We start from the raw sequence: 72,089 nt of genomic DNA on the forward strand, positions 1-72,089 counted from the left end.
ATAGGATAGAGGATAGGATACGGGATTTGATAGGATAGAGGATAGGATAGGATAGAAGATAGGATAGGATAGATTATAGGATAGGATAGAGGATAGGATAGGGCAGAGGATTGGATAGAGGATAGGATAGGATAGAGGATATGATAGGGTAGAGGATTGGATAGGATACAGGATAGCATATGATAGAGGATAGGATAGGGGATTTGATAGGATAGAGGATAGGATAGGATAGAGGATAGGATAGGATAGAGGATAGGATAGGATAGAGGATAGGATAGGACAGAGGATAGGATACGGGATTTGATAGGATAGAGGATATGATAGGATAGAAGATAGGATAGGATAGATTATAGGATAGGATAGAGGATAGGATAGGACAGAGGATTGGATAGAGGATAGGATAGGATAGAGGATATGATAGGGTAGAGGATAGGATAGGATAGAGGATAGGATAGGATAGAGGATATTATAGGATAGAGGATATGATAGGGTAGAGGATAGGATAGGATAGAGGATTGGATAGGATAGAGGATAGAGGATAGGATAGGATAGAGGATAGGATAGGATAGAGGATAGGATAGGATAGAGGATAGGATAGGATAGGGGATTTGATAGGATAGAGGATAGGATAGGATAGAGGATAGGATAGGATAGAGGATAGGATAGGGGATTTGATAGGATAGAGGATAGGATAGGATAGAGGATAGGATAGGATAGAGGATAGGATAGGATAGAGGATAGGATAGGACAGAGGATAGGATAGGATAGAGGAGAGGATACAGGATAGGATAGGATAGAGGATTGGATAGGATACAGGAAAGGATAGGATTGAGGATAGATGATAGGATAGGATAGAGGATTGGATAGGATACAGGATAGGATATGATAGAGGATAGGATAGGGGATTTGATAGGACAGAGGATAGGATACGGGATTTGATAGGATAGAGGATATGATAGGATAGAAGATAGGATAGGATAGATTATAGGATAGGATAGAGGATAGGATAGGACAGAGGATTGGATAGAGGATAGGATAGGATAGAGGATATGATAGGGTAGAGGATAGGATAGGATAGAGGATAGGATAGGATAGAGGATTAGATATTACAGAGGATAAGATAGGATAGAGGATAGGATAGGGGATTTGATAGGATAGAGTATAGGATAGGATAGAAGATAGGATAGGATAGAGAATAGGATAGGATAGAGGATAGGATAGGATAGAGGATAGGATAGGATAGAGGATAGGATAGGATAGAGGATAGGATAGGATAGATGATAGGATAGGATAGAAGATATCGTAGGATAGAGGATAGAATAGGATAGATGATAGGATAGGATAGAGGATTGGATAGGATACAGGATTGGATAGGATAGGGGAATTGATAGGATAGAGGATAGGATAGGATAGAAGATAGGATAGGATAGAGGATAGGATAGGATAGAGGATAGGATAGGATAGAGGATAGGATAGGGGATTCGATAGGATAGAGGATAGGATAGGACAGAGGATTTGATAGGATAGAGGATAGGATAGGATACAGGAATGGATAGGATTGAGGATAGGATTGGATACAGGATAGGATAGAATAGAGGATAGGATACGGCATTGGATAGGATAGGATAGAGGATAGGATAGGATAGAGGACAGGATAGGATAGAGGATTGGATATGATACAGGAAAGGATAGGATAGGATAGAGGATAGGATAGGATAGAGGATAGGATAGGATAGAGGATAGGATAGGATAGAGGATTAGATAGGACAGAGGATAGGATAGGATAGAGGATAGGATAGGATAGAAGATAGGATAGGATAGAAGATAGGATAGGATAGAGAATAGGATAGGATAGAGGATAGGATAGGATAGAGGATAGGATAGGACAGAGGATAGGATAGGGGATTCGATAGGATAGAGGATAGGATAGGATAGAGGATAGGATAGGATGGAGGATTGGATAGAGGATAGGATAGAGGATAGGAAAGGATAGAAGATAGGATAGGATAGAGGATAGGATAGGATAGAGGATAGGATAGGATAGAGGATAGGATAGAGGATAGGATAGAGGATAGGATAGGATAGAGGCTAGGATAGGATAGAAGATAGGATAGGATAGAGGATAGGATAGGATAGAGGATAGGATAGGATAGAGGATAGGATAGGATAGAGGATAGGATGGGATGGAGGATAGGATAGGATAGAGGGTAGGATAGGATAGATGATAGGATAGGATAGAGGATAGGATAGGATAGAGGATAGGATAGGATAGAGGATAGGATAGGATAGAGGATAGGATAGGATAGAGGATAGGATAGGATACAGGAAAGGATAGGATTGAGGATAGATGATAGGATACGATAGAGAATAGGATAGGATAGAGGAGAGGATCGGATAGAGGATAGGATAGGATAGAGGATAGGATAGGATAGAGGGTAGGATAGGATAGAGGACAGGATAGGATAGAGGATTGGATATGATACAGGAAAGGATAGGATAGAGGATAGGATAGGGGATTTGATAGGATAGAGGATAGGATAGGATAGAAGATATGATAGGATAGAGGATAGGATATAATAGAGGATAGGATAGAGAATAGGTTAGGATAGAGAATTGGAACGGGTAGATGATATTATAGGATAGGGGATAGGATATCATAGAGTATACGATATTATAGAGGGTACGATAGGATAGAGCATAGGATAGGGGATTGGATAGGATAGGATAGAGGATAGGCTAGGATAGAGGATAGGATAGAGGATAGGATAGGATAGAGGACAGGATAGGATAGAGGATAGGATAGGATAGAGGATTGGATAGGATACAGGAAAGGATAGGATTGAGGATAGATGATAGGATAGGATAGAGGATTGGATGGGATACAGGATAGGATATGATAGATGATAGGATAGGGGATTTGATAGGATAGAGGATAGGATAGGATAGAGGATAGGATAGGATAGAGGATAGGATAGGATAGAGGATAGGATACGGGATTTGATAGGATAGAGGATAGGATAGGATAGAAGATAGGATAGGATAGATTATAGGATAGGATAGAGGATAGGATAGGGCAGAGGATTGGATAGAGGATAGGATAGGATAGAGGATATGATAGGGTAGAGGATTGGATAGGATACAGGATAGCATATGATAGAGGATAGGATAGGGGATTTGATAGGATAGAGGATAGGATAGGATAGAGGATAGGATAGGATAGAGGATAGGATAGGATAGAGGATAGGATAGGATAGAGGATATTATAGGATAGAGGATATGATAGGGTAGAGGATAGGATAGGATAGAGGATTGGATAGGATAGAGGATAGAGGATAGGATAGGATAGAGGATAGGATAGGATAGAGGATAGGATAGGATAGAGGATAGGATAGGATAGGGGATTTGATAGGGTAGAGGATAGGATAGGATAGAGGATAGGATAGCATAGAGGATAGGATAGGAGATTTGATAGGATAGAGGATAGGATAGGATAGAGGATAGGATAGGATAGAGGATAGGATAGGATAGAGGATAGGATAGGACAGAGGATAGGATAGGATAGAGGATAGGATACAGGATAGGATAGGATAGAGGATTGGATAGGATACAGGAAAGGATAGGATTGAGGATAGATGATAGGATAGGATAGAGGATTGGATAGGATACAGGATAGGATATGATAGAGGATAGGATACGGGATTTGATAGGATAGAGGATAGGATAGGATAGAGGATAGGATATGATAGAGGATATGATAGGATAGAGGATAGGATAGGATAGAAGATAGGATAGGATAGAATATAGGCTAGGATAGAGGATAGGATAGAGGAAAGGATAGGATAGAGGACAGGATAGGATAGAGGATTTGATAGGATACAGGATAGGATAGGATAGAGGATAGGATAGGGGATTTGATAGGATAGAGGATAGGATAGGATAGAAGATATGATAGGATAGAGGATAGGATATAATAGAGGATAGGATAGAGAATAGGTTAGGATAGAGAATTGGAACGGATAGATGATATTATAGGATAGGGGATAGGATATCATAGAGTATACGATATTATAGAGGGTATGACAGGATAGAGCATAGGATAGGGGATTGGATAGGATAGGATAGAGGATAGGCTAGGATAGAGGAGAGGATAGAGGATAGGATAGGATAGAGGATAGGATATGATAGAGGATATGATAGGATAGAGGATAGGATAGGATAGAAGATAGGATAGGATAGAGGATAGGATAGGATAGAGGATAGGATAGGATAGAGGATAGGATAGGATAGAGGATAGGATAGGATAGAGGATAGGATAGGATAGAGGATAGGATAGGATAGAGGATAGAATTGAGGATAGGATAGGATAGAGGATTGGATAGGATAGAGGATTGGATAGGATACAGGATAGGATAGGATAGAGGACAGGATAGGGGATTTGATAGGATAGAGGATAGGATAGGATAGAAGATAGGATAGGATAGAGGATAGGATAGGATAGAGGATAGGATAGAGAATAGGTTAGGATAGAGAATTGGAACGGATAGATGATATTATAGGATTGGGGATAGGATATCATAGAGTATACGATATTATAGAGGGTATGATAGGATAGAGCATAGGATAGGGGATTGGATAGGATAGGATAGTGGATAGGCTAGGATAGAGGATAGGATAGAGGATAGGATAGGATAGAGGACAGGATAGGATAGAGGATAGGATAGGATAGAGGATTGGATAGGATACAGGATAGGATAGGATAGAGGATAGGATAGGGGATTTGATAGGATAGAGGATAGGATAGGATAGAAGATAGGATAGGATAGAGGATAGGATAGGATAGAGGATTGGATAGAGAATAGGTTAGGATAGAGAATTGGAACGGATAGATGATATTATAGGATTGGGGATAGGATATCATAGAGTATACGATATTATAGAGGGTATGATAGGATAGAGCATAGGATAGGGGATTGGATAGGATAGGATAGTGGATAGGCTAGGATAGAGGATAGGATAGGGGATTTGATAGGATAGAGGATAGGACAGGATAGAAGATAGGATAGGATAGAGGATAGGATAGAGAATAGGTTAGGATAGAGAATTGGAACGGGTAGATGATACTATAGGATAGGGGATAGGATATCATAGAGTATACGATAATATAGAGGGTATGATAGGATAGAGCATAGGATAGGGGATTGGATAGGATAGGATAGAGGATAGGCTAGGATAGAGGATAGGATAGAGGATAGGATAGGATAGAGGACAGGATAGGATAGAGGATAGGATAGGATAGAGGATTGGATAGGATACAGGAAAGGATAGGATTGAGGATAGATGATAGGATAGGATAGAGGATTGGATAGGATACAGGATAGGATAGGGGATTTGATAGGATAGGGGATTTGATAGGATAGAGGATAGGATAGGATAGAGGATAGGATAGGATAGAGGATAGGATAGGATAGAGGATAGGATAGGATAGAGGATAGGATAGGATAGAGGATAGGATAGGATAGAGGATAGGATACGGGATTTGATAGGATAGAGGATAGGATAGGATAGAAGATAGGATAGGATAGATTATAGGATAGGATAGAGGATAGGATAGGGCAGAGGATTGGATAGAGGATAGGATAGGATAGAGGATATGATAGGGTAGAGGATTGGATAGGATACAGGATAGCATATGATAGAGGATAGGATAGGGGATTTGATAGGATAGAGGATAGGATAGGATAGAGGATAGGATAGGATAGAGGATAGGATAGGATAGAGGATAGGATAGGATAGAGGATAGGATAGGATAGAGGATAGGATAGGATAGAGGATAGGATAGGATAGAGGATAGGATAGGACAGAGGATAGGATACGGGATTTGATAGGATAGAGGATAGGATAGGATAGAGGATAGGATATGATAGAGGATATGATAGGATAGAGGATAGGATAGGATAGAAGATAGGATAGGATAGAATATAGGCTAGGATAGAGGATAGGATAGAGGAAAGGATAGGATAGAGGACAGGATAGGATAGAGGATTTGATAGGATACAGGATAGGATAGGATAGAGGATAGGATAGGGGATTTGATAGGATAGAGGATAGGATAGGATAGAAGATATGATAGGATAGAGGATAGGATAGGATAGAGGATAGGATAGAGAATAGGTTAGGATAGAGAATTGGAACGGATAGATGATATTATAGGATAGGGGATAGGATATCATAGAGTATACGATATTATAGAGGGTATGACAGGATAGAGCATAGGATAGGGGATTGGATAGGATAGGATAGAGGATAGGCTAGGATAGAGGATAGGATAGAGGATAGGATAGGATAGAGGACAGGATAGGATAGAGGATAGGATAGGATAGAGGATAGGATAGGATAGAGGAGAGGATAGAGGATAGGATAGGATAGAGGATAGGATATGATAGAGGATATGATAGGATAGAGGATAGGATAGGATAGAAGATAGGATAGGATAGAGGATAGGATAGGATAGAGGATAGGATAGGATAGAGGATAGGATAGGGGATTTGATAGGATAGAGGATAGGATAGGATAGAAGATATGATAGGATAGAGGATAGGATATAATAGAGGATAGGATAGAGAATAGGTTAGGATAGAGAATTGGAACGGATAGATGATATTATAGGATAGGGGATAGGATATCATAGAGTATACGATATTATAGAGGGTATGACAGGATAGAGCATAGGATAGGGGATTGGATAGGATAGGATAGAGGATAGGCTAGGATAGAGGAGAGGATAGAGGATAGGATAGGATAGAGGATAGGATATGATAGAGGATATGATAGGATAGAGGATAGGATAGGATAGAAGATAGGATAGGATAGAGGATAGGATAGGATAGAGGATAGGATAGGATAGAGGATAGGATAGGATAGAGGATAGGATAGGATAGAGGATAGGATAGGATAGAGGATAGGATAGGATAGAGGATAGAATTGAGGATAGGATAGGATAGAGGATTGGATAGGATAGAGGATTGGATAGGATACAGGATAGGATAGGATAGAGGACAGGATAGGGGATTTGATAGGATAGAGGATAGGATAGGATAGAAGATAGGATAGGATAGAGGATAGGATAGGATAGAGGATAGGATAGAGAATAGGTTAGGATAGAGAATTGGAACGGATAGATGATATTATAGGATTGGGGATAGGATATCATAGAGTATACGATATTATAGAGGGTATGATAGGATAGAGCATAGGATAGGGGATTGGATAGGATAGGATAGTGGATAGGCTAGGATAGAGGATAGGATAGAGGATAGGATAGGATAGAGGACAGGATAGGATAGAGGATAGGATAGGATAGAGGATTGGATAGGATACAGGATAGGATAGGATAGAGGATAGGATAGGGGATTTGATAGGATAGAGGATAGGATAGGATAGAAGATAGGATAGGATAGAGGATAGGATAGGATAGAGGATTGGATAGAGAATAGGTTAGGATAGAGAATTGGAACGGATAGATGATATTATAGGATTGGGGATAGGATATCATAGAGTATACGATATTATAGAGGGTATGATAGGATAGAGCATAGGATAGGGGATTGGATAGGATAGGATAGTGGATAGGCTAGGATAGAGGATAGGATAGGGGATTTGATAGGATAGAGGATAGGACAGGATAGAAGATAGGATAGGATAGAGGATAGGATAGAGAATAGGTTAGGATAGAGAATTGGAACGGGTAGATGATACTATAGGATAGGGGATAGGATATCATAGAGTATACGATATTATAGAGGGTATGATAGGATAGAGCATAGGATAGGGGATTGGATAGGATAGGATAGAGGATAGGCTAGGATAGAGGATAGGATAGAGGATAGGATAGGATAGAGGACAGGATAGGATAGAGGATAGGATAGGATAGAGGATTGGATAGGATACAGGAAAGGATAGGATTGAGGATAGATGATAGGATAGGATAGAGGATTGGATAGGATACAGGATAGGATAGGGGATTTGATAGGATAGGGGATTTGATAGGATAGAGGATAGGATAGGATAGAGGATAGGATAGGATAGAGGATAGGATAGGATAGAGGATAGGATAGGATAGAGGATAGGATAGGATAGAGGATAGGATAGGATAGAGGATAGGATACGGGATTTGATAGGATAGAGGATAGGATAGGATAGAAGATAGGATAGGATAGATTATAGGATAGGATAGAGGATAGGATAGGGCAGAGGATTGGATAGAGGATAGGATAGGATAGAGGATATGATAGGGTAGAGGATTGGATAGGATACAGGATAGCATATGATAGAGGATAGGATAGGGGATTTGATAGGATAGAGGATAGGATAGGATAGAGGATAGGATAGGATAGAGGATAGGATAGGATAGAGGATAGGATAGGATAGAGGATAGGATAGGATAGAGGATAGGATAGGATAGAGGATAGGATAGGATAGAGGATAGGATAGGATAGAGGATAGGATAGGACAGAGGATAGGATACGGGATTTGATAGGATAGAGGATAGGATAGGATAGAGGATAGGATATGATAGAGGATATGATAGGATAGAGGATAGGATAGGATAGAAGATAGGATAGGATAGAATATAGGCTAGGATAGAGGATAGGATAGAGGAAAGGATAGGATAGAGGACAGGATAGGATAGAGGATTTGATAGGATACAGGATAGGATAGGATAGAGGATAGGATAGGGGATTTGATAGGATAGAGGATAGGATAGGATAGAAGATATGATAGGATAGAGGATAGGATAGGATAGAGGATAGGATAGAGAATAGGTTAGGATAGAGAATTGGAACGGATAGATGATATTATAGGATAGGGGATAGGATATCATAGAGTATACGATATTATAGAGGGTATGACAGGATAGAGCATAGGATAGGGGATTGGATAGGATAGGATAGAGGATAGGCTAGGATAGAGGATAGGATAGAGGATAGGATAGGATAGAGGACAGGATAGGATAGAGGATAGGATAGGATAGAGGATAGGATAGGATAGAGGAGAGGATAGAGGATAGGATAGGATAGAGGATAGGATATGATAGAGGATATGATAGGATAGAGGATAGGATAGGATAGAAGATAGGATAGGATAGAGGATAGGATAGGATAGAGGATAGGATAGGATAGAGGATAGGATAGGATAGAGGATAGGATAGGATAGAGGATAGGATAGGATAGAGGATAGAATTGAGGATAGGATAGGATAGAGGATTGGATAGGATAGAGGATTGGATAGGATACAGGATAGGATAGGATAGAGGATAGGATGGGGGATTTGATAGGATAGAGGATAGGATAGGATAGAAGATAGGATAGGATAGAGGATAGGATAGGATAGAGGATAGGATAGAGAATAGGTTAGGATAGAGAATTGGAACGGATAGATGATATTATAGGATTGGGGATAGGATATCATAGAGTATACGATATTATAGAGGGTATGATAGGATAGAGCATAGGATAGGGGATTGGATAGGATAGGATAGTGGATAGGCTAGGATAGAGGATAGGATAGAGGATAGGATAGGATAGAGGACAGGATAGGATAGAGGATAGGATAGGATAGAGGTTTGGATAGGATAGAGGATAGGATAGGATAGAGGATAGGATAGGATAGAGGATAGGATAGGATAGAGGATAGGATAGGATAGAGGATAGAATTGAGGATAGGATAGGATAGAGGATTGGATAGGATAGAGGATTGGATAGGATACAGGATAGGATAGGATAGAGGATAGGATAGGGGATTTGATAGGATAGAGGATAGGACAGGATAGAAGATAGGATAGGATAGAGGATAGGATAGGATAGAGGATAGGATAGAGAATAGGTTAGTATAGAGAATTGGAACGGGTAGATGATATTATAGGATAGGGGATAGGATATCATAGAGTATACGATATTATAGAGGGTACGATAGGATAGAGCATAGGATAGGGGATTGGATAGGATAGGATAGAGGATAGGCTAGGATAGAGGATGGGATAGAGGATAGGATAGGATAGAGGACAGGATAGGATAGAGGATAGGATAGGATAGAGGATTGGATAGGATACAGGAAAGGATAGGATTGAGGATATATGATAGGATAGGATAGAGGATTGGATAGGATACAGGATAGGATATGATAGATGATAGGATAGGGGATTTGATAGGATAGAGGATAGGATAGGATAGAGGATAGGATACGGGATTTGATAGGATAGAGGATAGGATAGGATAGAAGATAGGATAGGATAGATTATAGGATAGGATAGAGGATAGGATAGGGCAGAGGATTGGATAGAGGATAGGATAGGATAGAGGATATGATAGGGTAGAGGATTGGATAGGATACAGGATAGCATATGATAGAGGATAGGATAGGGGATTTGATAGGATAGAGGATAGGATAGGATAGAGGATAGGATAGGATAGAGGATAGGATAGGATAGAGGATAGGATAGGACAGAGGATAGGATACGGGATTTGATAGGATAGAGGATATGATAGGATAGAAGATAGGATAGGATAGATTATAGGATAGGATAGAGGATAGGATAGGACAGAGGATTGGATAGAGGATAGGATAGGATAGAGGATATGATAGGGTAGAGGATAGGATAGGATAGAGGATAGGATAGGATAGAGGATATTATAGGATAGAGGATATGATAGGGTAGAGGATAGGATAGGATAGAGGATTGGATAGGATAGAGGATAGAGGATAGGATAGGATAGAGGATAGGATAGGATAGAGGATAGGATAGGATAGAGGATAGGATAGGATAGAGGATAGGATAGGATAGGGGATTTGATAGGATAGAGGATAGGATAGGATAGAGGATAGGATAGGATAGAGGATAGGATAGGGGATTTGATAGGATAGAGGATAGGATAGGATAGAGGATAGGATAGGATAGAGGATAGGATAGGATAGAGGATAGGATAGGACAGAGGATAGGATAGGATAGAGGAGAGGATACAGGATAGGATAGGATAGAGGATTGGATAGGATACAGGAAAGGATAGGATTGAGGATAGATGATAGGATAGGATAGAGGATTGGATAGGATACAGGATAGGATATGATAGAGGATAGGATAGGGGATTTGATAGGACAGAGGATAGGATACGGGATTTGATAGGATAGAGGATATGATAGGATAGAAGATAGGATAGGATAGATTATAGGATAGGATAGAGGATAGGATAGGACAGAGGATTGGATAGAGGATAGGATAGGATAGAGGATATGATAGGGTAGAGGATAGGATAGGATAGAGGATAGGATAGGATAGAGGATATTATAGGATAGAGGATATGATAGGGTAGAGGATAGGATAGGATAGAGGATTGGATAGGATAGAGGATAGAGGATAGGATAGGATAGAGGATAGGATAGGATAGAGGATAGGATAGGATAGAGGATAGGATAGGATAGGGGATTTGATAGGATAGAGGATAGGATAGGATAGAGGATAGGATAGGATAGAGGATAGGATAGGGGATTTGATAGGATAGAGGATAGGATAGGATAGAGGATAGGATAGGATAGAGGATAGGATAGGATAGAGGATAGGATAGGATAGAGGATAGGATAGGACAGAGGATAGGATACGGGATTTGATAGGATAGAGGATTGGATAGGATACAGGAAAGGATAGGATTGAGGATAGATGATAGGATAGGATAGAGGATTGGATAGGATACAGGATAGGATATGATAGAGGATAGGATAGGGGATTTGATAGGACAGAGGATAGGATACGGGATTTGATAGGATAGAGGATATGATAGGATAGAAGATAGGATAGGATAGATTATAGGATAGGATAGAGGATAGGATAGGACAGAGGATTGGATAGAGGATAGGATAGGATAGAGGATATGATAGGGTAGAGGATAGGATAGGATAGAGGATAGGATAGGATAGAGGATATTATAGGATAGAGGATATGATAGGGTAGAGGATAGGATAGGATAGAGGATTGGATAGGATAGAGGATAGAGGATAGGATAGGATAGAGGATAGGATAGGATAGAGGATAGGATAGGATAGAGGATAGGATAGGATAGGGGATTTGATAGGATAGAGGATAGGATAGGATAGAGGATAGGATAGGATAGAGGATAGGATAGGGGATTTGATAGGATAGAGGATAGGATAGGATAGAGGATAGGATAGGATAGAGGATAGGATAGGATAGAGGATAGGATAGGATAGAGGATAGGATAGGACAGAGGATAGGATACGGGATTTGATAGGATAGAGGATAGGATAGGATAGAGGATAGGATATGATAGAGGATATGATAGGATAGAGGATAGGATAGGATAGAAGATAGGATAGGATAGAATATAGGCTAGGATAGAGGATAGGATAGAGGAAAGGATAGGATAGAGGACAGGATAGGATAGAGGATTTGATAGGATACAGGATAGGATAGGATAGAGGATAGGATAGGGGATTTGATAGGATAGAGGATAGGATAGGATAGAAGATATGATAGGATAGAGGATAGGATATAATAGAGGATAGGATAGAGAATAATTTAGGATAGAGAATTGGAACGGATAGATGATATTATAGGATAGGGGATAGGATATCATAGAGTATACGATATTATAGAGGGTATGACAGGATAGAGCATAGGATAGGGGATTGGATAGGATAGGATAGAAGATAGGCTAGGATAGAGGAGAGGATAGAGGATAGGATAGGATAGAGGATAGGATATGATAGAGGATATGATAGGATAGAGGATAGGATAGGATAGAAGATAGAATTGAGGATAGGATAGGATAGAGGATTGGATAGGATAAAGGATTGGATAGGATACAGGATAGGATAGGATAGAGGATAGGATAGGGGATTTGATAGGATAGAGGATAGGATAGGATAGAAGATAGGATAGGATAGAGGATAGGATAGGATAGAGGATAGGATAGAGAATAGGTTAGGATAGAGAATTGGAACGGGTAGATGATACTATAGGATAGGGGATAGGATATCATAGAGTATACGATATTATAGAGGGTATGATAGGATAGAGCATAGGATAGGGGATTGGATAGGATAGGATAGAGGATAGGCTAGGATAGAGGATAGGATAGGATAGAGGACAGGATAGGATAGAGGATAGGATAGGATAGAGGATTGGATAGGATACAGGAAAGGATAGGATTGAGGATAGATGATAGGATAGGATAGAGGATTGGATAGGATACAGGATAGGATATGATAGATGATAGGATAGGGGATTTGATAGGATAGAGGATAGGATAGGATAGAGGATAGGATAGGATAGAGGATAGGATACGGGATTTGATAGGATAGAGGATAGGATAGGATAGAAGATAGGATAGGATAGATTATAGGATAGGATAGAGGATAGGATAGGGCAGAGGATTGGATAGAGGATAGGATAGGATAGAGGATATGATAGGGTAGAGGATTGGATAGGATACAGGATAGCATATGATAGAGGATAGGATAGGGGATTTGATAGGATAGAGGATAGGATAGGATAGAGGATAGGATAGGATAGAGGATAGGATAGGATAGAGGATAGGATAGGATAGAGGATAGGATAGGATAGAGGATAGGATAGGACAGAGGATAGGATAGGATAGAGGATAGGATACGGGATTTGATAGGATAGAGGATAGGATAGGATAGAAGATAGGATAGGATAGATTATAGGATAGGATAGAGGATAGGATAGGGCAGAGGATTGGATAGAGGATAGGATAGGATAGAGGATATGATAGGGTAGAGGATTGGATAGGATACAGGATAGCATATGATAGAGGATAGGATAGGGGATTTGATAGGATGGAGGATAGGATAGGATAGAGGATAGGATAGGATAGAGGATAGGATAGGATAGAGGATAGGATAGGATAGAGGATAGGATAGGACAGAGGATAGGATACGGGATTTGATAGGATAGAGGATAGGATAGGATAGAGGATAGGATATGATAGAGGATATGATAGGATAGAGGATAGGATAGGATACAAGATAGGATAGGATAGAATATAGGCTAGGATAGAGGATAGGATAGAGGAAAGGATAGGATAGAGGACAGGATAGGATAGAGGATTTGATAGGATACAGGATAGGATAGGATAGAGGATAGGATAGGGGATTTGATAGGATAGAGGATAGGATAGGATAGAAGATATGATAGGATAGAGGATAGGATAGGATAGAGGATAGGATAGAGAATAGGTTAGGATAGAGAATTGGAACGGATAGATGATATTATAGGATAGGGGATAGGATATCATAGAGTATACGATATTATAGAGGGTATGACAGGATAGAGCATAGGATAGGGGATTGGATAGGATAGGATAGAGGATAGGCTAGGATAGAGGAGAGGATAGAGGATAGGATAGGATAGAGGATAGGATATGATAGAGGATATGATAGGATAGAGGATAGGATAGGATAGAAGATAGAATTGAGGATAGGATAGGATAGAGGATTGGATAGGATAAAGGATTGGATAGGATACAGGATAGGATAGGATAGAGGATAGGATAGGGGATTTGATAGGATAGAGGATAGGATAGGATAGAAGATAGGATAGGATGGAGGATAGAATAGGATAGAGGATAGGATAGAGAATAGGTTAGGATAGAGAATTGGAACGGGTAGATGATACTATAGGATAGGGGATAGGATATCATAGAGTATACGATATTATAGAGGGTATGATAGGATAGAGCATAGGATAGGGGATTGGATAGGATAGGATAGAGGATAGGCTAGGATAGAGGATAGGATAGGATAGAGGACAGGATAGGATAGAGGATAGGATAGGATAGAGGATTGGATAGGATACAGGAAAGGATAGGATTGAGGATAGATGATAGGATAGGATAGAGGATTGGATAGGATACAGGATAGGATATGATAGATGATAGGATAGGGGATTTGATAGGATAGAGGATAGGATAGGATAGAGGATAGGATAGGATAGAGGATAGGATAGGATAGAGGATAGGATACGGGATTTGATAGGATAGAGGATAGGATACAATAGAAGATAGGATAGGATAGATTATAGGATAGGATAGAGGATAGGATAGGGCAGAGGATTGGATAGAGGATAGGATAGGATAGAGGATATGATAGGGTAGAGGATTGGATAGGATACAGGATAGCATATGATAGAGGATAGGATAGGGGATTTGATAGGATAGAGGATAGGATAGGATAGAGGATAGGATAGGATAGAGGATAGGATAGGATAGAGGATAGGATAGGATAGAGGATAGGATAGGATAGAGGATAGGATAGGACAGAGGATAGGATAGGATAGAGGATAGGATACGGGATTTGATAGGATAGAGGATAGGATAGGATAGAAGATAGGATAGGATAGATTATAGGATAGGATAGAGGATAGGATAGGGCAGAGGATTGGATAGAGGATAGGATAGGATAGAGGATATGATAGGGTAGAGGATTGGATAGGATACAGGATAGCATATGATAGAGGATAGGATAGGGGATTTGATAGGATGGAGGATAGGATAGGATAGAGGATAGGATAGGATAGAGGATAGGATAGGATAGAGGATAGGATAGGATAGAGGATAGGATAGGACAGAGGATAGGATACGGGATTTGATAGGATAGAGGATAGGATAGGATAGAGGATAGGATATGATAGAGGATATGATAGGATAGAGGATAGGATAGGATAGAAGATAGGATAGGATAGAATATAGGCTAGGATAGAGGATAGGATAGAGGAAAGGATAGGATAGAGGACAGGATAGGATAGAGGATTTGATAGGATACAGGATAGGATAGGATAGAGGATAGGATAGGGGATTTGATAGGATAGAGGATAGGATAGGATAGAAGATATGATAGGATAGAGGATAGGATAGGATAGAGGACAGGATAGAGAATAGGTTAGGATAGAGAATTGGAACGGATAGATGATATTATAGGATAGGGGATAGGATATCATAGAGTATACGATATTATAGAGGGTATGACAGGATAGAGCATAGGATAGGGGATTGGATAGGATAGGATAGAGGATAGGCTAGGATAGAGGAGAGGATAGAGGATAGGATAGGATAGAGGATAGGATATGATAGAGGATATGATAGGATAGAGGATAGGATAGGATAGAAGATAGAATTGAGGATAGGATAGGATAGAGGATTGGATAGGATAAAGGATTGGATAGGATACAGGATAGGATAGGATAGAGGATAGGATAGGGGATTTGATAGGATAGAGGATAGGATAGGATAGAAGATAGGATAGGATAGAGGATAGGATAGGATAGAGGATAGGATAGAGAATAGGTTAGGATAGAGAATTGGAACGGGTAGATGATACTATAGGATAGGGGATAGGATATCATAGAGTATACGATATTATAGAGGGTATGATAGGATAGAGCATAGGATAGGGGATTGGATAGGATAGGATAGAGGATAGGCTAGGATAGAGGATAGGATAGGATAGAGGACAGGATAGGATAGAGGATAGGATAGGATAGAGGATTGGATAGGATACAGGAAAGGATAGGATTGAGGATAGATGATAGGATAGGATAGAGGATTGGATAGGATACAGGATAGGATATGATAGATGATAGGATAGGGGATTTGATAGGATAGAGGATAGGATAGGATAGAGGATAGGATAGGATAGAGGATAGGATAGGATAGAGGATAGGATACGGGATTTGATAGGATAGAGGATAGGATAGGATAGAAGATAGGATAGGATAGATTATAGGATAGGATAGAGGATAGGATAGAGCAGAGGATTGGATAGAGGATAGGATAGGATAGAGGATATGATAGGGTAGAGGATTGGATAGGATACAGGATAGCATATGATAGAGGATAGGATAGGGGATTTGATAGGATAGAGGATAGGATAGGATAGAGGATAGGATAGGATAGAGGATAGGATAGGATAGAGGATAGGATAGGATAGAGGATAGGATAGGATAGAGGATAGGATAGGACAGAGGATAGGATAGGATAGAGGATAGGATACGGGATTTGATAGGATAGAGGATAGGATAGGATAGAAGATAGGATAGGATAGATTATAGGATAGGATAGAGGATAGGATAGGGCAGAGGATTGGATAGAGGATAGGATAGGATAGAGGATATGATAGGGTAGAGGATTGGATAGGATACAGGATAGCATATGATAGAGGATAGGATAGGGGATTTGATAGGATGGAGGATAGGATAGGATAGAGGATAGGATAGGATAGAGGATAGGATAGGATAGAGGATAGGATAGGATAGAGGATAGGATAGGACAGAGGATAGGATACGGGATTTGATAGGATAGAGGATAGGATAGGATAGAGGATAGGATATGATAGAGGATATGATAGGATAGAGGATAGGATAGGATAGAAGATAGGATAGGATAGAATATAGGCTAGGATAGAGGATAGGATAGAGGAAAGGATAGGATAGAGGACAGGATAGGATAGAGGATTTGATAGGATACAGGATAGGATAGGATAGAGGATAGGATAGGGGATTTGATAGGATAGAGGATAGGATAGGATAGAAGATATGATAGGATAGAGGATAGGATAGGATAGAGGATAGGATAGAGAATAGGTTAGGATAGAGAATTGGAACGGATAGATGATATTATAGGATAGGGGATAGGATATCATAGAGTATACGATATTATAGAGGGTATGACAGGATAGAGCATAGGATAGGGGATTGGATAGGATAGGATAGAGGATAGGCTAGGATAGAGGAGAGGATAGAGGATAGGATAGGATAGAGGATAGGATATGATAGAGGATATGATAGGATAGAGGATAGGATAGGATAGAAGATAGAATTGAGGATAGGATAGGATAGAGGATTGGATAGGATAAAGGATTGGATAGGATACAGGATAGGATAGGATAGAGGATAGGATAGGGGATTTGATAGGATAGAGGATAGGATAGGATAGAAGATAGGATAGGATAGAGGATAGGATAGGATAGAGGATAGGATAGAGAATAGGTTAGGATAGAGAATTGGAACGGGTAGATGATACTATAGGATAGGGGATAGGATATCATAGAGTATACGATATTATAGAGGGTATGATAGGATAGAGCATAGGATAGGGGATTGGATAGGATAGGATAGAGGATAGGCTAGGATAGAGGATAGGATAGGATAGAGGACAGGATAGGATAGAGGATAGGATAGGATAGAGGATTGGATAGGATACAGGAAAGGATAGGATTGAGGATAGATGATAGGATAGGATAGAGGATTGGATAGGATACAGGATAGGATATGATAGATGATAGGATAGGGGATTTGATAGGATAGAGGATAGGATAGGATAGAGGATAGGATAGGATAGAGGATAGGATAGGATAGAGGATAGGATACGGGATTTGATAGGATAGAGGATAGGATAGGATAGAAGATAGGATAGGATAGATTATAGGATAGGATAGAGGATAGGATAGGGCAGAGGATTGGATAGAGGATAGGATAGGATAGACGATATGATAGGGTAGAGGATTGGATAGGATACAGGATAGCATATGATAGAGGATAGGATAGGGGATTTGATAGGATAGAGGATAGGATAGGATAGAGGATAGGATAGGATAGAGGATAGGATAGGATAGAGGATAGGATAGGACAGAGGATAGGATACGGGATTTGATAGGATAGAGGATATGATAGGATAGAAGATAGGATAGGATAGATTATAGGATAGGATAGAGGATAGGATAGGACAGAGGATTGGATAGAGGATAGGATAGGATAGAGGATATGATAGGGTAGAGGATAGGATAGGATAGAGGATAGGATAGGATAGAGGGTATTATAGGATAGAGGATATGATAGGGTAGAGGATAGGATAGGATAGAGGATTGGATAGGATAGAGGATAGAGGATAGGATAGGATAGAGGATAGGATAGGATAGAGGATAGGATAGGATAGGGGATTTGATAGGATAGAGGATAGGATAGGATAGAGGATAGGATAGGATAGAGGATAGGATAGGGGATTTGATAGGATAGAGGATAGGATAGGATAGAGGATAGGATAGGATAGAGGATAGGATAGGATAGAGGATAGGATAGGACAGAGGATAGGATAGGATAGAGGATAGGATACAGGATAGGATAGGATAGAGGATTGGATAGGATACAGGAAAGGATAGGATTGAGGATAGATGATAGGATAGGATACAGGAAAGGATAGGATTGAGGATAGATGATAGGATAGGATAGAGGATTGGATAGGATACAGGATAGGATATGATAGATGATAGGATAGGGGATTTGATAGGATAGAGGATAGGATAGGATAGAGGATAGGATAGGATAGAGGATAGGATAGGATAGAGGATAGGATACGGGATTTGATAGGATAGAGGATAGGATAGGATAGAAGATAGGATAGGATAGATTATAGGATAGGATAGAGGATAGGATAGGGCAGAGGATTGGATAGAGGATAGGATAGGATAGAGGATATGATAGGGTAGAGGATTGGATAGGATACAGGATAGCATATGATAGATGATAGGATAGGGGATTTGATAGGATAGAGGATAGGATAGGATAGAGGATAGGATAGGATAGAGGATAGGATAGGATAGAGGATAGGATAGGATAGAGGATAGGATAGGACAGAGGATAGGATACGGGATTTGATAGGATAGAGGATAGGATAGGATAGAGGATAGGATATGATAGAGGATATGATAGGATAGAGGATAGGATAGGATAGAAGATAGGATAGGATAGAATATAGGCTAGGATAGAGGATAGGATAGAGGAAAGGATAGGATAGAGGACAGGATAGGATAGAGGATTTGATAGGATACAGGATAGGATAGGATAGAGGATAGGATAGGGGATTTGATAGGATAGAGGATAGGATAGGATAGAAGATATGATAGGATAGAGGATAGGATAGGATAGAGGATAGGATAGAGAATAGGTTAGGATAGAGAATTGGAACGGATAGATGATATTATAGGATAGGGGATAGGATATCATAGAGTATACGATATTATAGAGGGTATGACAGGATAGAGCATAGGATAGGGGATTGGATAGGATAGGATAGAGGATAGGCTAGGATAGAGGATAGGATAGAGGATAGGATAGGATAGAGGACAGGATAGGATAGAGGATAGGATAGGATAGAGGATAGGATAGAATAGAGGAGAGGATAGAGGATAGGATAGGATAGAGGATAGGATATGATAGAGGATATGATAGGATAGAGGATAGGATAGGATAGAAGATAGGATAGGATAGAGGATAGGATAGGATAGAGGATAGGATAGGATAGAGGATAGGATAGGATAGAGGATAGGATAGGATAGAGGATAGGATAGGATAGAGGATAGGATAGGATAGAGGATAGAATTGAGGATAGGATAGGATAGAGGATTGGATAGGATAGAGGATTGGATAGGATACAGGATAGGATAGGATAGAGGATAGGATGGGGGATTTGATAGGATAGAGGATAGGATAGGATAGAAGATAGGATAGAGAATAGGTTAGGATAGAGAATTGGAACGGATAGATGATATTATAGGATTGGGGATAGGATATCATAGAGTATACGATATTATAGAGGGTATGATAGGATAGAGCATAGGATAGGGGATTGGATAGGATAGGATAGTGGATAGGCTAGGATAGAGGATAGGATAGAGGATAGGATAGGATAGAGGACAGGATAGGATAGAGCATAGGATAGGGGATTGGATAGGATAGGATAGTGGATAGGCTAGGATAGAGGATAGGATAGAGGATAGGATAGGATAGAGGACAGGATAGGATAGAGGATAGGATAGGATAGAGGTTTGGATAGGATAGAGGATAGGATAGGATAGAGGATAGGATAGGATAGAGGATAGAATTGAGGATAGGATAGGATAGAAGATTGGATAGGATAGAGGATTGGATAGGATACAGGATAGGATAGGATAGAGGATAGGATAGGGGATTTGATAGGATAGAGGATAGGACAGGATAGAAGATAGGATAGGATAGAGGATAGGATAGGATAGAGGATAGGATAGAGAATAGGTTAGGATAGAGAATTGGAACGGGTAGATGATATTATAGGATAGGGGATAGGATATCATAGAGTATACGATATTATAGAGGGTACGATAGGATAGAGCATAGGATAGGGGATTGGATAGGATAGGATAGAGGATAGGCTAGGATAGAGGATAGGATAGAGGATAGGATAGGATAGAGGACAGGATAGGATAGAGGATTGGATAGGATACAGGAAAGGATAGGATTGAGGATAGATGATAGGATAGGATAGAGGATTGGATAGGATACAGGATAGGATATGATAGATGATAGGATAGGGGATTTGATAGGATAGAGGATAGGATAGGATAGAGGATAGGATAGGATAGAGGATAGGATAGGATAGAGGATAGGATAGGATAGAGGATAGGATAGGATAGAGTATAGGATACGGGATTTGATAGGATAGAGGATAGGATAGGATAGAAGATAGGGTAGGATAGATTATAGGATAGGGTAGAGGATAGGATAGGGCAGAGGATTGGATAGAGGATAGGATAGGATAGAGGATATGATAGGGTAGAGGATTGGATAGGATACAGGATAGCATATGATAGAGGATAGGATAGGGGATTTGATAGGATAGAGGATAGGATAGGATAGAGGATAGGATAGGATAGAGGATAGGATAGGATAGAGGATAGGATAGGACAGAGGATAGGATACGGGATTTGATAGGATAGAGGATATGATAGGATAGAAGATAGGATAGGATAGATTATAGGATAGGATAGAGGATAGGATAGGACAGAGGATTGGATAGAGGATAGGATAGGATAGAGGATATGATAGGGTAGAGGATAGGATAGGATAGAGGATAGGATAGGATAGAGGATATTATAGGATAGAGGATATGATAGGGTAGAGGATAGGATATTATAGAGGATTGGATAGGATAGAGGATAGAGGATAGGATAGGATAGAGGATAGGATAGGATAGAGGATAGGATAGGATAGAGGATAGGATAGGATAGGGGATTTGATAGGATAGAGGATAGGATAGGATAGAGGATAGGATAGGATAGAGGATAGGATAGGATAGAGGATAGGATAGGACAGAGGATAGGATAGGATAGAGGATAGGATACAGGATAGGATAGGATAGAGGATTGGATAGGATACAGGAAAGGATAGGATTGAGGATAGATGATAGGATAGGATACAGGAAAGGATAGGATTGAGGATAGATGATAGGATAGGATAGAGGATTGGATAGGATACAGGATAGGATATGATAGATGATAGGATAGGGGATTTGATAGGATAGAGGATAGGATAGGATAGAGGATAGGATAGGATAGAGGATAGGTTAGGATAGAGGATAGGATACGGGATTTGATAGGATAGAGGATAGGATAGGATAGAAGATAGGATAGGATAGATTATATAATAGGATAGAGGATAGGATAGGGCAGAGGATTGGATAGAGGATAGGATAGGATAGAGGATATGATAGGGTAGAGGATTGGATAGGATACAGGATAGCATATGATAGATGATAGGATAGGGGATTTGATAGGATAGAGGATAGGATAGGATAGAGGATAGGATAGGATAGAGGATAGGATAGGATAGAGGATAGGATAGGGGATTTGATAGGATAGAGGATAGGATAGGATAGAGGATAGGATAGGATAGAGGATAGGATAGGATAGAGGATAGGATAGGATAGAGGATAGGATAGGACAGAGGATAGGATACGGGATTTGATAGGATAGAGGATAGGATAGGATAGAGGATAGGATATGATAGAGGATATGATAGGATAGAGGATAGGATAGGATAGAAGATAGGATAGGATAGAATATAGGCTAGGATAGAGGATAGGATAGGATAGAGGATAGGATAGGGGATTGGATAGGATAGGATAGAGGATAGGCTAGGATAGAGGATAGGATAGAGGATAGGATAGGATAGAGGACAGGATAGGATAGAGGATAGGATAGGATAGAGGATTGGATAGGATACAGGAAAGGATAGGATTGCGGATAGATGATAGGATAGGATAGAGGATTGGATAGGATACAGGATAGGATATGATAGATGATAGGATAGGGGATTTGATAGGATAGAGGATAGGATAGGATAGAGGATAGGATAGGATAGAGGATAGGATAGGATAGAGGATAGGATACGGGATTTGATAGGATAGAGGATAGGATAGGATAGAAGATAGGATAGGATAGATTATAGGATAGGATAGAGGATAGGATAGGGCAGAGGATTGGATAGAGGATAGGATAGGATAGAGGATATGATAGGGTAGAGGATTGGATAGGATACAGGATAGCATATGATAGAGGATAGGATAGGGGGTTTGATAGGATAGAGGATAGGATAGGATAGAGGATAGGATAGGATAGAGGATAGGATAGGATAGAGGATAGGATAGGATAGAGGATAGGATAGGACAGAGGATAGGATACGGGATTTGATAGGATAGAGGATAGGATAGGATAGAGGATAGGATATGATAGAGGATATGATAGGATAGAGGATAGGATAGGATAGAAGATAGGATAGGATAGAATATAGGCTAGGATAGAGGATAGGATAGAGGAAAGGATAGGATAGAGGACAGGATAGGATAGAGGATTTGATAGGATACAGGATAGGATAGGATAGTTGATAGGATAGGGGATTTGATAGGATAGAGGATTGGATAGGATAGAAGATATGATAGGAGAGAGGATAGGATAGGATACAGGATAGGATAGAGAATAGGTTAGGATAGAGAATTGGAACGGATAGATGATATTATAGGATAGGGGATATGATATCATAGAGTATACGATATTATAGACGGTATGACAGGATAGAGCATAGGATAGGGGATTGGATAGGATAGGATAGAGGATAGGCTAGGATAGAGGATAGGATAGAGGATAGGATAGGATAGAGGACAGGATAGGATAGAGGATAGGATAGGATGGAGGATAGGATAGGATAGAGGAGAGGATAGAGGATAGGATAGGATAGAGGATAGGATATGATAGAGGATATGATAGGATAGAGGATAGGATAGGATAGAAGATAGGATAGGATAGAGGATAGGATAGGATAGAGGATAGGAAAGGATAGAGGATAGGATAGGATAGAGGATAGGATAGGATAGAGGATAGGATAGGATACAGGATAGGATAGGATAGAGGATAGAATTGAGGATAGGATAGGATAGAGGATTGGATAGGATAGAGGATTGGATAGGATACAGGATAGGATAGGATAGAGGATTGGATAGGATACAGGATAGGATAGGATAGAGGATAGGATGGGGGATTTGATAGGATAGAGGATAGGATAGGATAGAAGATAGGATAGGATAGAGGATAGGATAGGATAGAGGATAGGATAGAGAATAGGTTAGGATAGAGAATTGGAACGGATAGATGATATTATAGGATTGGGGATAGGATATCATAGAGTATACGATATTATAGAGGGTATGATAGGATAGAGCATAGGATAGGGGATTGGATAGGATAGGATAGTGGATAGGCTAGGATAGAGGATAGGATAGAGGATAGGTTAGGATAGAGGACAGGATAGGATAGAGCATAGGATAGGGGATTGGATAGGATAGGATAGTGGATAGGCTAGGATAGAGGATAGGATAGAGGATAGGATAGGATAGAGGACAGGATAGGATAGAGGATAGGATAGGATAGAAGATAGGATAGGATAGATTATAGGATAGGATAGAGGATAGGATAGGACAGAGGATTGGATAGAGGATAGGATAGGATAGAGGATATGATAGGGTAGAGGATAGGATAGGATAGAGGATAGGATAGGATAGAGGGTATTATAGGATAGAGGATATGATAGGGTAGAGGATAGGATAGGATAGAGGATTGGATAGGATAGAGGATAGAGGATAGGATAGGATAGAGGATAGGATAGGATAGAGGATAGGATAGGATAGGGGATTTGATAGGATAGAGGATAGGATAGGATAGAGGATAGGATAGGATAGAGGATAGGATAGGGGATTTGATAGGATAGAGGATAGGATAGGATAGAGGATAGGATAGGATAGAGGATAGGATAGGATAGAGGATAGGATAGGACAGAGGATAGGATAGGATAGAGGATAGGATACAGGATAGGATAGGATAGAGGATTGGATAGGATACAGGAAAGGATAGGATTGAGGATAGATGATGGGATAGGATACAGGAAAGGATAGGATTGAGGATAGATGATAGGATAGGATAGAGGATTGGATAGGATACAGGATAGGATATGATAGATGATAGGATAGGGGATTTGATAGGATAGAGGATAGGATAGGATAGAGGATAGGATAGGATAGAGGATAGGATAGGATAGAGGATAGGATACGGGATTTGATAGGATAGAGGATAGGATAGGATAGAAGATAGGATAGGATAGATTATAGGATAGGATAGAGGATAGGATAGGGCAGAGGATTGGATAGAGGATAGGATAGGATAGAGGATATGATAGGGTAGAGGATTGGATAGGATACAGGATAGCATATGATAGATGATAGGATAGGGGATTTGATAGGATAGAGGATAGGATAGGATAGAGGATAGGATAGGATAGAGGATAGGATAGGGGATTTGATAGGATAGAGGATAGGATAGGATAGAGGATAGGATAGGATAGAGGATAGGATAGGATAGAGGATAGGATAGGATAGAGGATAGGATAGGACAGAGGATAGGATACGGGATTTGATAGGATAGAGGATAGGATAGGATAGAGGATAGGATATGATAGAGGATATGATAGGATAGAGGATAGGATAGGATAGAATATAGGCTAGGATAGAGGATAGGATAGAGGAAAGGATAGGATAGAGGACAGGATAGGATAGAGGATTTGATAGGATACAGGATAGGATAGGATAGAGGATAGGATAGGGGATTTGATAGGATAGAGGATAGGATAGGATAGAAGATATGATAGGATAAAGGATAGGATAGGATAGAGGATAGGATAGAGAATAGGTTAGGATAGAGAATTGGAACGGATAGATGATATTATAGGATAGGGGATAGGATATCATAGAGTATACGATATTATAGAGGGTATGACAGGATAGAGCATAGGATAGGGGATTGGATAGGATAGGATAGAGGATTGGCTAGGATAGAGGATAGGATAGAGGATAGGATAGGATAGAGGACAGGATAGGATAGAGGATAGGATAGGATAGAGGATAGGATAGGATAGAGGAGAGGATAGAGGATAGGATAGGATAGAGGATAGGATATGATAGAGGATATGATAGGATAGAGGATAGGATAGGATAGAAGATAGGATAGGATAGAGGATAGGATAGGATAGAGGATAGGATAGGATAGAGGATAGGATAGGATAGAGGATAGGATAGGATAGAGGATAGGATAGGATAGAGGATAGGATAGGATAGAGGATAGAATTGAGGATAGGATAGGATAGAGGATTGGATAGGATAGAGGATTGGATAGGATACAGGATTGGATAGGATAGAGGATAGGATGGGGGATTTGATAGGATAGAGGATAGGATAGGATAGAAGATAGGATAGGATAGAGGATAGGATAGGATAGAGGATAGGATAGAGAATAGGTTAGGATAGAGAATTGGAACGGATAGATGATATTATAGGATTGGGGATAGGATATCATAGAGTATACGATATTGTAGAGGGTATGATAGGATAGAGCATAGGATAGGGGATTGGATAGGATAGGATAGTGGATAGGCTAGGATAGAGGATAGGATAGAGGATAGGATAGGATTGAGGACAGGATAGGATAGAGGATAGGATAGGATAGAGGTTTGGATAGGATAGAGGATAGGATAGGATAGAGGATAGAATTGAGGATAGGATAGGATAGAGGATTGGATAGGATAGAGGATTGGATAGGATACAGGATAGGATAGGATAGAGGATAGGATAGGGGATTTGATAGGATAGAGGATAGGACAGGATAGAAGATAGGATAGGATAGAGGATAGGATAGGATAGAGGATAGGATAGAGAATAGGTTAGGATAGAGAATTGGAACGGGTAGATGATATTATAGGATAGGGGATAGGATATCATAGAGTATACGATATTATAGAGGGTACGATAGGATAGAGCATAGGATAGGGGATTGGATAGGATAGGATAGAGGATAGGCTAGGATAGAGGATAGGATAGAGGATAGGATAGGATAGAGGACAGGATAGGATAGAGGATAGGATAGGATAGAGGATTGGATAGGATACAGGAAAGGATAGGATTGAGGATAGATGATAGGATAGGATAGAGGATTGGATGGGATACAGGATAGGATATGATAGATGATAGGATAGGGGATTTGATAGGATAGAGGATAGGATAGGATAGAGGATAGGATAGGATAGAGGATAGGATAGGATAGAGGATAGGATACGGGATTTGATAGGATAGAGGATAGGATAGGATAGAAGATAGGATAGGATAGATTATAGGATAGGATAGATTATAGGATAGGATAGAGGATAGGATAGGGCAGAGGATTGGATAGAGGATAGGATAGGATAGAGGATATGATAGGGTAGAGGATTGGATAGGATACAGGATAGCATATGATAGAGGATAGGATAGGGGATTTGATAGGATAGAGGATAGGATAGGATAGAGGATAGGATAGGATAGAGGATAGGATAGGATAGAGGATAGGATAGGATAGAGGATAGGATAGGATAGAGGATAGGATAGGATAGAGGATATTATAGGATAGAGGATATGATAGGGTAGAGGATAGGATAGGATAGAGGATTGGATAGGATAGAGGATAGAGGATAGGATAGGATAGAGGATAGGATAGGATAGAGGATAGGATAGGATAGAGGATAGGATAGGATAGGGGATTTGATAGGGTAGAGGATAGGATAGGATAGAGGATAGGATAGGATAGAGGATAGGATAGGGGATTTGATAGGATAGAGGATAGGATAGGATAGAGGATAGGATAGGATAGAGGATAGGATAGGATAGAGGATAGGATAGGACAGAGGATAGGATAGGATAGAGGATAGGATACAGGATAGGATAGGATAGAGGATTGGATAGGATACAGGATAGGATATGATAGAGGATAGGATAGGGGATTTGATAGGATAGAGGACAGGATAGGATAGGATAGAGGATAGGATAGGACAGAGGATAGGATACGGGATTTGATAGGATAGAGGATAGGATAGGATAGAAGATAGGATAGGATAGATTATAGGATAGGATAGAGGATAGGATAGGACAGAGGATTGGATAGAGGATATGATAGGGTAGAGGATAGGATAGGATAGAGGATAGGTTAGGATAGAGGATATTATAGGATAGAGGATATGATAGGGTAGAGGATAGGATAGGATAGAGGATTGGATAGGATAGAGGATAGAGGATAGGATAGGATAGAGGATAGGATAGGATAGAGGATAGGATAGGATAGAGGATAGGATAGGATAGAGGATAGGATAGGATAGAGGATAGGATAGGATAGAGGATAGGATAGGATAGAGGATAGGATAGGATAGAGGATAGGATAGGATAGGGGATTTGATAGGATAGAGGATAGGATAGGATAGAGGATAGGATAGGATAGAGGATAGGATAGGACAGAGGATAGGATAGGATAGAGGATAGGATAGAGGATAGGATAGGATAAAGGATAGGATATGATAGAAGATATGATAGGATAGAGGATAGGATAGGATAGAAGATAGGATAGGATAGAATATAGGCTAGGATAGAGGATAGGATAGAGGATAGGATAGGATAGAGGACAGGATAGGATAGAGGATTGGATAGGATACAGGATAGGATAGGATAGAGGATAGGATAGGGGATTTGATAGGATAGAGGATAGGATAGGATAGAGGATAGGATAGGATAGAGGATAGGATAGAGAATAGGTTAGGATAGAGAATTGGAACGGATAGATGATATTATAGGATAGGGGATAGGATATCATAGAGTATACGATATTATAGAGGGTATGATAGGATATAGCATAGGATAGGGGATTGGATAGGATAGGATAGAGGATAGGCTAGGATAGAGCATAAGATAGAGGATAGGATAGGATAGAGGACAGGATAGGATAGAGGATAGGATAGGATAGAGGATTGGATAGGATACAGGAAAGGATAGGATTGAGGATAGATGATAGGATAGGATAGAGGATTGGATAGGATACAGGATAGGATATGATAGAGGATAGGATAGGGGATTTGATAGGATAGAGGATAGGATAGGATAGAGGATAGGATAGGATAGAGGATAGGATAGGATAGAGGATAGCGTAGGATAGAGGATAGGATAGGATAGAGGATACGATAGGATAGAGGATAGGATAGGATAGAGGATAGGATAGGACAGAGCATTTGATAGGATAGAGGATAGGATAGGATAGAGGATAAGATAGGACAGAGGATAGGATAGAGGATAAGATAGGACAGAGGATAGGATAGAGGATTGGATAGGATACAGGATAGGATAGGATAGAGGATAGGATAGGGGATTAGATAGGATAGAGGATAGGATAGGATAGAAGATAGGATAGGATAGGGGATAGGATAGGATAGAGGATAGGATAGGATAGAGGATAGGATAGGATAGAGGATTAGATAGGACAGAGGATAAGATAGGATAGAGGATAGGATAGGGGATTTGATAGGATAGAGTATAGGATAGGATAGAAGATAGGATAGGATAGAGAATAGGATAGGATAGAGGATAGGATAGGATAGAGGATAGGATAGGATAGAGGATAGGATAGGATAGAGGATAGGATAGGGGATTCGATAGGATAGAGGATAGGATAGGACAGAGGATTTGATAGGATAGAGGATAGGATAGGATACAGGAAAGGATAGGATTGATGATAGATGATAGGATACGATAGAGAATAGGATAGGATAGAGGAGAGGATAGGATAGAGGATAGGATAGGATAGAGGATAGGATAGGATAGAGGATAGGATAGGATAGAGGACAGGATAGGATAGAGGATTGGATATGATACAGGAAAGGATAGGATAGGATAGAGGATAGGATAGGATAGAGGATAGGATAGGATAGAGGGCAGGATAGGATAGAGGATTAGATAGAACAGAGGATAGGATAGGATAGAGGATAGGATAGAGGATAGGATAGGATAGAAAATAGGATAGGATAGAGAATAGGATAGGATAGAGGATAGGATAGGATAGAGGATAGGATAGGACAGAGGATAGGATAGGGGATTTGATAGGATAGAGGATAGGATAGGATAGAGGATAGGATAGGATAGAGGATAGGATAGAGGATAGGATAGGATAGAGGCTAGGATAGGATAGAAGATAGGATAGGATAGAGGATAGGATAGGATAGAGGATAGGATAGGATAGAGGATAGGATAGGATAGAGGATAGGATAGGATGGAGGATAGGATAGGATAGAGGGTAGGATAGGATAGATGATAGGATAGGATAGAGGATAGGATAGGATAGAGGATAGGATAGGATAGAGGATAGGATAGGATAGAGGATAGGATAGGATAGAGGATAGGATAGGATAGAGGATAGCATACGACAGAGGATAGGATAGGATAGAGGATAGGATAGGACAGAGGATAGGATAGGGGATTTGATAGGATAGAGGATAGGATAGGATAGAGGATAGGATAGGATAGAGGATAGGATAGGATGGAGGATTGGATAGAGGATAGGATAGAGGATAGGAAAGGATAGAAGATAGGATAGGATAGAGGCTAGGATAGGATAGAGGATAGGATAGGATAGAGGATAGGATAGAGGATAGGATAGGATAGAGGCTAGGATAGGATAGAAGATAGGATAGGATAGAGGATAGGATAGGATAGAGGATAGGATAGGATAGAGGATAGGATAGGATAGAGGATAGGATAGGATGGAGGATAGGATAGGATATAGGGTAGGGTAGGATAGATGATAGGATAGGATAGAGGATAGGATAGGATAGAGGATAGGATAGGATAGAGGATAGGATAGGATAGAGGATAGGATAGGATAGAGGATAGGATAGGATAGAGGATAGGATACGACAGAGGATTTGATAGGATAGAGGATAGGATAGGATACAGGAAAGGATAGGATTGAGGATAGATGATAGGATACGATAGAGAATAGGATAGGATAGAGGAGAGGATAGGATAGAGGATAGGATAGGATAGAGGATAGGATGGGATAGAGGATAGGATAGGATAGAGGACAGGATAGGATAGAGGATAGGATAGGATAGATGACAGGATAGGATAGAGGATAGGATAGAATAGAGGATTGGATAGGATAGAGGATAGCGTAGGATAGAGGATAGGATAGGATAGAGGATACGATAGGATAGAGTATAGGATAGGATAGAGGATTGGATAGGATACAGGATAGGATAGAGGATTGGATAGGATACAGGATAGGATAGGGGATTTGATAGGATAGAAGATAGGATAGGATAGAAGATAGGATAGGATATAGAATAGGATAGGATAGAGTATAGGATAGGATAGATGATAGGATAGGATAGAGGATAGGATAAGATAGAGGACAGGATAGGATAGAGGATAGGATAGGATAGATGATAGGATAGGATAGAGGATAGGATATGATAGAGGATTGGATAGGATAGAGGATAGCGTAGGATAGAGGATAGGATAGGATAGAGGATACGATAGGATAGAGGATAGGATAGGATAGAGGATAGGATAGGATAGAGGATAGGATAGGATAGAGGATAGGATAGGATAGAGGATAGGATAGGACAGAGGATAGGATACGGGATTTGATAGGATAGAGGATAGGATAGGATAGAGGATAGGATATGATAGAGGATATGATAGGATAGAGGATAGGATAGGATAGAATATAGGCTAGGATAGAGGATAGGATAGAGGAAAGGATAGGATAGAGGACAGGATAGGATAGAGGATTTGATAGGATACAGGATAGGATAGGATAGAGGATAGGATAGGGGATTTGATAGGATAGAGGATAGGATAGGATAGAAGATATGATAGGATAGAGGATAGGATAGGATAGAGGATAGGATAGAGAATAGGTTAGGATAGAGAATTGGAACGGATAGATGATATTATAGGATAGGGGATAGGATATCATAGAGTATACGATATTATAGAGGGTATGACAGGATAGAGCATAGGATAGGGGATTGGATAGGATAGGATAGAGGATAGGCTAGGATAGAGGATAGGATAGAGGATAGGATAGGATAGAGGACAGGATAGGATAGAGTATAGGATAGGATAGAGGATAGGATAGGATAGAGGAGAGGATAGAGGATAGGATAGGATAGAGGATAGGATATGATAGAGGATATGATAGGATAGAGGATAGGATAGGATAGAAGATAGGATAGGATAGAGGATAGGATAGGATAGAGGATAGGATAGGATAGAGGATAGGATAGGATAGAGGATAGGATAGGATAGAGGATAGGATAGGATAGAGGATAGAATTGAGGATAGGATAGGATAGAGGATTGGATAGGATAGAGGATTGGATAGGATACAGGATTGGATAGGATAGAGGATAGGATGGGGGATTTGATAGGATAGACGATAGGATAGGATAGAAGATAGGATAGGATAGAGGATAGGATAGGATAGAGGATAGGATAGAGAATAGGTTAGGATAGAGAATTGGAACGGATAGATGATATTATAGGATTGGGGATAGGATATCATAGAGTATACGATATTGTAGAGGGTATGATAGGATAGAGCATAGGATAGGGGATTGGATAGGATAGGATAGTGGATAGGCTAGGATAGAGGATAGGATAGAGGATAGGATAGGATTGAGGACAGGATAGGATAGAGGATAGGATAGGATAGAGGTTTGGATAGGATAGAGGATAGGATAGGATAGAGGATAGAATTGAGGATAGGATAGGATAGAGGATTGGATAGGATAGAGGATTGGATAGGATACAGGATAGGATAGGATAGAGGATAGGATAGGGGATTTGATAGGATAGAGGATAGGACAGGATAGAAGATAGGATAGGATAGAGGATAGGATAGGATAGAGGATAGGATAGAGAATAGGTTAGGATAGAGAATTGGAACGGGTAGATGATATTATAGGATAGGGGATAGGATATCATAGAGTATACGATATTATAGAGGGTACGATAGGATAGAGCATAGGATAGGGGATTGGATAGGATAGGATAGAGGATAGGCTAGGATAGAGGATAGGATAGAGGATAGGATAGGATAGAGGACAGGATAGGATAGAGGATAGGATAGGATAGAGGATTGGATAGGATACAGGAAAGGATAGGATTGAGGATAGATGATAGGATAGGATAGAGGATTGGATGGGATACAGGATAGGATATGATAGATGATAGGATAGGGGATTTGATAGGATAGAGGATAGGATAGGATAGAGGATAGGATAGGATAGAGGATAGGATAGGATAGAGGATAGGATAGGATAGAGGATAGGATAGGATAGAGGATAGGATACGGGATTTGATAGGATAGAGGATAGGATAGGATAGAAGATAGGATAGGATAGATTATAGGATAGGATAGAGGATAGGATAGGGCAGAGGATTGGATAGAGGATAGGATAGGATAGAGGATATGATAGGGTAGAGGATTGGATAGGATACAGGATAGCATATGATAGAGGATAGGATAGGGGATTTGATAGGATAGAGGATAGGATAGGATAGAGGATAGGATAGGATAGAGGATAGGATAGGACAGAGGATATTATAGGATAGAGGATAGGATACATGATAGGATAGGATAGAGGATTGGATAGGATACAGGAAAGGATAGGATTGAGGATAGATGATAGGATAGGATAGAGGATTGGATAGGATACAGGATAGGATATGATAGAGGATAGGATAGGGGATTTGATAGGATAGAGGACAGGATAGGATAGGATAGAGGATAGGATAGGACAGAGGATAGGATACGGGATTTGATAGGATAGAGGATAGGATAGGATAGAAGATAGGATAGGATAGAGGATAGGATAGGACAGAGGATTGGATAGAGGATATGATAGGGTAGAGGATAGGATAGGATAGAGGATAGGTTAGGATAGAGGATATTATAGGATAGAGGATATGATAGGGTAGAGGATAGGATAGGATAGAGGATTGGATAGGATAGAGGATAGAGGATAGGATAGGATAGAGGATAGGATAGGATAGAGGATAGGATAGGATAGAGGATAGGATAGGATAGAGGATAGGATAGGATAGAGGATAGGATAGGATAGAGGATAGGATAGGATAGAGGATAGGATAGGATAGAGGATAGGATAGGATAGGGGATTTGATAGGATAGAGGATAGGATAGGATAGAGGATAGGATAGGATAGAGGATAGGATAGGACAGAGGATAGGATAGGATAGAGGATAGGATAGAGGATAGGATAGGATAAAGGATAGGATATGATAGAAGATATGATAGGATAGAGGATAGGATAGGATAGAAGATAGGATAGGATAGAATATAGGCTAGGATAGAGGATAGGATAGAGGATAGGATAGGGCAGAGGATTGGATAGAGGATAGGATAGGATAGAGGATATGATAGGGTAGAGGATTGGATAGGATACAGGATAGCATATGATAGAGGATAGGATAGGGGATTTGATAGGATAGAGGATAGGATAGGATAGAGGATAGGATAGGATAGAGGATAGGATAGGACAGAGGATATTATAGGATAGAGGATAGGATACATGATAGGATAGGATAGAGGATTGGATAGGATACAGGAAAGGATAGGATTGAGGATAGATGATAGGATAGGATAGAGGATTGGATAGGATACAGGATAGGATATGATAGAGGATAGGATAGGGGATTTGATAGGATAGAGGACAGGATAGGATAGGATAGAGGATAGGATAGGACAGAGGATAGGATACGGGATTTGATAGGATAGAGGATAGGATAGGATAGAAGATAGGATAGGATAGAGGATAGGATAGGACAGAGGATTGGATAGAGGATATGATAGGGTAGAGGATAGGATAGGATAGAGGATAGGTTAGGATAGAGGATATTATAGGATAGAGGATATGATAGGGTAGAGGATAGGATAGGATAGAGGATTGGATAGGATAGAGGATAGAGGATAGGATAGGATAGAGGATAGGATAGGATAGAGGATAGGATAGGATAGAGGATAGGATAGGATAGAGGATAGGATAGGATAGAGGATAGGATAGGATAGAGGATAGGATAGGATAGAGGATAGGATAGGATAGAGGATAGGATAGGATAGGGGATTTGATAGGATAGAGGATAGGATAGGATAGAGGATAGGATAGGATAGAGGATAGGATAGGACAGAGGATAGGATAGGATAGAGGATAGGATAGAGGATAGGATAGGATAAAGGATAGGATATGATAGAAGATATGATAGGATAGAGGATAGGATAGGATAGAAGATAGGATAGGATAGAATATAGGCTAGGATAGAGGATAGGATAGAGGATAGGATAGGATAGAGGACAGGATAGGATAGAGGATTGGATAGGATACAGGATAGGATAGGATAGAGGATAGGATACGGGATTTTATAGGATAGAGGATAGGATATGATAGAGGATAGGATAGGATAGAGGATAGGATAGGATAGAGGATAGGATAGGATAGAGGATAGGATAGGATAGAGGATAGGATAGGATAGAGGATAGGATAGGATAGAGGATAGGATACGGGATTTTATAGGATAGAGGATAGGATAGGATAGAGGATAGGATAGGATAGAGGATAGGATAGGATAGAGGATAGGATAGGACAGAGGATAGGATAGGGGATTTGATAGGATAGAGGATAGGATAGGATAGACGATAGGATATGATAGAGGATAGGATAGGATAGAGGATAGGATAGGATAGAGGATAGGATAGGGGATTTGATAGGATAGAGGATAGGATAGGATAGAGGATAGGATAGGATAGAGGATAGGATAGAGGATAGGATAGGATAGAGGACAGGATAGGATAGGGGATAGGATAGGATAGAGGATTGGATAGGATACAGGAAAGGATAGGATTGAGGATAGATGATAGGATAGGATAGAGGATTGGATAGGATACAGGATAGGATATGATAGAGGATAGGATAGGGGATTTGATAGGATAGAGGATAGGATAGGATAGAGGATAGGATAGGATAGAGGATAGGATAGGATAGAGGATAGCGTAGGATAGAGGATAGGATAGGATAGAGGATAGGATAGGATAGAGGATAGGATAGGATAGGGGATTTGATAGGATAGAGGATAGGATAGGATAGAGGATAGGATAGGATAGAGGATAGGATAGGACAGAGGATAGGATAGGATAGAGGATAGGATAGAGGATAGGATAGGATAAAGGATAGGATATGATAGAAGATATGATAGGATAGAGGATAGGATAGGATAGAAGATAGGATAGGATAGAATATAGGCTAGGATAGAGGATAGGATAGAGGATAGGATAGGATAGAGGACAGGATAGGATAGAGGATTGGATAGGATACAGGATAGGATAGGATAGAGGATAGGATACGGGATTTTATAGGATAGAGGATAGGATATGATAGAGGATAGGATAGGATAGAGGATAGGATAGGATAGAGGATAGGATAGGATAGAGGATAGGATAGGATAGAGGATAGGATAGGATAGAGGATAGGATAGGATAGAGGATAGGATACGGGATTTTATAGGATAGAGGATAGGATAGGATAGAGGATAGGATAGGATAGAGGATAGGATAGGATAGAGGATAGGATAGGACAGAGGATAGGATAGGGGATTTGATAGGATAGAGGATAGGATAGGATAGACGATAGGATATGATAGAGGATAGGATAGGATAGAGGATAGGATAGGATAGAGGATAGGATAGGGGATTTAATAGGATAGAGGATAGGATAGGATAGAGGATAGGATAGGATAGAGGATAGGATAGAGGATAGGATAGGATAGAGGACAGGATAGGATAGGGGATAGGATAGGATAGAGGATTGGATAGGATACAGGAAAGGATAGGATTGAGGATAGATGATAGGATAGGATAGAGGATTGGATAGGATACAGGATAGGATATGATAGAGGATAGGATAGGGGATTTGATAGGATAGAGGATAGGATAGGATAGAGGATAGGATAGGATAGAGGATAGGATAGGATAGAGGATAGCGTAGGATAGAGGATAGGATAGGATAGAGGATACGATAGGATAGAGGATAGGATAGGATAGAGGATAGGATAGGACAGAGCATTTGATAGGATAGAGGATAGGATAGGATAGAGGATAAGATAGGACAGAGGATAGGATAGAGGATTGGATAGGATACAGGATAGGATAGGATAGAGGATAGGATAGGGGATTAGATAGGATAGAGGATAGGATAGGATAGAAGATAGGATAGGATAGGGGATAGGATAGGATAGAGGATAGGATAGGATAGAGGATAGGATAGGATAGAGGATAGGATAGGATAGAGGATTAGATAGGACAGAGGATAAGATAGGATAGAGGATAGGATAGGGGATTTGATAGGATAGAGTATAGGATAGGATAGAAGATAGGATAGGATAGAGAATAGGATAGGATAGAGGATAGGATAGGATAGAGGATAGGATAGGATAGAGGATAGGATAGGATAGAGGATAGGATAGGGGATTCGATAGGATAGAGGATAGGATAGGACAGAGGATTTGATAGGATAGAGGATAGGATAGGATACAGGAAAGGATAGGATTGATGATAGATGATAGGATACGATAGAGAATAGGATAGGATAGAGGAGAGGATAGGATAGAGGATAGGATAGGATAGAGGATAGGATAGGATAGAGGATAGGATAGGATAGAGGACAGGATAGGATAGAGGATTGGATATGATACAGGAAAGGATAGGATAGGATAGAGGATAGGATAGGATAGAGGATAGGATAGGATAGAGGGCAGGATAGGATAGAGGATTAGATAGAACAGAGGATAGGATAGGATAGAGGATAGGATAGAGGATAGGATAGGATAGAAAATAGGATAGGATAGAGAATAGGATAGGATAGAGGATAGGATAGGATAGAGGATAGGATAGGACAGAGGATAGGATAGGGGATTTGATAGGATAGAGGATAGGATAGGATAGAGGATAGGATAGGATAGAGGATAGGATAGGATAGAGGATAGGATAGAGGATAGGATAGGATAGAGGCTAGGATAGGATAGAAGATAGGATAGGATAGAGGATAGGATAGGATAGAGGATAGGATAGGATAGAGGATAGGATAGGATAGAGGATAGGATAGGATGGAGGATAGGATAGGATAGAGGGTAGGATAGGATAGATGATAGGATAGGATAGAGGATAGGATAGGATAGAGGATAGGATAGGATAGAGGATAGGATAGGATAGAGGATAGGATAGGATAGAGGATAGGATAGGATAGAGGATAGCATACGACAGAGGATAGGATAGGATAGAGGATAGGATAGGACAGAGGATAGGATAGGGGATTTGATAGGATAGAGGATAGGATAGGATAGAGGATAGGATAGGATAGAGGATAGGATAGGATGGAGGATTGGATAGAGGATAGGATAGAGGATAGGAAAGGATAGAAGATAGGATAGGATAGAGGCTAGGATAGGATAGAGGATAGGATAGGATAGAGGATAGGATAGAGGATAGGATAGGATAGAGGCTAGGATAGGATAGAAGATAGGATAGGATAGAGGATAGGATAGGATAGAGGATAGGATAGGATAGAGGATAGGATAGGATAGAGGATAGGATAGGATGGAGGATAGGATAGGATATAGGGTAGGGTAGGATAGATGATAGGATAGGATAGAGGATAGGATAGGATAGAGGATAGGATAGGATAGAGGATAGGATAGGATAGAGGATAGGATAGGATAGAGGATAGGATACGACAGAGGATTTGATAGGATAGAGGATAGGATAGGATACAGGAAAGGATAGGATTGAGGATAGATGATAGGATACGATAGAGAATAGGATAGGATAGAGGAGAGGATAGGATAGAGGATAGGATAGGATAGAGGATAGGATGGGATAGAGGATAGGATAGGATAGAGGACAGGATAGGATAGAGGATAGGATAGGATAGATGACAGGATAGGATAGAGGATAGGATAGAATAGAGGATTGGATAGGATAGAGGATAGCGTAGGATAGAGGATAGGATAGGATAGAGGATACGATAGGATAGAGTATAGGATAGGATAGAGGATTGGATAGGATACAGGATAGGATAGAGGATTGGATAGGATACAGGATAGGATAGGGGATTTCATAGGATAGAAGATAGGATAGGATAGAAGATAGGATAGGATATAGAATAGGATAGGATAGAGGATAGGATAGGATAGAGGATAGGATAGGATAGAGGATAGGATAGGATAGAGGATAGGATAGGATAGATGTTGGATAGGATAGAGGATAGCATAAGATAGAGGACAGGATAGGATAGAGGATAGGATAGGATAGATGATAGGATAGGATAGAGGATAGGATAGGATAGAGGATTGGATAGGATAGAGGATAGCGTAGGATAGAGGATAGGATAGGATAGAGGATACGATAGGATAGAGGATAGGATAGGATAGAGGATACGATAGGATAGAGGATACGATACGATAGAGGATAGGATAGAGGGTAGAATAGGATAGAGGATTGGATAGGATAGAGGATTGGATAGGATAGAGGATAGGATAGGATAGAGGATAGGATAGGATAGAAGGTAGGATAGGATAGATTATAGGATAGGATAGAGGATAGGATAGGACAGAGGATTGGATAGAGGATAGGATAGTATAGAGGATATGATAGGGTAGAGGATAGGATAGGATAGAGGATAGGATAGGATAGAGGATTAGATAGGATACAGGAAAGGGTAGGATTCAGGATAGATGATAGGATAGGATAGAGGATTGGATAGGATACAGGATAGGATAGGATAGAGGATAGGATAGGATAGGGGATAGGATAGGATAGAGCACAGGATAGGATAGAGGATAGGATAGGATAGAGGATTGGATAGGATACAGGAAAGGATAGGATTGAGGATAGATGATAGGAAAGGATAGAGGATTGGATAGGATACAGGATAGGATATGATAGAGGATAGGATAGGATAGAGGATAGGATAAGATAGAGGACAGGATAGGATAGAGGATAGGATAGGATAGATGATAGGATAGGATAGAGGATAGGATAGGATAGAGGATTGGATAGGATAGAGGATAGCGTAGGATAGAGGATAGGATAGGATAGAGGATACGATAGGATAGAGGATAGGATAGGATAGAGGATAGGATAGGACAGAGGATTTGATAGGATAGAGGATAGGATAGGATAGAGGATAAGATAGGACAGAGGATAGGATAGAGGATTGGATAGGATATAGGATAGGATAGGGGATTAGATAGGATAGAGGATAGGATAGGATAGAAGATAGGATAGGATAGGGGATAGGATAGGATAGAGGATAGGATAGGATAGAGGATAGGATAGGATAGAGGATTAGATAGGACAGAGGATAAGATAGGATAGAGGATAGGATAGGGGATTTGATAGGATAGAGTATAGGATAGGATAGAAGATAGGATAGGATAGAGAATAGGATAGGATAGAGGATTGGATAGGATACAGGATTGGATAGGATAGGGGAATTGATAGGATAGAGGATAGGATAGGATAGAGGATAGGATAGGATAGAGGATAGGATAGGATAGAGGATAGGATAGGATAGAGGATAGCATACGACAGAGGATAGGATAGGATAGATGATAGGATAGGATAGAAGATATCATAGGATAGAGGATAGGATAGGATAGATGATAGGATAGGATAGAGGATAGGATAGGATAGAGGATAGGATAGGATAGAGGATAGCATACGACAGAGGATAGGATAGGATAGAGGATAGGATAGGACAGAGGATAGGATAGGGGATTTGATAGGATAGAGGATAGGATAGGATAGAGGATAGGATAGGATAGAGGATAGGATAGGATGGAGGATTGGATAGAGGATAGGATAGAGGATAGGAAAGGATAGAAGATAGGATAGGATAGAGGCTAGGATAGGATAGAGGATAGGATAGGATAGAGGATAGGATAGAGGATAGGATAGGATAGAGGCTAGGATAGGATAGAAGATAGGATAGGATAGAGGATAGGATAGGATAGAGGATAGGATAGGATAGAGGATAGGATAGGATAGAGGATAGGATAGGATGGAGGATAGGATAGGATATAGGGTAGGGTAGGATAGATGATAGGATAGGATAGAGGATAGGATAGGATAGAGGATAGGATAGGATAGAGGATAGGATAGGATAGAGGATAGGATAGGATAGAGGATAGGATACGACAGAGGATTTGATAGGATAGAGGATAGGATAGGATACAGGAAAGGATAGGATTGAGGATAGATGATAGGATACGATAGAGAATAGGATAGGATAGAGGAGAGGATAGGATAGAGGATAGGATAGGATAGAGGATAGGATGGGATAGAGGATAGGATAGGATAGAGGACAGGATAGGATAGAGGATAGGATAGGATAGATGACAGGATAGGATAGAGGATAGGATAGAATAGAGGATTGGATAGGATAGAGGATAGCGTAGGATAGAGGATAGGATAGGATAGAGGATACGATAGGATAGAGTATAGGATAGGATAGAGGATTGGATAGGATACAGGATAGGATAGAGGATTGGATAGGATACAGGATAGGATAGGGGATTTGATAGGATAGAAGATAGGATAGGATAGAAGATAGGATAGGATATAGAATAGGATAGGATAGAGGATAGGATAGGATAGAGGATAGGATAGGATAGAGGATAGGATAGGATAGAGGATAGGATAGGATAGATGATAGGATAGGATAGAGGATAGGATAAGATAGAGGACAGGATAGGATAGAGGATAGGATAGGATAGATGATAGGATAGGATAGAGGATAGGATAGGATAGAGGATTGGATAGGATAGAGGATAGCGTAGGATAGAGGATAGGATAGGATAGAGGATACGATAGGATAGAGGATAGGATAGGATAGAGGATACGATAGGATAGAGGATACGATACGATAGAGGATAGGATAGAGGGTAGAATAGGATAGAGGATTGGATAGGATAGAGGATTGGATAGGATAGAGGATAGGATAGGATAGAGGATAGGATAGGATAGAAGGTAGGATAGGATAGATTATAGGATAGGATAGAGGATAGGATAGGACAGAGGATTGGATAGAGGATAGGATAGTATAGAGGATATGATAGGGTAGAGGATAGGATAGGATAGAGGATAGGATAGGATAGAGGATTAGATAGGATACAGGAAAGGGTAGGATTCAGGATAGATGATAGGATAGGATAGAGGATTGGATAGGATACAGGATAGGATAGGATAGAGGATAGGATAGGATAGGGGATAGGATAGGATAGAGCACAGGATAGGATAGAGGATAGGATAGGATAGAGGATAGGATAGGATAGAGGATAGGATAGGATGGAGGATTGGATAGAGGATAGGATAGAGGATAGGAAAGGATAGAAGATAGGATAGGATAGAGGCTAGGATAGGATAGAGGATAGGATAGGATAGAGGATAGGATAGAGGATAGGATAGGATAGAGGCTAGGATAGGATAGAAGATAGGATAGGATAGAGGATAGGATAGGGTAGAGGATAGGATAGGATAGAGGATAGGATAGGATAGAGGATAGGATAGGATGGAGGATAGGATAGGATAGGATAGAGGATAGGATAGGATGGAGGATAGGATAGGATATAGGGTAGGGTAGGATAGATGATAGGATAGGATAGAGGATAGGATAGGATAGAGGATAGGATAGGATAGAGGATAGGATAGGATAGAGGATAGGATAGGATAGAGGATAGGATAGGTTAGAGGATAGGATACGACAGAGGATTTGATAGGATAGAGGATAGGATAGGATACAGGAAAGGATAGGATTGAGGATAGATGATAGGATACGATAGAGAATAGGATAGGATAGAGGAGAGGATAGGATAGAGGATAGGATAGGATAGAGGATAGGATGGGACAGAGGATAGGATAGGATAGAGGACAGGATAGGATAGAGGATAGGATAGGATAGATGACAGGATAGGATAGAGGATAGGATAGAATAGAGGATTGGATAGGATAGAGGATAGCGTAGGATAGAGGATAGGATAGGATAGAGGATACGATAGGATAGAGTATAGGATAGGATAGAGGATTGGATAGGATACAGGATAGGATAGAGGATTGGATAGGATACAGGATAGGATAGGGGATTTGATAGGATAGAAGATAGGATAGGATAGAAGATAGGATAGGATATAGAATAGGATAGGATAGAGGATAGGATAGGATAGAGGATAGGATAGGATAGAGGATAGGATAGGATAGAGGATAGGATAGGATAGAGGATAGGATAGGATAGATGATAGGATAGGATAGAGGATAGGATAAGATAGAGGACAGGATAGGATAGAGGATAGGATAGGATAGATGATAGGATAGGATAGAGGATAGGATAGGATAGAGGATTGGATAGGATAGAGGATAGCGTAGGATAGAGGATAGGATAGGATAGAGGATACGATAGGATAGAGGATAGGATAGGATAGAGGATACGATAGGATAGAGGATACGATACGATAGAGGATAGGATAGAGGGTAGAATAGGATAGAGGATTGGATAGGATAGAGGATTGGATAGGATAGAGGATAGGATAGGATAGAGGATAGGATAGGATAGAAGGTAGGATAGGATAGATTATAGGATAGGATAGAGGATAGGATAGGACAGAGGATTGGATAGAGGATAGGATAGTATAGAGGATATGATAGGGTAGAGGATAGGATAGGATAGAGGATAGGATAGGATAGAGGATTAGATAGGATACAGGAAAGGGTAGGATTCAGGATAGATGATAGGATAGGATAGAGGATTGGATAGGATACAGGATAGGATAGGATAGAGGATAGGATAGGATAGGGGATAGGATAGGATAGAGCACAGGATAGGATAGAGGATAGGATAGGATAGAGGATTGGATAGGATACAGGAAAGGATAGGATTGAGGATAGATGATAGGATAGGATAGAGGATTGGATAGGATACAGGATAGGATATGATAGAGGATAGGATAGGATAGAGGATAGGATAAGATAGAGGACAGGATAGGATAGAGGATAGGATAGGATAGATGATAGGATAGGATAGAGGATAGGATAGGATAGAGGATTGGATAGGATAGAGGATAGCGTAGGATAGAGGATAGGATAGGATAGAGGATACGATAGGATAGAGGATAGGATAGGATAGAGGATAGGATAGGACAGAGGATTTGATAGGATAGAGGATAGGATAGGATAGAGGATAAGATAGGACAGAGGATAGGATAGAGGATTGGATAGGATACAGGATAGGATAGGGGATTAGATAGGATAGAGGATAGGATAGGATAGAAGATAGGATAGGATAGGGGATAGGATAGGATAGAGGATAGGATAGGATAGAGGATAGGATAGGATAGAGGATTAAATAGGACAGAGGATAAGATAGGATAGAGGATAGGATAGGGGATTTGATAGGATAGAGTATAGGATAGGATAGAAGATAGGATAGGATAGAGAATAGGATAGGATAGAGGATTGGATAGGATACAGGATTGGATAGGATAGGGGAATTGATAGGATAGAGGATAGGATAGGATAGAGGATAGGATAGGATAGAGGATAGGATAGGATAGAGGATAGGATAGGATAGAGGATAGGATAGGATAGAGGATAGGATAGGATAGATGATAGGATAGGATAGAAGATATCATAGGATAGAGGATAGGATAGGATAGATGATAGGATAGGATAGAGGATAGATGATAGGATACGATAGAGAATAGGATAGGATAGAGGAGAGGATAGGATAGAGGATAGGATACGATAGAGGATAGGATGGGATAGAGGATAGGATAGGATAGAGGACAGGATAGGATAGAGGATAGGATAGGATAGATGATAGGATAGGATAGAGGATTGGATGGGATAGAGGATAGAGGATAGGATAGGATACAGGAAAGGATAGGATTGAGGATAGGATTGGATACAGGAAAGGATAGGAGTGTGGATAAATGATAGGATAGGATAGAGGATTGGATAATATACAGGATAGGATAGAGGATTGGATAGGATACAGGATAGGATAGGGGATTTGATAGGATAGACGATAGGATAGGATAGAAGATAGGATAGGATAGAGAATAGGATAGGATAGAGGATAGGATATGATAGAGGATAGGATAGGATAGAGGATAGGATAGGGGATTCGATAGGATAGAGGATAGGATAGGATAGAGGATACGATAGGATAGAGGATAGGATAGAGGGTAGAATAGGATAGAGGATGGGATAGGATAGAGGATAGGATAGGATAGCTGATAGGATAGGATAGAGGATAGGATAGGGCAGAGGATAGGATAGGGGATATTATAGGATAGAGGATAGGATAGGATAGAGGATAGGATAGGATAGAGGATAGAATAGGATAGAGGATAGGATAGGATAGAGGATTGGATAGACGGTAGGATAGGATAGAGGATAGGATAGGATAGAGGATAGGATAGGATAGAGGATAGGATAGGATAGAGGATAGGATAGGATAGAGGATAGGATAGGATAGAGGACAGGATAGGATAGAGGATAGGATAGGATAGAGGATTGGATAGGATACAGGAAAGGATAGGATTGAGGATAGATGATAGGATAGGATAGAGGATTGGATAGGATACGGGATAGGATATGATAGAGGATAGGATAGGGGATTTGATAGGATAGAGGATAGGATAGGATAGAGGATAGGATAGGATAGAGAATAGGATAGGATAGAGGATAGGATATGATAGAGGATAGGATAGGATAGAGGATAGGATAGGATAGAGGATAGGATAGGATAGAGGATAGGATAGGATAGGGGAATTGATAGGATAGAGGATAGGATAGGATAGAAGATAGGATAGGATAGAGGATAGGATAGGATAGAGGATAGGATAGGATAGAGGATAGGATAGTGGATTCGATAGGATAGAGGATAGGATAGGACAGAGGATTTGATAGGATAGAGGATAGGATAGGATACAGGGATGGATAGGATTGAGGATAGGATTGGATACAGGATAGGATAGAATAGAGGATAGGATACGGGATTGGATAGGATAGGATAGACGATAGGATAGCATAGAGGACAGGATAGGATAGAGGATTGGATATGATACATGAAAGGATAGGATAGGATAGAGGATAGGATAGGATAGAGGATAGGATAGGATAGAGGATAGGATAGGATAGAGGATAGGATAGGATAGAGGATTAGATAGGACAGAGGATAGGATAGGATAGAGGATAGGATAGAGGATAGGATAGGATAGAGGATAGGATAGGATAGAAGATAGGATAGGATAGAGGATAGGATAGGATAGAGGATAGGATAGGTTAGAAGATAGGATAGGATAGAGGATAGGATAGGATAGAGGACAGGATAGGATAGAGGATAGGATAGGATAGATGATAGGATAGGATAGAGGATAGGATAGGATAGAGGATTGGATAGGATAGAGGATAGCGTAGGATAGAGGATAGGATAGGATAGAGGATACGATAGGATAGAGGATAGGATAGGATAGAGGATAGGATAGGACAGAGGATTTGATAGGATAGAGGATAGGATAGGATAGAGGATAAGATAGGACAGAGGATAGGATAGAGGATTGGATAGGATACAGGATAGGATAGGATAGAGGATAGGATAGGGGATTAGATAGGATAGAGGATAGGATAGGATAGAAGATAGGATAGGATAGGGGATAGGATAGGATAGAGGATAGGATAGGATAGAGGATAGGATAGGATAGAGGATTAGATAGGACAGAGGATAAGATAGGATAGAGGATAGGATAGGGGATTTGATAGGATAGAGTATAGGATAGGATAGAAGATAGGATAGGATAGAGAATAGGATAGGATAGAGGATAGGATAGGATAGAGGATAGGATAGGATAGAGGATAGGATAGGATAGAGGATAGGATAGGATAGATGAGAGGATAGATGAGAGGATAGGATAGGGTAGAGGATAGGATAGGATAGAGGATAGGATAGGATAGAGGATTAGATAGGATACAGGAAAGGATAGGATTCAGGATAGATGATAGGATAGGATAGAGGATTGGATAGGATACAGGATAGGATAGGATAGAGGATAGGATAGGATAGGGGATAGGATAGGATAGAGCACAGGATAGGATAGAGGATAGGATAGGATAGAGGATTGGATAGGATACAGGAAAGGATAGGATTGAGGATAGATGATAGGATAGGATAGAGGATTGGATAGGATACAGGATAGGATATGATAGAGGATAGGATAGGATAGAGGATAGGATAAGATAGAGGACAGGATAGGATAGAGGATAGGATAGGATAGATGATAGGATAGGATAGAGGATAGGATAGGATAGAGGATTGGATAGGATAGAGGATAGCGTAGGATAGAGGATAGGATAGGATAGAGGATACGATAGGATAGAGGATAGGATAGGATAGAGGATAGGATAGGACAGAGGATTTGATAGGATAGAGGATAGGATAGGATAGAGGATAAGATAGGACAGAGGATAGGATAGAGGATTGGATAGGATACAGGATAGGATAGGATAGAGGATAGGATAGGGGATTAGATAGGATAGAGGATAGGATAGGATAGAAGATAGGATAGGATAGGGGATAGGATAGGATAGAGGATAGGATAGGATAGAGGATAGGATAGGATAGAGGATTAGATAGGACAGAGGATAAGATAGGATAGAGGATAGGATAGGGGATTTGATAGGATAGAGTATAGGATAGGATAGAAGATAGGATAGGATAGAGAATAGGATAGGATAGAGGATAGGATAGGATAGAGGATAGGATAGGATAGAGGATAGGATAGGATAGAGGATAGGATAGGATAGAGGATAGGATAGGATAGATGATAGGATAGGATAGAAGATATCATAGGATAGAGGATAGGATAGGATAGATGATAGGATAGGATAGAGGATTGGATAGGATACAGGATTGGATAGGATAGGGGAATTGATAGGATAGAGGATAGGATAGGATAGAGGATAGGATAGGATAGAGGATAGGATAGGATAGAGGATAGGATAGGATAGAGGATAGGATAGGATAGAGGATAGGATAGGGGATTCGATAGGATAGAGGATAGGATAGGACAGAGGATTTGATAGGATAGAGGATAGGATAGGATACAGGAAAGGATAGGATTGATGATAGATGATAGAATACGATAGAGAATAGGATAGGATAGAGGAGAGGATAGGATAGAGGATAGGATAGGATAGAGGATAGGATAGGATAGAGGATAGGATAGGATAGAGGACAGGATAGGATAGAGGATTGGATATGATACAGGAAAGGATAGGATAGGATAGAGGATAGGATAGGATAGAGGATAGGATAGGATAGAGGACAGGATAGGATAGAGGATTAGATAGAACAGAGGATAGGATAGGATAGAGGATAGGATAGGGGATTTGATAGGATAGAGGATAAGATAGGATAGAAAATAGGATAGGATAGAGAATAGGATAGGATAGAGGATAGGATAGGATAGAGGATAGGATAGGACAGAGGATAGGATAGGGGATTTGATAGGATAGAGTATAGGATAGGATAGAGGATAGGATAGGATAGAGGATAGGATAGGATGGAGGATTGGATAGAGGATAGGATAGAGGATAGGAAAGGATAGAAGATAGGATAGGATAGAGGATAGGATAGGATAGAGGATAGGATAGGATAGAGGATAGGATAGAGGATAGGATAGGATAGAGGCTAGGATAGGATAGAAGATAGGATAGGATAGAGGATAGGATAGGATAGAGGATAGGATAGGATAGAGGATAGGATAGGATAGAGGATAGGATAGGATGGAGGATAGGATAGGATAGAGGGTAGGATAGGATAGATGATAGGATAGGATAGAGGATAGGATAGGATAGAGGATAGGATAGGATAGAGGATAGGATAGGATAGAGGATAGGATAGGATAGAGGATAGGATACGACAGAGGATGGGATAGGATAGAGGATAGGATAGGATAGATGATATTATAGGATAGAGGATAGATGATAGGATACGATAGAGAATAGGATAGGATAGAGGAGAGGATAGGATAGAGGATAGGATAGGATAGAGGATAGGATGGGATAGAGGATAGGATAGGATAGAGGACAGGATAGGATAGAGGATAGGATAGGATAGATGATAGGATAGGATAGAGGATTGGATGGGATAGAGGATAGAGGATAGGATAGGATACAGGAAAGGATAGGATTGAGGATAGGATTGGATACAGGAAAGGATAGGAGTGTGGATAAATGATAGGATAGGATAGAGGATTGGATAGGATACAGGATAGGATAGAGGATTGGATAGGATACAGGATAGGATAGGGGATTTGATAGGATAGACGATAGGATAGGATAGAAGATAGGATAGGATAGAGAATAGGATAGGATAGAGGATAGGATATGATAGAGGATAGGATAGGATAGAGGATAGGATAGGGGATTCGATAGGATAGAGGATAGGATAGGATAGAGGATACGATAGGATAGAGGATAGGATAGAGGGTAGAATAGGATAGAGGATGGGATAGGATAGAGGATAGGATAGGATAGCTGATAGGATAGGATAGAGGATAGGATAGGGCAGAGGATAGGATAGGGGATTTTATAGGATAGAGGATAGGATAGGATAGAGGATAGGATAGGATAGAGGATAGAATAGGATAGAGGATAGGATAGGATAGAGGATTGGATAGACGGTAGGATAGGATAGAGGATAGGATAGGATAGAGGATAGGATAGGATAGAGGATAGGATAGGATAGAGGATAGGATAGGATAGAGGATAGGATAGGATAGAGGACAGGATAGGATAGAGGATAGGATAGGATAGAGGATTGGATAGGATACAGGAAAGGATAGGATTGAGGATAGATGATAGGATAGGATAGAGGATTGGATAGGATACAGGATAGGATATGATAGAGGATAGGATAGGGGATTTGATAGGATAGAGGATAGGATAGGATAGAGGATAGGATAGGATAGAGAATAGGATAGGATAGAGGATAGGATATGATAGAGGATAGGATAGGATAGAGGATAGGATAGGATAGAGGATAGGATAGGATAGATGATAGGATAGGATAGAGGATATCATAGGATAGAGGATAGGATAGGATAGATGATAGGATAGGATAGAGGATTGGATAGGATACAGGATTGGATAGGATAGGGGAATTGATAGGATAGAGGATAGGATAGGATAGAAGATAGGATAGGATAGAGGATAGGATAGGATAGAGGATAGGATAGGATAGAGGATAGGATAGGATAGAGGATAGGATAGGGGATTCGATAGGATAGAGGATAGGATAGGACAGAGGATTTGATAGGATAGAGGATAGGATAGGATACAGGAATGGATAGGATTGAGGATAGGATTGGATACAGGATAGGATAGAATAGAGGATAGGATACGGGATTGGATAGGATAGGATAGAGGATAGGATAGCATAGAGGACAGGATAGGATAGAGGATTGGATATGATACATGAAAGGATAGGATAGGATAGAGGATAGGATAGGATAGAGGATAGGATAGGATAGAGGATAGGATAGGATAGAGGATAGGATAGGATAGAGGATAGGATAGGATAGAGGATTAGATAGGACAGAGGATAGGATAGGATAGAGGATAGGATAGAGGATAGGATAGGATAGAGGATAGGATAGGATAGAAGATAGGATAGGATAGAGGATAGGATAGGATAGAGGATAGGATAGAAGATAGGATAGGATAGAGGATAGGATAGGATAGAGGATAGGATAGGATAGAGGATAGGATAGGATAGAGGATAGGATAGGATGGAGGATAGGATAGGATAGAGGGTAGGATAGGATAGATGATAGGATAGGATAGAGGATAGGATAGGATAGAGGATAGGATAGGATAGAGGATAGGATAGGATAGAGGATAGGATAGGATAGAGGATAGGATACGACAGAGGATTTGATAGGATAGAGGATAGGATAGGATACATGAAAGGATAGGATTGAGGATAGATGATAGGATACGATAGAGAATAGGATAGGATAGAGGAGAGGATAGGATAGAGGATAGGATAGGATAGAGGATAGGATAGGATAGAGGATAGGATAGGATAGAGGACAGGATAGGATAGAGGATTGGATATGATACAGGAAAGGATAGGATAGGATAGAGGATAGGATAGGATAGAGGATAGGATAGGATAGAGGATTAGATAGGACAGAGGATAGGATAGGATAGAGGATAGGATAGGGGATTTGATAGGATAGAGGATAGGATAGGATAGAAAATAGGATAGGATAGAGAATAGGATACGATAGAGGATAGGATAGGATAGAGGATAGGATAGGACAGAGGATAGGATAGGGGATTTGATAGGATAGAGGATAGGATAGGATAGAGGATAGGATAGGATAGAGGATAGGATAGGATGGAGGATTGGATAGAGGATAGGATAGAGGATAGGAAAGGATAGAAGATAGGATAGGATAGAGGATAGGATAGGATAGAGGATAGGATAGGATAGAGGATAGGATAGAGGATAGGATAGGATAGAGGCTAGGATAGGATAGAAGATAGGATAGAGGATAGGATAGGATAGAGGATTGGATATGATACATGAAAGGATAGGATAGGATAGAGGATAGGATAGGATAGAGGATAGGATAGGATAGAGGATAGGATAGGATAGAGGATTAGATAGGACAGAGGATAGGATAGGATAGAGGATAGGATAGAGGATAGGATAGGATAGAGGATAGGATAGGATAGAAGATAGGATAGGATAGAGGATAGGATAGGATAGAGGATAGGATAGAAGATAGGATAGGATAGAGGATAGGATAGGATAGAGGATAGGATAGGATAGAGGATAGGATAGGATAGAGGATAGGATAGGATGGAGGATAGGATAGGATAGAGGGTAGGATAGGATAGATGATAGGATAGGATAGAGGATAGGATAGGATAGAGGATAGGATAGGATAGAGGATAGGATAGGATAGAGGATAGGATAGGATAGAGGATAGGATACGACAGAGGATTTGATAGGATAGAGGATAGGATAGGATACATGAAAGGATAGGATTGAGGATAGATGATAGGATACGATAGAGAATAGGATAGGATAGAGGAGAGGATAGGATAGAGGATAGGATAGGATAGAGGATAGGATAGGATAGAGGATAGGATAGGATAGAGGACAGGATAGGATAGAGGATTGGATATGATACAGGAAAGGATAGGATAGGATAGAGGATAGGATAGGATAGAGGATACGATAGGATAGAGGATTAGATAGGACAGAAGATAGGATAGGATAGAGGATAGGATAGGGGATTTGATAGGATAGAGGATAGGATAGGATAGAAAATAGGATAGGATAGAGAATAGGATACGATAGAGGATAGGATAGGATAGAGGATAGGATAGGACAGAGGATAGGATAGGGGATTTGATAGGATAGAGGATAGGATAGGATAGAGGATAGGATAGGATAGAGGATAGGATAGGATGGAGGATTGGATAGAGGATAGGATAGAGGATAGGAAAGGATAGAAGATAGGATAGGATAGAGGATAGGATAGGATAGAGGATAGGATAGGATAGAGGATAGGATAGAGGATAGGATAGGATAGAGGCTAGGATAGGATAGAAGATAGGATAGAGGATAGGATAGGATAGAGGATAGGATAGGATAGAGGATAGGATAGGATGAAGGATAGGATAGGATAGAGGGTAGGATAGGATAGATGATAGGATAGGATAGAGGATAGGATAGGATAGAGGATAGGATAGGATAGAGGATAGGATAGGATAGAGGATAGGATAGGATAGAGGATAGCATAGGATAGAGGATAGGATACGACAGAGGATTTGATAGGATAGAGGATAGGATAGGATACAGGAAAGGATAGGATTGAGGATAGATGATAGGATACGATAGAGAATAGGATAGGATAGAGGAGAGGATAGGATAGAGGATAGGATAGGATAGAGGATAGGATGGGATAGAGGATAGGATAGGATAGAGGACAGGATAGGATAGAGGATAGGATAGGATAGATGATAGGATAGGATAGAGGATAGGATAGGATAGAGGATTGGATAGGATAGAGGATAGCGTAGGATAGAGGATAGGATAGGATAGAGGATACGATAGGATAGAGTATAGGATAGGATAGAGGATAGGATAGGACAGAGGATTGGATAGAGGATAGGATAGAGGATAGGATAGAGGATAGGATAGGATAGAGGATAGGATAGGATAGAGGATTGGATGGGATAGAGGATAGAGGATAGGATAGGATACAGGAAAGGATAGGATAGAGAATAGGATAGGATAGAGGATAGGATAGGATAGAGGATAGGATAGGATAGAGGATAGGATAGGATAGAGGATAGGATAGGATAGATGATAGGATAGGATAGAGGATATCATAGGATAGAGGATAGGATAGGATAGATGATAGGATAGGATAGAGGATTGGATAGGATACAGGATTGGATAGGATAGGGGAATTGATAGGATAGAGGATAGGATAGGATAGAAGATAGGATAGGATAGAGGATAGGATAGGATAGAGGATAGGATAGGATAGAGGATAGGATAGGATAGAGGATAGGATAGGATAGAGGATAGGATAGGATAGAGGATAGGATAGGATAGAAGATAGGATAGGATAGAGGATAGGATAGGATAGAGGATAGGATAGGATAGAGGATAGGATAGGATAGAGGATAGGATAGGATAGAGGATAGGATAGGATAGAGGATACGATAGGATAGAGTATAGGATAGGATAGAGGATAGGATAGGACAGAGGATTGGATAGAGGATAGGATAGAGGATAGGATAGAGGATAGGATAGGATAGAGGATAGGATAGGATAGAGGATTGGATGGGATAGAGGATAGAGGATAGGATAGGATACAGGAAAGGATAGGATAGAGAATAGGATAGGATAGAGGATAGGATAGGATAGAGGATAGGATAGGATAGAGGATAGGATAGGATAGAGGATAGGATAGGATAGATGATAGGATAGGATAGAGGATATCATAGGATAGAGGATAGGATAGGATAGATGATAGGATAGGATAGAGGATTGGATAGGATACAGGATTGGATAGGATAGGGGAATTGATAGGATAGAGGATAGGATAGGATAGAAGATAGGATAGGATAGAGGATAGGATAGGATAGAGGATAGGATAGGATAGAGGATAGCGTAGGATAGAGGATAGGATAGGATAGAGGATACGATAGGATAGAGGATAGGATAGAGGGTAGAATAGGATAGAGGATGGGATAGGATAGAGGATAGGATAGGATAGCTGATAGGATAGGATAGAGGATAGGATAGGGCAGAGGATAGGATAGGGGATTTTATAGGATAGAGGATAGGATAGGATAGAGGATAGGATAGGATAGAGGATAGAATAGGATAGAGGATAGGATAGGATAGAGGATTGGATAGACGGTAGGATAGGATAGAGGATAGGATAGGATAGAGGATAGGATAGGATAGAGGATAGGATAGGATAGAGGATAGGATAGGATAGAGGATAGGATAGGATAGAGGATAGGATAGGATAGAGGATACGATAGGATAGAGTATAGGATAGGATAGAGGATAGGATAGGACAGAGGATTGGATAGAGGATAGGATAGAGGATAGGATAGGATAGAGGATAGGATAGGATAGAGGATTGGATGGGATAGAGGATAGAGGATAGGATAGGATACAGGAAAGGATAGGATTGAGGATAGGATTGGATACAGGAAAGGATAGGATTGTGGATAGATGATAGGATAGGATAGAGGATTGGATAGGATACAGGATAGGATAGAGGATTGGATAGGATACAGGATAGGATAGGGGATTTGATAGGATAGACGATAGGATAGGATAGAAGATAGGATAGGATAGAGAATAGGATAGGATAGAGGATAGGATAGGATAGAGGATAGGATAGGATAGAGGATAGGATAGGATAGAGGATAGGATAGGATAGATGATAGGATAGGATAGAGGATATCATAGGATAGAGGATAGGATAGGATAGATGATAGGATAGGATAGAGGATTGGATAGGATACAGGATTGGATAGGATAGGGGAATTGATAGGATAGAGGATAGGATAGGATAGAGGATAGGATAGGATAGAGGATTAGAGAGGACAGAGGATAGGATAGGATAGAGGATAGGATAGGGGATTTGATAGGATAGAGGATAGGATAGGATAGAGGATAGGATAGGATAGAGGATAGGATAGGATGGAGGATTGGATAGAGGATAGGATAGAGGATAGGAAAGGATAGAAGATAGGATAGGATAGAGGATAGGATAGGATAGAGGATAGGATAGGATAGAGGATAGGATAGAGGATAGTATAGGATAGAGGCTAGGATAGGATAGAAGATAGGATAGGTTAGAGGATAGGATAGGATAGAGGATAGGATAGGATAGAGGATAGGATAGGATAGAGGATAGGATAGGATAGAGGATAGGATAGGATAGAGGATAGGATAGGATGGAGGATAGGATAGGATAGAGGGTAGGATAGGATAGATGATAGGAGAGGATAGAGGATAGGATAGGATAGAGGATAGGATAGGATAGAGGATAGGATAGGATAGAGGATAGGATAGGATAGAGGATAGGATAGGATAGAGGATAGGATACGACAGAGGATTTGATAGGATAGAGGATAGGATAGGATACAGGAAAGGATAGGATTGAGGATAGATGATAGGATAAGATAGAGAATAGGATAGGATAGAGGAGAGGATAGGATAGAGGATAGGATAGGATAGAGGATAGGGTAGGATAGATGATAGGATAGGATAGAGGGTAGGATAGGATAGAGGATTGGATAGAGGATAGGATAGAGGATAGGATAGGATAGAGGATAGGATAGGATAGAGGATTGGATGGGATAGAGGATAGAGGATAGGATAGGATACAGCAAAGTATAGGATTGAGGAAAGGATTGGATACAGGAAAGGATAGGATTGTGGATAGATGATAGGACAGGATAGAGGATTGGATAGGATACAGGATAGGATAGAGGATTGGATAGGATACAGGATAGGATAGGGGATTTGATAGGATAGACGATAGGATAGGATAGAAGATAGGATAGTATAGAGAATAGGATAGGATAGAGGATAGGATAGGATAGAGGATAGGATAGGATAGAGGATAGGATAGGATAGAGGATAGGATAGGATAGATGATAGGATAGGATAGAGGATATCATAGGATAGAGGATAGGATAGGATAGATGATAGGATAGGATAGAGGATTGGATAGGATACAGGATTGGATTTGATAGGGGAATTGATAGGATAGAGGATAGGATAGGATAGAGGATAGAATAGGATAGAGGATAGGATAGGATAGAGGATAGGATAGGATAGAGGATAGGATAGGATAGATGATAGGATAGGATAGAGGATATCATAGGATAGAGGATAGGATAGGATGGATGATAGGATAGGATAGAGGATTGGATAGGATACAGGATTGGATAGGATAGGGGAATTGATAGGATAGAGGATAGGATAGGATAGAAGATAGGATAGGATAGAGGATAGGATAGGATAGAGGATAGGATAGGATAGAGGATAGCGTAGGATAGAGGATAGGATAGGATAGAGGATACGATAGGATAGAGGATAGGATAGAGGGTAGAATAGGATAGAGGATGGGATAGGATAGAGGATAGGATAGGATAGCTGATAGGATAGGATAAAGGATAGGATAGGGCAGAGGATAGGATAGGGGATTTTATAGGATAGAGGATAGGATAGGATAGAGGATAGGATAGGATAGAGGATAGAATAGGATAGAGGATAGGATAGGATAGAGGATTGGATAGACGGTAGGATAGGATAGAGGATAGGATAGGATAGAGGATAGGATAGGATAGAGGATAGGATAGGATAGAGGATAGGATAGGATAGAGGATAGGATAGGATAGAGGATAGGATAGGATAGAGGACAGGATAGGATAGAGGATAGGATAGGATAGAGGATTGGATAGGATACAGGAAAGGATAGGTATTGAGGATAGATGATAGGATAGGATAGAGGATTGGATAGGATACAGGATAGGATATGATAGAGGATAGGATAGGGGATTTGATAGGATAGAGGATAGGATAGGATAGAGGATAGGATAGGATAGAGGATAGGATAGGACAGAGGATTTGATAGGATAGAGAATAGGATAGGATAGAGGATAGGATAGGACAGAGGATAGGATAGAGGATTGGATAGGATACAGGATAGGATAGGATAGAGGATAGGATAGGGGATTAGATAGGATAGAGGATAGGATAGGATAGAAGATAGGATAGGATAGGGGATAGGATAGGATAGAGGATAGGATAGGATAGAGGATAGGATAGGATAGAGGATAGGATAGGACAGAGGATAAGATAGGATAGAGGATAGGATAGGGGATTTGATAGGATAGAGTATAGGATAGGATAGAAGATAGGATAGGATAGAGAATAGGATAGGATAGAGGATAGGATAGGATAGAGGATAGGATAGGATAGAGGATAGGATAGGATAGATGATAGGATAGGATAGAAGATATCATAGGATAGAGGATAGGATAGGATAGATGATAGGATAGGATAGAGGATTGGATAGGATACAGGATTGGATAGGATAGGGGAATTGATAGGATAGAGGATAGGATAGGATAGAAGATAGGATAGGATAGAGGATAGGATAGGATAGAGGATAGGATAGGGGATTCGATAGGATAGAGGATAGGATAGGACAGAGGATTTGATAGGATAGAGGATAGGATAGGATACAGGAATGGATAGGATTGAGGATAGGATTGGATACAGGATAGGATAGAATAGAAGATAGGATACGGGATTGGATAGGATAGGATAGAGGATAGGATAGGATAGAGGACAGGATAGGATAGAGGATTGGATATGATACAGGAAAGGATAGGATAGGATAGAGGATAGGATAGGATAGAGGATAGGATAGGATAGAGGATAGGATAGGATAAAGGATAGGATAGGATAGAGGATAGGATAGGATAGAGGATTAGATAGGACAGAGGATAGGATAGGATAGAGGATAGGATAGGATAGAGGATAGGATAGGATAGAAGATAGGATGGGATAGAGAATAGGATAGGATAGAGGATAGGATAGGATAGAGGATAGGATAGGACAGAGGATAGGATAGGGGATTTGATAGGATAGAGGATAGGATGGGATAGAGGATAGGATAGGATAGAGGATAGGATAGGATGGAGGATTGGATAGAGGATAGGATAGAGGATAGGAAAGGATAGAAGATAGGATAGGATAGAGGATAGGATAGGATAGAGGATAGGATAGCATAGAGGATAGGATAGAGGATAGGATAGGATAGAGGCTAGGATAGGATAGAAGATAGGATAGGATAGAGGATAGGATAGGATAGAGGATAGGATAGGATAGAGGATAGGATAGGATAGAGGATAGGATAGGATAGAGGATAGGGTAGGATGGAGGATAGGATAGGATAGAGGGTAGGATAGGATAGATGATAGGATAGGATAGAGGATAGGATAGGATAGAGGATAGGATAGGATAGAGGATAGGATAGGATAGAGGATAGGATACGACAGAGGATTTGATAGGATAGAGGATAGGATAGGATACAGGAAAGGATAGGATTGAGGATAGAGGATAGGATAGGATAGAGGGTAGGATAGGACAGAGGATAGGATAGGGGATTTGATAGGATAGAGGATAGGATAGGATAGAGGATAGGATAGGATAGAGGATAGGATAGGATGGAGGATTGGATAGAGGATAGGATAGAGGATAGGAAAGGATAGAAGATAGGATAGGATAGAGGATAGGATAGGATAGAGGATAGGATAGGATAGAGGATAGGATAGAGGATAGGATAGGATAGAGGCTAGGATAGGATAGAAGATAGGATAGGATAGGATAGAGGATAGGATAGGATAGAGGATAGGATAGGATAGAGGATAGGATAGGATAGAGGATAGGATAGGATGGAGGATAGGATAGGATAGAGCGTAGGATAGGATAGATGATAGGATAGGATAGAGGATAGGATAGGATAGAGGATAGGATAGGATAGAGGATAGGATAGGATAGAGGATAGGATAGGATAGAGAATATTATACGACAGAGGATTTGATAGGATAGAGGATAGGATAGGATACAGGAAAGGATAGGATTGAGGATAGATGATAGGATACGATAGAGAATAGGATAGGATAGAGGAGAGGATAGGATAGAGGATAGGATAGGATAGAGGATAGGATGGGATAGAGGATAGGATAGGATAGAGGACAGGATAGGATAGAGGATAGGATAGGATAGATGATAGGATAGGATAGAGGATAGGATAGGATAGAGGATTGGATAGGATAGAGGATAGCGTAGGATAGAGGATAGGCTAGGATAGAGGATACGATAGGATAGAGTATAGGATAGGATAGAGGATAGGATAGGACAGATGATTGGATAGAGGATAGGATAGAGGATAGGATAGGATAGAGGATAGGATAGGATAGAGAATTGGATGGGATAGAGGATAGAGGATAGGATACGATACAGGAAAGGATAGGATTGAGGATAGGATTGGATACAGGAAAGGATAGGATTGTGGATAGATGATAGGATAGGATAGAGGATTGGATAGGATACAGGATAGGATAGAGGATTGGATAGGATAGAGGATTGGATAGGATACAGGATAGGATAGGGGATTTGATAGGATAGACGATAGGATAGGATAGAAGATAGGATAGGATAGAGAATAGGATAGGATAGAGGATTGGATATGATACAGGAAAGGATATGATACAGGAAAGGATAGGATAGGATAGAGGATAGGATAGGATAGAGGATAGGATAGGATAGAGGATAGGATAGGATAGAGGATATTATAGGATAGAGGATAGGATAGGATAGAGGATTAGATAGGACAGAGGATAGGATAGGATAGAGGATAGGATAGAGGATAGGATAGAGGATAGGATAGGATAGAGGATAGGATAGGATAGAAGATAGGATAGGATAGAGAATAGGATAGGATAGAGGATAGGATAGGATAGAGGATAGGATAGGACACAGGATAGGATAGGGGATTTGATAGGATAGAGGATAGGATAGGATAGAGGATAGGATAGGATAGAGGATAGGATAGGATGGAGGATTGGATAGAGGATAGGATAGAGGATAGGAAAGGATAGAAGATAGGATAGGATAGAGGATAGGATAGGATAGAGGATAGGATAGGATAGAGGATAGGATAGGATAGAGGCTAGGATAGGATAGAAGATAGGATAGGATAGAGGATAGGATAGGATAGAGGATAGGATAGGATAGAGGATAGGATAGGATAGAGGATAGGATAGGATAGAGGATAGGATAGGATAGAGGATAGGATACGACAGAGGATTTGATAGGATAGAGGATAGGATAGGATACAGGAAAGGATAGGATTGAGGATAGATGATAGGATACGATAGAGAATAGGATAGGATAGAGGAGAGGATAGGATAGAGGATAGGATAGAGGATAGGATAGGATAGAGGATAGGATAGGATTGAGGATAGATGATAGGATACGATAGAGAATAGGATAGGATAGAGGAGAGGATAGGATAGAGGACAGGATAGGATAGAGGAGAGGATAGGATAGAGGATAGGATAGAGGATAGGATAGGATAGAGGATAGGATAGGATAGAGGATAGGATACGACAGAGGATTTGATAGGATAGAGGATAGGATAGGATACAGGAAAGGATAGGATTGAGGATAGATGATAGGATACGATAGAGAATAGGATAGGATAGAGGAGGGGATAGGATAGAGGACAGGATAGGATAGATGATTGGATATGATACAGGAAAGGATAGGATAGGATAGAGGATAGGATAGGATAGAGGATAGGATAGGATAGAGGATTAGATAGGACAGAGGATAGGATAGGATAGAGGATAGGATAGGATAGAGGATAGGATAGGATAGAGGATAGGATAGGACAGAGGATAGAATAGGGGATTTGATAGGATAGAGGATAGGATAGGATAGAGGCTAGGATAGGATAGAAGATAGGATAGGATAGAGGATAGGATAGGATAGAGGATAGGATAGGATAGAGGATAGGATAGGATAGAGGATAGGATTGGATGGAGGATAGGATAGGATAGAGGGTAGGATAGGATAGATGATAGGATTGGATAGAGGATAGGATAGGATAGAGGATAGGATAGGATAGAGGATAGGATAGGATAGAGGATAGGATAGGATAGAGGATATTATACGACAGAGGATTTGATAGGATAGAGGATAGGATAGGATACAGGAAAGGATAGGATTGAGGATAGATGATAGGATACGATAGAGAATAGGATAGGATAGAGGAGAGGATAGGATAGAGGATAGGATAGGATAGAGGATAGGATGGGATAGAGGATAGGATAGGATAGAGGACAGGATAGGATAGAGGATAGGATAGGATAGATGATAGGATAGGATAGAGGATAGGATAGGATAGAGGATTGGATAGGATAGAGGATAGCGTAGGATAGAGGATAGGATAGGATAGAGGATACGATAGGATAGAGTATAGGATAGGATAGAGGATAGGATAGGACAGATGATTGGATAGAGGATAGGATAGGGGATTTTATAGGATAGAGGATAGGATAGGATAGATGATAGAATAGGATGGAGGATAGGATAGGATAGAGGATAGGATAGGATAGAGGATAGGATAGGACAGAGGATAGGACAGGGAATTTGATAGGATAGAGGATAGGATAGGATAGACGATAGGATAGGATAGCATAGGAAAGCATAGAAGATAGGATAGGATAGAGGATAGGATAGGATAGAGGATAGGATAGGATAGGGGAATTGATAGGATAGAGGATAGGATAGGATAGAAGATAGGATAGGATAGAGGATAGGATAGGATAGAGGATAGGATAGGATAGAGGATAGCGTAGGATAGAGGATAGGATAGGATAGAGGATACGATAGGATAGAGGACAGGATAGAGGGTAGAATAGGATAGAGGATGGGATAGGATAGAGGATAGGATAGGATAGCTGATAGGATAGGATAGAGGATAGGATAGGGCAGAGGATGGGATAGGGGATTTTATAGGATAGAGGATAGGATAGGATAGAGGATAGGATAGGATAGAGGATAGGATAGGATAGAGGATTGGATAGACGGTAGGATAGGATAGAGGATAGGATAGGATAGAGGATTGGATAGAGGATAGGATAGAGGATAGGAAAGCATAGAAGATAGGATAGGATAGAGGATAGGATAGGATAGAGGATAGGATGGGATAGAGCATATTATAGGATAGAGGATAGGATAGGATAGAGGATAGGATAGGATAGGGGATTGGATAGGATAGGATAGAGGATAGGCTAGGATAGAGGATAGGATAGGATAGAGGATAGGATAGAGGTTAGGATAGGGTAGAAGATTGGATAGGATAGAGGATAGAATAGGATAGAGGATAGGATAGGATAGAGGATAGGATAGAGGATAGGATAGGATAGAGGATAGGATAGGATAGAGGATAGGATAGGATAGAGGATAGAATTGAGGATAGGATAGGATAGAGGATTGGATGGGATAGAGGATAGAGGATAGGATAGAATACAGGAAAGGATAGGATTGAGGATAGGATTGGATACAGGAAAGGATAGGATTGTGGATAGATGATAGGATAGGATAGAGGATTGGATAGGATACAGGATAGGATAGAGGATGGATAGGATACAGGATAGGATAGGGGATTTGATAGGATAGACGATAGGATAGGATAGAAGATAGGATAGGATAGAGAATAGGATAGGATAGAGGATAGGATAGGATAGAGGATAGGATAGGATAGAGGATAGGATAGGATAGAGGATAGGATGGGATAGAGGATAGGATAGGATAGAGGACAGGATAGGATAGAGGATAGGATAGGATAGATGATAGGATAGGATAGAGGATAGGATAGGATAGAGGATTGGATAGGATAGAGGATAGCGTAGGATAGAGGATAGGATAGGATAGAGGATACGATAGGATAGAGTATAGGATAGGATAGAGGATAGGATAGGACAGATGATTGGATAGAGGATAGGATAGGGGATTTTATAGGATAGAGGATAGGATAGGATAGATGATAGAATAGGATGGAGGATAGGATAGGATAGAGGATAGGATAGGATAGAGGATAGGATAGGACAGAGGATAGGACAGGGGATTTGATAGGATAGAGGATAGGATAGGATAGACGATAGGATAGGATAGCATAGGAAAGCATAGAAGATAGGATAGGATAGAGGATAGGATAGGATAGAGGATAGGATAGGATAGGGGAATTGATAGGATAGAGGATAGGATAGGATAGAAGATAGGATAGGATAGAGGATAGGATAGGATAGAGGATAGGATAGGATAGAGGATAGCGTAGGATAGAGGATAGGATAGGATAGAGGATACGATAGGATAGAGGACAGGATAGAGGGTAGAATAGGATAGAGGATGGGATAGGATAGAGGATAGGATAGGATAGCTGATAGGATAGGATAGAGGATAGGATAGGGCAGAGGATGGGATAGGGGATTTTATAGGATAGAGGATAGGATAGGATAGAGGATAGGATAGGATAGAGGATAGGATAGGATAGAGGATAGGATAGGATAGAGGATTGGATAGACGGTAGGATAGGATAGAGGATAGGATAGGATAGAGGATTGGATAGAGGATAGGATAGAGGATAGGAAAGCATAGAAGATAGGATAGGATAGAGGATAGGATAGGATAGAGGATAGGATGGGATAGAGCATATTATAGGATAGAGGATAGGATAGGATAGAGGATAGGATAGGATAGGGGATTGGATAGGATAGGATAGAGGATAGGCTAGGATAGAGGATAGGATAGGATAGAGGATAGGATAGAGGTTAGGATAGGGTAGAAGATTGGATAGGATAGAGGATAGAATAGGATAGAGGATAGGATAGGATAGAGGATAGGATAGGATAGAGGATAGGATAGGATAGAGGATAGGATAGGATAGAGGATAGAATTGAGGATAGGATAGGATAGAGGATTGGATGGGATAGAGGATAGAGGATAGGATAGAATACAGGAAAGGATAGGATTGAGGATAGGATTGGATACAGGAAAGGATAGGATTGTGGATAGATGATAGGATAGGATAGAGGATTGGATAGGATACAGGATAGGATAGAGGATTGGATAGGATACAGGATAGGATAGGGGATTTGATAGGATAGACGATAGGATAGGATAGAAGATAGGATAGGATAGAGAATAGGATAGGATAGAGGATAGGATAGGATAGAGGATAGGATAGGATAGAGGATAGGATAGGATAGATGATAGGATAGGATAGAGGATATCATAGGATAGAGGATAGGATAGGGTAGAGGATAGGATAGAAGATAGGATAGGATAGAGGATAGGATAGGATAGAGGATAGGATAGGATAGAGGATAGGATAGGATAGAGGATAGGATAGGACAGAGGATAGGACAGGGGATTTGATAGGATAGAGGATAGGATAGGATAGACGATAGGATAGGATAGCATAGGAAAGCTTAGAAGATAGGATAGGATAGAGGATAGGATAGGATAGAGGATAGGATAGGATAGAGGATAGGATAGGATAGAGGATATCATAGGATAGAGGATAGGATAGGATAGATGATTGGATAGGATAGAGGATTGGATAGGATACAGGATTGGATAGGGTAGGGGATTTGATAGGATAGAGGATAGGATAGGATAGACGATAGGATAGGATAGCATAGGAAAGCATAGAAGATAGGATAGGATAGAGGATAGGATAGGATAGAGGATACGATAGGATAGAGGATAGGATAGGATAGAGGATAGGATTGGATAGAGGATAGGATAGGATAGAGGATAGGATAGGATAGAGGATAGGATAGAGGATAGGATAGAGGATAGGATAGGATAGAGGATAGGATAGGATAGAGGATAGGATAGGATAGAGGATAGGATAGGATAGAGGATAGAATTGAGGATAGGATAGGATAGAGGATTGGATAGGATAGAGGATTGGATAGGATACAGGATAGGATAGGATAGAGGATAGGATAGGGGATTTGATAGGATAGAGGATAGGATAGGAAAGAAGATAAGATAGGATACAGGATAGGATAGAGAATAGGTTAGGATAGAGAATTGGAACGGATAGATGATATTATAGGATAGGGGATAGGATATCATAGAGTATACGATATTAAAGAGGGTATGATAGGATAGAGCATCGGATAGGGGATTGGATAGGATAGGATAGAGGATAGGCTAGGATAGAGGATAGGATAGGATATAGGACAGGATAGGATAAAGGATAGGATAGGATAGAGGATTGGATAGGATACAGGAAAGGATAGGATTGAGGATAGATGATAGGATAGGATAGAGGATTGGATAGGATACAGGATAGGATATGATAGAGGATAGGATAGGGGATTTGATAGGATAGAGGATAGGATAGGATAGAGGATAGGATAGGATAGAGGATAGGATAGGACAGAGGATAGGATACGGGATTTGATAGGATAGAGGATAGGATAGGATAGAAGATAGGATAGGATAGATTATAGGATAGGATAGAGGATAGGAAAGGACAGAGGATTGGATAGAGGATAGGATAGGATAGAGGATATGATAGGGTAGAGGATAGGATAGAAGATAGGATAGGATAGATTATAGGATAGGATAGAGGATAGGAAAGGACAGAGGATTGGATAGAGGATAGGATAGGATAGAGGATATGATAGGGTAGAGGATAGGATAGGATAGAGGATAGGATACGATAGAGGATTAGATAGAATACAGGAAAGGATAGGATTCAGGATAGATGATAGGATAGGATAGAGGATTGGATAGGATACAGGATAGGATAGGATAGGATAGAGGATAGGATAGGATAGAGGATTTGATGGGATAGAGGATAGAGGATAGGATAGGATACAGGAAAGGATAGGATTGAGGATAGGATTGGATACAGGAAACGATAGGATTGTGGATAGATGATAGGATAGGATAGAGGATTGGATAGGATACAGGATAGGATAGAGGATTGGATAGGATACAGGATAGGATAGGGGATTTGATAGGATAGACGATAGGATAGGATAGAAGATAGGATAGGATAGAGAATAGGATAGGATAGAGGATAGGATAGGATAGAGGATAGGATAGGATAGAGGATATTATAGGATAGAGGATAGGATAGGATAGAGGATTGGATAGGATACAGGATTGGATAGGATAGGGGAATTGATAGGATAGAGGATAGGATAGGATAGAAGATAGGATAGGATAGCTGATAGGATAGGATAGAGGATAGGATAGGGCAGAGGATAGGATAGGGGATTTTATAGGATAGAGGATAGGATAGGATAGACTATAGGATAGGATAGAGGATAGAATAGGATAGAGGATAGGATAGGATAGAGGATTGGATAGACGGTAGGATAGGATAGAGTATAGGATAGGATAGAGGATAGGATAGGATAGAGGATAGGATAGGATAGAGGATAGGATAGGACAGAGGATAGGACAGGGGATTTGATAGGATAGAGGATAGGATAGGATAGACGATAGGATAGGATAGCATAGGAAAGCATAGAAGATAGGATAGGATAGAGGATAGGATAGGATAGAGGATAGGATAGGATAGAGGATAGGATAGGATAGAGGATATCATAGGATAGAGGATAGGATAGGATAGATGATTGGATAGGATAGAGGATTGGATAGGATACAGGATTGGATAGGGTAGGGGATTTGATAGGATAGAGGATAGGATAGGATAGACGATAGGATAGGATAGCATAGGAAAGCATAGAAGATAGGATAGGATAGAGAATAGGATAGGATAGAGGATAGGATAGGATAGAGGATAGGATAGGATAGAGGATAGGATAGGATAGAGGATAGGATAGGATAGAGGATAGGATAGGATAGAGGATAGGATAGGATAGAGGATAGGATAGGATAGAGGATAGGATAGGATAGAGGATAGGATAGGATAGAGGATAGGATAGGATAGAGGATATCATAGGATAGAGGATAGGATAAGATAGATGATTGGATAGGATAGAGGATTGGATAGGATACAGGATTGGATAGGGTAGGGGAATTGATAGGATAGAGGATAGGATAGGATAGAAGATAGGATAGGATAGAGGATAGGATAGGATAGAGGATAGTATAGGATAGAGGATAGCGTAGGATAGAGGATAGGATAGGATAGAGGATACGATAGGGGATTTGATAGGATAGAGGATAGGATAGGATAGAGGATAGGATAGGATAGAGGATAGGATAGGACAGAGGATAGGATTCGGGATTTGATAGGATAGAGGATAGGATAGGATAGAAGATAGGATAGGATAGATTATAGGATAGGATAGAGGATAGGAAAGGACAGAGGATTGGATAGAGGATAGGATAGGATAGAGGACATGATAGGGTAGAGGATAGGATAGGATAGAGGATAGGATAGGATAGAGAATTAGATAGGATACAGGAAAGGATAGGATTCAGGATAGATGATAGGATAGGATAGAGGATTGGATAGGATACAGGATAGGATAGGATAGAGGATAGGATAGGATAGAGGATAGGATAGGATAGAGGATACGATAGGATAGAGGATAGGATAGGATAGAGGATAGGATAGGACAGAGGATTTGATAGGATAGAGGATAGGATAGGATAGAGGATAGGATAGCGGATTTGATAGGATAGAGTATAGGATGGGATAGAAGATAGGATAGGATAGAGAATAGGATAGGATAGAGGATAGGATAGGATACAGGATAGGATATGATAGAGGATAGGATAGGATAGAGGATAGGATAGGATAGAGGACAGGATAGGATAGAGGATAGGATAGGATAGATGATAGGATAGGATAGAGGATAGGATAGGATAGAGGATTGGATAGGATAGAGGATAGCGTAGGATAGAGGATAGGATAGGATAGAGGATACGATAGGATAGAGGATAGGATAGGATAGAGGATAGGATAGGACAGAGGATTTGATAGGATAGAGGATAGGATAGGATAGAGGATAGGATAGGACAGAGGATAGGATAGAGGATTGGATAGGATACAGGATAGGATAGGATAGAGGATAGGATAGGGGATTAGATAGGATAGAGGATAGGATAGGATAGAAGATAGGATAGGATAGGGGATAGGATAGGATAGAGGATAGGATAGGATAGAGGATAGGATAGGATAGGACAGAGGATAGGATAGAGGATTGGATAGGATACAGGATAGGATAGGATAGAGGATAGGATAGGGGATTAGATAGGATAGAGGATAGGATAGGATAGAAGATAGGATAGGATAGGGGATAGGATAGGATAGAGGATAGGATAGGATAGAGGATAGGATAGGATAGAGGATTAGATAGGACAGAAGATAAGATAGGATAGAGGATAGGATAGGGGATTTGATAGGATAGAGTATAGGATAGGATAGAAGATAGGATAGGATAGAGAATAGGATAGGATAGAGGATAGGATAGGATAGAGGATAGGATAGGATAGAGGATAGGATAGGATAGAGGATAGGATAGGATAGAGGATAGGATAGGATAGATGATAGGATAGGATAGAAGATATCATAGGATAGAGGATAGGATAGGATAGATGATAGGATAGGATAGAGGATTGGATAGGATACAGGATTGGATAGGATAGGGGAATTGATAGGATAGAGAATAGGATAGGATAGAAGATAGGATAGGATGGAGGATAGGATAGGATAGAGGATAGGATAGGATAGAAGATAGGATAGGATAGAGAATAGGATAGGATAGAGGATAGGATAGGATAGAGGATAGGATAGGACAGAGGATAGGATAGGGGATTTGATAGGATAGAGGATAGGATAGGATAGAGGATAGGATAGGATGGAGGATTGGATAGAGGATAGGATAGAGGATAGGAAAGGATAGAAGATAGGAAAGGATAGAGGATAGGATAGGATAGAGGATAGGATAGGATAGAGGATAGGATAGAGGATAGGATAGAGGATAGGATAGGATAGAGGCTAGGATAGGATAGAAGATAGGATAGGATAGAGGATAGGATAGGATAGAGGATAGGATAGGATAGAGGATAGGATAGGATAGAGGATAGGATAGGATGGAGGATAGGATAGGATAGAGGGTAGGATAGGATAGATGATAGGATAGGATAGAGGATAGGATAGGATAGAGGATAGGATAGGATAGGATAGAGGATAGGATACGACAGAGGATTTGATAGGATAGAGGATAGGATAGGATACAGGAAAGGATAGGATAGGGGAATTGATAGGATAGAGGATAGGATAGGATAGAAGATAGGATAGGATAGAGGATAGGATAGGATAGAGGATAGGATAGGATAGAGGATAGCGTAGGATAGAGGATAGGATAGGATAGAGGATTGGATAGGATAGAGGATAGCGTAGGATAGAGGATAGGATGGGATAGAGGATACGATAGGATAGAGGATAGGATAGGATAGAGGATAGGATAGGACAGAGGATTTGATAGGATAGAGGATAGGATAGGATAGAGGATAGGATAGGACAGAGGATTTGATAGGATAGAGGATAGGATAGGATAGAGGATAGGATAGGACAGAGGATAGGATAGAGGATTGGATAGGATACAGGATAGGATAGGATAGAAGATAGGATAGGATAGGGGATAGGATAGGATAGAGGATAGGATAGGATAGAGGATAGGATAGGACAGAGGATAGGATTCGGGATTTGATAGGATAGAGGATAGGATAGGATAGAAGATAGGATAGGATAGATTATAGGATAGGATAGAGGATATTAAAGGACAGAGGATTGGATAGAGGATAGGATAGGATAGAGGACATGATAGGGTAGAGGATAGGATAGGATAGAGGATAGGATAGGATAGAGAATTAGATAGGATACAGGAAAGGATAGGATTCAGGATAGATGATAGGATAGGATAGAGGATTGGATAGGATACAGGATAGGATAGGATAGAGGATAGGATAGGATAGAGGATAGGATAGGATAGAGGATACGATAGGATAGAGGATAGGATAGGATAGAGGATAGGATAGGACAGAGGATTTGATAGGATAGAGGATAGGATAGGATAGAGGATAGGATAGCGGATTTGATAGGATAGAGTATAGGATGGGATAGAAGATAGGATAGGATAGAGAATAGGATAGGATAGAGGATAGGATAGGATACAGGATAGGATATGATAGAGGATAGGATAGGATAGAGGATAGGATAGGATAGAGGACAGGATAGGATAGAGGATACGATAGGATAGAGGATAGGATAGGATAGAGGATAGGATAGGACAGAGGATTTGATAGGATAGAGGATAGGATAGGATAGAGGATAGGATAGGACAGAGGATAGGATAGAGGATTGGATAGGATACAGGATAGGATAGGATAGAGGATAGGATAGGGGATTAGATAGGATAGAGGATAGGATAGGATAGAAGATAGGATAGGATAGGGGTTAGGATAGGATAGAGGATAGGATAGGATAGAGGATAGGATAGGATAGGACAGAGGATAGGATAGAGGATTGGATAGGATACAGGATAGGATAGGATAGAGGATAGGATAGGGGATTAGATAGGATAGAGGATAGGATAGGATAGAAGATAGGATAGGATAGGGGATAGGATAGGATAGAGGATAGGATAGGATAGAGGATAGGATAGGATAGAGGATTAGATAGGACAGAAGATAAGATAGGATAGAGGATAGGATAGGGGATTTGATAGGATAGAGTATAGGATAGGATAGAAGATAGGATAGGATAGAGAATAGGATAGGATAGAGGATAGGATAGGATAGAGGATAGGATAGGATAGAGGATAGGATAGGATAGAGGATAGGATAGGATAGAGGATAGGATAGGATAGATGATAGGATAGGATAGAAGATATCATAGGATAGAGGATAGGATAGGATAGATGATAGGATAGGATAGAGGATTGGATAGGATACAGGATTGGATAGGATAGGGGAATTGATAGGATAGAGAATAGGATAGGATAGAAGATAGGATAGGATGGAGGATAGGATAGGATAGAGGATAGGATAGGATAGAAGATAGGATAGGATAGAGAATAGGATAGGATAGAGGATAGGATAGGATAGAGGATAGGATAGGACAGAGGATAGGATAGGGGATTTGATAGGATAGAGGATAGGATAGGATAGAGGATAGGATAGGATGGAGGATTGGATAGAGGATAGGATAGAGGATAGGAAAGGATAGAAGATAGGAAAGGATAGAGGATAGGATAGGATAGAGGATAGGATAGGATAGAGGATAGGATAGAGGATAGGATAGAGGATAGGATAGGATAGAGGCTAGGATAGGATAGAAGATAGGATAGGATAGAGGATAGGATAGGATAGAGGATAGGATAGGATAGAGGATAGGATAGGATAGAGGATAGGATAGGATGGAGGATAGGATAGGATAGAGGGTAGGATAGGATAGATGATAGGATAGGATAGAGGATAGGATAGGATAGAGGATAGGATAGGATAGGATAGAGGATAGGATACGACAGAGG

This window comes from Halictus rubicundus, unplaced genomic scaffold (genome assembly GCF_050948215.1).
Source record: "Halictus rubicundus isolate RS-2024b unplaced genomic scaffold, iyHalRubi1_principal scaffold0033, whole genome shotgun sequence".
NCBI lineage: Eukaryota > Metazoa > Arthropoda > Insecta > Hymenoptera > Halictidae > Halictus > Halictus rubicundus.